The 72,089-nt window shown below is 41.5% G+C and overlaps 2 protein-coding genes across 2 annotated transcripts; one reads left to right on the top strand and one right to left on the bottom strand.

Annotated features, from left to right (window-relative positions):
* The first annotated feature begins 15,941 nt into the window (after positions 1 to 15,941).
* LOC111231526 (5,6-dihydroxyindole-2-carboxylic acid oxidase-like) lies at positions 15,942 to 21,625 on the top strand. Its single transcript, XM_022758654.1, has 9 exons — positions 15,942 to 15,987; positions 16,837 to 17,195; positions 17,486 to 17,594; positions 18,302 to 18,515; positions 18,921 to 19,125; positions 20,430 to 20,597; positions 20,871 to 21,050; positions 21,142 to 21,288; positions 21,381 to 21,625. Exons 1-9 carry the CDS (start codon positions 15,974 to 15,976, stop codon positions 21,584 to 21,586), a joined length of 1,602 nt encoding a protein of 533 aa, XP_022614375.1. The 5' UTR covers positions 15,942 to 15,973; the 3' UTR covers positions 21,587 to 21,625.
* Positions 21,626 to 28,400: 6,775 nt separating this feature from the next.
* LOC111231519 (multiple PDZ domain protein-like) lies at positions 28,401 to 66,896 on the bottom strand. The gene is given in 40 exon segments (XM_022758637.1): positions 28,401 to 28,547; positions 29,383 to 29,506; positions 30,191 to 30,291; positions 30,895 to 30,995; positions 31,698 to 31,824; positions 32,901 to 33,048; positions 34,557 to 34,750; positions 35,301 to 35,384; positions 35,652 to 35,996; positions 36,101 to 36,175; positions 36,809 to 36,901; positions 37,088 to 37,217; positions 37,331 to 37,422; positions 37,800 to 38,008; positions 39,745 to 39,820; positions 40,310 to 40,375; positions 40,808 to 40,918; positions 41,967 to 42,144; positions 42,757 to 42,957; positions 44,634 to 44,957; positions 48,750 to 48,948; positions 51,198 to 51,321; positions 53,261 to 53,428; positions 54,241 to 54,465; positions 54,913 to 55,040; positions 55,226 to 55,460; positions 56,534 to 56,680; positions 56,904 to 56,983; positions 57,584 to 57,658; positions 57,950 to 58,163; positions 58,611 to 58,702; positions 58,907 to 59,009; positions 59,260 to 59,367; positions 59,939 to 60,022; positions 60,865 to 60,986; positions 61,175 to 61,250; positions 61,560 to 61,787; positions 63,435 to 63,601; positions 65,471 to 65,564; positions 66,780 to 66,896. Coding segments are annotated over 40 exon segments (5,712 nt in total).
* Between the last annotated feature and the right edge of the window lie 5,193 nt (positions 66,897 to 72,089).

Here is a 72,089-nt window from a genome sequence, read left to right as displayed (position 1 = left end):
TGTGATTGGAGTCTTTCCCACTGACGTAAGCCCAGGAGGAGTATTCTCATAGAGAACAGTGATGTAATGGACTGTGAAGGTACTAGTCAGGCTCCTTCTTTTAGCTCCCTCCTCCTCTCTGTCTCACTGTTCCACCCTCCCTCCTCTCTCTGTGTTCCCATCTCCATGCTTTTTTTTCTCCCTCTTTCTTTTATGTCTTGGCAGGCTACTCCTTCTACTCCTTTGGGATCACTGAATTAAAACCCAACAGCTCCCTCGCTCGGTCACAAAAGGGAACTACAGTATATCCAGAAAATGTCAGCTGCTGCTTGTGTACTCCCCACTGTATCTCCATGGATGTACTCGTTCCATCTATCCATAAGTATGTTGTACACTCCTCCTCCCTTTCTCCTCCGTTTGCCTCAGTGCTAATCCACTCAGTCGCCTATCGCCACGCTGCGATACCCAGGTCGGTCCTTGAATGGTTTGTCAGATACTTTCTAGACACAGACAGTTCTTTTGTCACATTAACTGTCAGAAACGTGAAACATTTATTAGACTCAAGTTCCCACTAAGGAGTCCCATACTAGTGCTCCTCCTCCTCTTCTTCCCTTCTCAACTTGTTCGCTGTCTTCTTCAAAGAAGAACCACCAGCTCTGTGTGCCCCTGGGAAACGCCACAATGAGACAAACCTCCCAGCTCTCTCCTCTACTTGACCATCCCAGTGTGAGGAGAAGAAAAACAAATCCATATGCTCACATAAATGCAATAATAGCAGCACTGTTCCATCTACACTTCACTCTAGCAGTCTTGACTTTCTCCTGTGGGGGGCCCTACTTGACTTTCCATGTCCATCATTACAAAGGGTTCAAACTACCACACAAATAGACACACACACACAGAGACTATTTCTCTTTCTGAATGAATCCACTATTAAGACAACTGTTTTTTTTCTTTCCAAGAAAACTGCAAAAGCAAAAGAGAAGATGGGAATTCACACACACAAACACACACACACACAAACAAAAGCCAATCCACACATGCAGGTGCAAGTGCGCAGGCATGCATGCATGCGTGCACACACACACACACACACACAACAGGACGCCTAAACGCATACATATACATACATGGCGCAACTATATATATATATATATACACACATACACACACTATACATACACACACATACACATACCAAAGTGCAATGGGGGTTTTTGAGAGGAAGCCCACAACATAAATATCCAATTACCAAACACATCAAACGCACAGAGGATGAAATATTGATAACTTTGAGACATTTATGTAATCCACAATGGTGCCTTATATAAGTGTTCCATTTACAAGGAGACGCAGGAATGTGCAGAGAGGTATTGTTTTCTTTTTTTAACATCACAGAAAAAGAAAGAAACTCTGTTGTATGTTGGCAGACAATAGTATGCGCATATGAGAGTAATGATTAAAAGCACTTGGACAAACCTGCTCCCTCTTTAGCTATTTCCATCTCTTTCACCATAAGCAATCACATTAGAGAATACATGAGTGCAAAAAAAATAAAAATAAATACATAAATCTTTGAGAAACTGTACATGTCGTTATCATGCTATCTAAACAACTACACAACCCAACAACTGGAAATGAAAGCAAAACTGAGTGATGACTTAAGCACTAGTGGAGCTCTATTCTGGTGCTGGGTGTACATTTATGAGGGGGAGTGACTGGGATGTTTTATTTGGCAGTTCATATGCGGCTGTCAGTCGTTCAGTGATAAAGGCTGTTCCTAGCATATGGAGCTGATGGGGGAGGTTTTGGGCTTCTGTCTTCACTGCTCTGCTTTGAGCTGCAGATCATAGAGCCTTTGCAAAGGCATAAACAAGCAAAGAAATACGGATTCTCTCTAATTAATTGTAAATCGTCACTGCTTGAAGTGGGGATGCTGAGTGATGTGTGCATGTATAGTATGTGTTTGTGTTTTCATGTGTGAGAGAAAATGAGAGGGAAAAACAGAGGGGAAGACTGAATAATTCGACTTAACTTTCGTGCCTTATCAACAAGCCACTCTTCATGGTTTTTCCTTTGAAACTGCTGTTCCTCACTAAGGCCGAATAAATTAGAACTCTAAATAGGAATAATAATGAGAGCATACATTATTTCTCTTGTTGGTACTGGTTGATGTTGTTGTTGTTTGTGTCGGCAGGAAGGCTCAGATCTCCATATATGCAAAAAAAGGTAACTTCTCTGCATGTTTTATAAGTTTGGAGGATCATTTTAATGGTGACCCAAAAAGATGTCCTAGATATTTGGGGAACATCCTTTTGAAAAATTCCTGAAACTACAGAGAGAGAGAGAGAGAGACAGAGAGTGCAGAAGAAGAGAGAGAGAGAGAACGAGACAAGAGAGGCAGAGTAGAGAGAGAGATGAGATGAAATGGAACTTCTTATATTGTGAATGACTTATAATTTCAAACAGTTCTGTTATAGCAATCAAACACACAGTTGTCCTTTGACTACAAACCCTGTTTTGTTCTCAAATGTTTGAGAACTCAGTATGTTTACTACATTCTGGAGACACAGCATGGTTGTACATTACATAATTATTAGCAATGATGACCTCAGACCCTGACACAGCCACTGCTGAGTGTGAGTGAGTGGTGAATCATATTGAGGATTATGGGCATGCCACCATTATTAATGCCCTTTTAAAGCTGATAGCCCCCCCTGCTGGCCTCTGGTGACCTCAACCTCCAGGGTTTCCTAACCTCAGTGGGTTTTACTACTGTAGCGCTTTAACTTTAACAATCCCTTGCTGATTTCCCATCTGCACTCCTCCTCGGGGGAATCCCTGCTGCCATCATAAATACGGTTCCATTACTCTGAAAACTCAAGTGGCCATTTGTGTGGTTGACCCTTGAATGTCTAATATACACTCAAAAGGCAAATTTTATGGGGCACCCCAGTGGTTCAACTGGTAGAGGGCGTACCACTTAGACTGAGTCCTTCATGCAGCGGCTATGGGTTCGAGTCCGACGTATGTCTCTTTCCTGCCTGTCATCCCTTCTCTCTCCAACTTTCCTGTCACTGTCCCTATCCAAATAAAGTTAAAAACTGCCCAAAAAAAGCCATATTTTATCCAGAATCCTCTGTGAATCTTTGCAATGAAATATGTTTTTCTTTACCATCTGACATCTGTATATTTAGTTTCTTTTTTATCTTTTGCCAAAGCCCTACACCCTCTTTTTGTCTTTGGACAATCTGTTTAAGAACAACTCCTTCCACCTCCAAAGTAACCGGGACAGACAACACAGTTTTATTTAAAGCAATGTGAAATTATATGTTCCAGGTTTAAAATGTAAAATGTATAACTTCAAACACATATACCCACAGCACATACATATAAAAACCTGTAACACTCACTGATTGCCTGCAGGTGGTTATGTCAAAACTGCCAAAATGATTATTTTCCTTTCCTGTAGATGGTGCACATTGGCATGTCTATAGCTGCACCTTATTACTGATGATGCTGTTAGTTTTCTTTAAGACTGGAAATCCAAAAACTGGAGGCTTCTAAATGTGGCCACTGCAGCTCTGCTTCTGAATGGGACTGGCTCAGCCTGGTTTGAGGTCACTATAAAACAACTATTTCTAACATAAACAGCCAAGACTTTTCCAGAAATGTTGCCACAAACAAAAATATAAATTCCTCTGTAAATTACCAACTCAGTGGTTATAACAACATGACATTTGTAACATGACAAAAGACATGCAGCATACATTTTGAAGGCAATATTGTCAAACTCCTATATTTAATATCTCACCCTCATCATACTCATCATATTAAGTTTTATGTAGATAGAAGAAAATAAACTTTTTTCACCAATGAAGAGTAACCTTAAACTCTGTGTTTAGTATGTTAACACAAGCGTGCAAAGCAACGACATGTGTCACATAGAGTATTTCTGGTGCTGATGAGTAGGTAGTGTTGGTGAGTCCAGCCACCGGGCCAGGGTAGAGGTTAGTGTGGATTACTCACCTCCACCACCCTCTTTTCATGGAGAGCACATCTGAAATTCCAACATTGACGTGTGAAATACAGACAGCAACTCTCATGGCCTCATAGCAGTGCACAGGATGCTGCTCCTCCCAACCCTAAACATAGACCATGCACCAGTTTCACTTTCACGAGGATCATTTTGGTTGATTAAATAACATGTGATAAGGGTGATCTAACTGCTGGGGTACTTTGGGAAATCCATAATATAGAGAGAGAGTGACGTTTATGGGTCACTGGTTTCTATACAGGAATGTATGATTTTGCTTTCAAGTTTGTTCTTAATCATCTTAATAAAATACAGATTTTGCCATTTTTTTTATTATCTGACTGATTTTGTGTGTGATTGTATATGTATATATGCGTATATGAGTGTGAGGTAAAGAGGGCAAAGTGGCTGTGCATACCCATGTGTAGGTAGAAAATATACAGTGTGTCTTATAATAATCCCCCTCTCCAGCCCAGTCACAAGCCAAGTATGAAGTGCTACTGCCTGGTAGCACAAAGCACAACGTGAAGCTCATGTGACTGTATTAACCTTTCAGACCTAATCTCCCGCAGTCACGAATAACAGAAAGAGAGAGATCAGTAAATTCAAAGTTAGAGAAAAATTCAAAAGAATGCAAGAAAGTAAGTAAGGAAAAAAAAAAATCAAGATATGTTTTGTTTCCTCTCTGAAGCCCCCAAGTCTCAGTTTCTATCTATGGTTTGTTTTGAGACAGATAACAGAGACACTTGATATGCAGAAGTGCAGATTTGGCACCGAATTGTCAAGTACATCGAACAAAAGCAGAGATCACTGTGCAGCACCCCCCGTGGCTTCAAAAGCAACACAAAGACCGCAGAGGATAACACTGACATGTTCTATAGCAACATGACAGCAAAAAAGTCTCTATTATTTCCGTAGTTAGTTTCATAGTTTGGAGCAGGCTGTCAGTGTTCCTGCTGAGGAGCCAGCATGATAATAAGCTGGTAGGTCAAGGAGTCTCATTGGTTCCATGACACAGGTTTATAGTTTTGTCACGCTGGTCTTTTGGCATGAGACTCAATGGAGCCTTTGGTCAGGATCAGCTGATTTCATTGAAAGGAGAGATACAGTAAAGCTTCCCAGAAGGGCTACTATTATTGTGCAGATCACAGGGCAACAATGTATGATTTATCAAAGGCATATTATTTTTCTCAGCGGAGAGGAGGGCAGTGATCGGCAGACATATCAGACAGATGTCTGGGCAGAACTGATGTCTTTATCTGGAGGGAAAAGATGCAAATTGCAGATTTCAAGTTAGCATTTCTGCAACATTAAATTCCTTGGGCACGTTCATTCACTTTAAACTCAACCACTTAAACCTCATTATTTTCCACTGACCCAGCCTTTAATGAATAAAGCTATTAATGTATAATAAATTATAAATGGCTCAATTGAAGTTTCCACGGTTGATGTTAACACGTATGTTAACATGAGTATTTAGCATGGCAATAAATTATCATACTTGATTAAGCAGCTGAATTTAAGGTGTAAGGATGGATGCTGCAAGATTTATCATATCATGACTTTAGAGTATTACCAACAACATTTTAGAACATCTCACAAGTGTTATTTCAGCCACACAAATTTATCTTTAAGCAAGAATTTTTAAAATAACTTGACTGACACAATGTTGTCTCATAATGTAACACTTTTGTCAAATGACACTGAACACAACTGAACATCCATGTTAGCAGATATATAAGGCACAGTAGTGTTTTGAGCCAAATGCTAACATCAGCATGCTAACAACGACAAGCAGATGCAGATGTTTGGCAGGTATAATTTTAACATGTTCACCATCTTGCTTTAGTGTGTTTGTGTGATAACAATTTCCAATTACGACAAGTGAATACAGTTTACTATGCGAATATCATTAGTTTTGCAGGTCTTCGGTCATGAAGTATTTGCCAACCATTTTGCCAACAATTCATCCTGAGAGGGACATGAATCTTTGTACCAAGTTTCATGGTAATCCATGCAATATACTTGTTCAGACATTTCACTAAAAGCCACAAATGTCAATCTCATGACGGTGGTAAAGGAAAAGTCACCAAAATCATGGCAATCCATCAAACAGTTCTTGAGATATCTTAGTGTGGATCAACGTGGTGGACTAACATACTGATGTTGCCATCCAACAGCTAATAAGCTAGCATGACAAAAACTAGGCCTGCCCAGCAACACTCGGCACAATTACCTCCACTGTATGTACAGTATACAGATCTGTTTGGTCACTTCTGTCCTGCAATCGTGAACTGCCCACTTACTGCATGAACATAAGAGTAAATGTCATCACCTTTCCCAATGTATAAAGACAGATTAGTGAGCAGAAAACACATGCTCAATCTCATACCTGGCTTTATTCACAGAGGAAATTTAAACACTTCAGTCCAAGTGCTTGTTGTGTACGCTTGGGATGTCTCAGAGATGTTAACCTGGATATGAATATAAATAAACTGCTGCACAAAAACTCAAGTGGGGATTTTTCATTGCCTCTAGCAATACACTGTGGCTGGCACTGTACCTTTACAGATCGAGCCCAATTAATGTAACACCTACTTCCAATTTCCGTGTATTCCTACACTAACCATGCCATTGTGAGACTGAACAGGAACACGTTAAACATGTAACCTAAACATTCTTTGTGTTGCATAACATGATAGACATGGATGTCTTTGTTAGGTAACCTAACAGTTGGCAACCATGAGGCATCACTGTGCTGTTCTTATCCTAGCTATGCAAGACTGGTGAGATAGATGTATAGTGTATAGTGTAGTAAAAAGGCCATATAAAGAGATTGATAAAAAAAAAAAAACTGTAACACACACACATATAAGCCATTTCACAAATTCTGCCTGAAACTCTACCTCAAGAGAATATCAATATTCAGGTATGCGTGTCAGGTGCTTTACAATATTATTATGAACTTTTGCCTACAGTACTTCTGTGCCGCACTCAGATCTACTTTCACTAGCTCTATGTCAAGACCTAATGGCAGCATCACTCACATCCCAAACTCACAGCCCACCTATAATTGCTCCTCCAGAGTTCACTGTGTGTGTGACATGCCGCCCAAGCTTCACCACAGCCCTTGTAAGGATCTCAAAAGCATGTCACATTGAAGTGCTACTTTACCCCACACCCCCCCACACCCCCTACTCCCACAGAGACACCTGGTGGTACGAAGACAACTCGGGGTGGCAATATTTAACATGGCGATGTTCGTTTTTTCACCCTCCCTCATTTCAGCGTCACCTGCTAACATCGCCCTCCCTGCCCAGGCCCAATTTACTGTCCAGCCATCAAGAGTCTACACACTCAGTGTAGGTCCTGTGGTGTTATACACACACACACATTTGACATTTGAGCGATACTGAAGGATCAAAAGGAGGTAACAAGTGTTTTCCTGCAAGAAACTGGGATTGTTTTGGAGTATATATTTTTTTTGTTTTCTCTGACAACATGGAGTACTGCCTTTTGAAAGGATTCCTGCTGGTTTTGTCGATACAACACTGCACATCTGAAGGTACGGTGGCGTTATGGAAATAGGTTTGATTATCTATGTGATGATATTTTTGTATGACACCATACGTGATATGATGTAATGTGTGTATAACTATGCTACACCTATCTTTGTATTTTGAATCAGTGAATAAATGACTGAAGGAGCGAAGGAACAAATAGAATTAATTAATGCATCAATGGTATAATCAATCAACCAATGTTAAGGACCCTGAATGTCACCAGATTTTTCATGTAGTGGCATATATAGCATCATAATCAAACAAGCCGTGACAACAATCCTTGGTCCTGCTCCTTGAATGGTTAACATTCCTCCATCATCGGTATCTATATAACACATAGCAGCACCAACTGTACATGTTTGTCGGGTGTTTACAGCTGCTACAACCCACCAAAAATGTTTAATACTTCCACCCTAGATCTATCAACCTCCATCCAATCCTCCACGGTGGTCACCCTCCAAGATGGCCAGACCTTACCCCAGGAACCAGAGCTGCCCCATGCAGAGGTGGTGCCAGTAGTGGCCCCTCCAAGCCTGAAGGAGGTGCAGCAGGCTGTACAGGAGGCCTCAGAGCAGGTAGAAGGTCGTGGGGCAGAGGAAGTGTTGAAGGAGCTGCTGGAGAGGGTGGTAGGGGCAGCTCTGGGGCAGGTGGAAGGAAGGAGTGAAGTGAAAGCAGATGAGGGAGCAGTGCAGGAAACAGTTGAGGAGGATGCACCGGGGACAGAAGAAGGGGAGGATGAAGCTGACACAGAGGCAGAGGTGTCGGAGCAGGCAGTGGAGAAAGAGGTGGTGGAGGGTGAAGATATGGGCATTAAGGGAGGAGACACTGGTGGTGGAGAGGAGCAGGAGGTAGCAGAGGTGGATACACTTGATGATGGAGCTGAAGAGGGGAAAGAAGTTGCCGAGAGGGAGGGGGAAACAGCAGCTGGATCTGTGGAGGAGACCACAGCAGGTGTAGAAACTGTAGGCAGAGAAGCAGATGGAGTCGAGGTTATCGATGAGTCTCTAGACGCTGAAGTCAGTCAGGAGGTTGCAGGGGAAACAGTAGCTGCCTTAGAAGAGACAGGAGGGGATTCGGGAGTAGAAAAGGTAGGGATGGGGGACAACAATGAGCAGGTTGTGTTGTCAGAAGAAAAAAGAACAGCTGAAACAGAAGCACAGGAGGCAGAGGAAACTCCAGCTGTTGTGGAGGTGGCAGTGGGCGGAGAGCCAGAGATGGAGAAAGTGGAAGAGTCAGACCGTAGTCTGGCTGTGGCTGATGTAGAGCAGATAGCAGATGTATGGGGAAAGGAAGATACAAGGGAGGAAGAAACTCAGGTAGATAAATTAGAAGGTGAGGCGACAGTACTGCCTTCTAATCATTATGAGACAGAAACCACACAAACTGTAGCAGGAGAGCCGGTAGAGGAGGAGGAGGAAGAGGTAAACATAGTGAAGGACACAGAAGGACCAGAAGTAGAGGACGAACAAGGCCGTTTAGTGGTGGAGGGAGGAGTTGCTGAGGAGGTAGAAGCAGAAGGTGCAGATGTGGGGGAGGCAGCAGGAGGTGAAAGAGATGGAGAGAGTGAAATAATGGAGGAATCAGTGGCATTGGTGAATGAGGGGGGTGACCAACAAGCAGGCGAAGAGGAGCAGGTTGCTCTGGAGACCTCACATGGCAATGAAACAGAGCATCAAGGTGAGATATTCCAATAGGTAGAGTTGCAAACCTGCAGTAAATGTACTGTACTGGACACTGAAAGCAGGCACAAAGAAATTAGGCCTCGGTGCAGTGGCCTGAAACCTCAAAATTCCGAACAAATCCAAATCTTTTAGTCAACTTGTTTATCCTTTCGTTAATGAGCTCCAAATTTTAGCTGCACCATTCACTTTACCATCAGTACACCCTTATGTATTAGCTGTTTGAAATGTTGAATATGTAAAAGCTGTTCATAATTTGGGTCACAAAAACTCCAAACTGCAATGGTATATGTCTTTAAACATTCAGTTGCATTAGACTCAGCAGCTTTGGTTAAGCTTGCATTGTTTGCATCTTAACCTACTTTAGGAGGGAAAAGCTCTTAAATGCAGATTAGAAGCTCCTTTAATACATTTTACAATAATACTGGTTGCCAGCCCATGTCCTGAAGAACTAAGGTGAAAACATTCAACGTTAGCTGCTCCTGTAGTTCCAGGTTTGCAATTTGGTTGGAAAATGAGCAAGGTTTTAAAATGTTTTCAGTGTCAGAAACAAGCGTTAAGAGAAAACACTTGAGAAAATGTTTACTCAGAATATCTTGACATGAACATTAATGATTTATGAGGGAAAACTTCTAAAATTGTCTTAAAGCCCCAAGATTATTGTGACACATGCAAAGACTGATACACATTCTGCACTGAAAATTATACTATGAGTTAGCTCAGAAATGCTTACAAATCATGACCCACCTACTACTCTCAGCCACAGCACATCTACGCATTATTCTACATTCCATAGATACACTCGACAAACCCTAAACCTTGGCCTCTTGGCTTCATTTTCATGTGTGTGTGACATACCAAACCCCTCTTCTAGAAGTGCTGGTGATCTCTGTCCCAGAGCCTGACGATGGTGCTGAAGCCTTGATAGAGCAGAGCTCTGAGAACCTGACTCCCACCCCAAGCCCATCCTTTGGTGGGTTGGAGACAGGAGAAAATGCCCTCAGTGATGAGATATCCAACCGTGGCAATGAGATCATCACCCCAACCAATGACCTTTTGCCAAAGAACCCTGTTGTGGCCCAACCTACACTGGATAATTTTGTGAAGGATGCTCTAGCCAAGCCATCTCAGGGAGAGGGAGAGGAACCAGGGGAAGTCAATGGGCTGGTGGAAGATACAGCTGGAACCAAAGGTAAAAATGGAATGAAAACATTTTGTAAATGTAGAAAAAATGTGGGGGAAATTCAACTCTTTTTCAAAACAAACTTAATATCTACTCTAATTCTCAAGTGCAGTTTCAGAACTGCATCTTAGACTACAAATGGGTCTGGTTATATATTATAGCAGACTTTCTGCAGCTTAACACTTGGGTAGAGGAAAGAATAAGAAAACAGATCATGATGATGACTCTGCCAACTAAACATGCAGATGGCCAAGTTGATGCTGTTCAATTTGAATAAACAGTGGAGCGAACCAACTACTACACACTCTGGTGGGTGAAGACCAGAAAGTTGGGACCATCCTGTCGCTATAAAGTGCACTAACAGCAACTTCACTAAAATATTGACTTTATACTCTTTCTGTGCCTCTATGCATCACACACTCCTTTGAGCTGGTGTAATTGAAAACTGTTGGAGGGTAGACTGTAAAATGACAGTACAAAAGAAGAAAAATAAAAAAGGTGTTTTTTTTTTTTTTTTTATGGAAAACTGTAACGTGATATAGGAAAGCAGATGGGATGTTGGAGTCCAGCTTCCTTTTTGTGCAGTTAAGGGACAGTTGATTTATTTGTAGCAAAGATTCCATGTTTTTCATGGCTAACTTAGTGTATATTGACCCAATCCAATGCCTCCCTCTTCCTCTGCTCTCTGCCTTGATGTATCTGTTTAGAAACAAGTGAGCTGGGTCTGGAGGCATGGAAGATCGGGGCCATTTCTGCTGCAGTCTTCCTGGTTTTGGAGACGGCTGTCATCATTATCTATATCCTCAAATGTCGTAACAAAAACAGGTAGGTAGCAGCGACTTCTGTGTGCTTAATCTCCAGGAAAACTCACTCCAAAAAAAAAAAAAAAAAAAGATGTCTTGTAGCCAAAAATTTCCTGGTGAACCGAAAGTACACTCCAAATGTGCTTTACTTAACACTGCTCATCTTTCAGCTAATATTACTTCCTGTAGCCTGCCATCCATTGTCATAATTTGGGAAGGCTGAGCCTCATATAAAAATAGATTTCCATTATAACCCTAATCTTACTGTGCTGTTGCATGAATTTGTGTTCTAGCTCTGTCTTTGTAAAGCAGACTCTTTTCCTGTCTTTATTTTTTATGAATAGGAATCAAAATAATACGTAGAGAAGAAGCACCAGGATGTGGCTGGTACTAGTGTGATTTCAGACTAATAGCTGCTGAAATAAGCCATCTGATTGCTAGCTATAGTATCAACAGTGCTACAATCACAGATGGGACTGTGCATGATTGCTTCTGATGTTGCCCAAGCTGCAGCTAACATTTCTGCACTGATAGATGATGAAATGAAGAGACTGTGCCCAGTATTGTTCTCTCTGTTCATAAAAAAGTGAACGGTCTTTCATCAGTTATGTACTGTACTAGTTTTATTATTTTTCCACATGGCCCAGTGCAACAAGCAGTTCATTTCTAGAGAGGCAGTGATAAGCAACAACAGTAATATCTGAGATTCTGTGTGTCCTGTTTGTGTATGTGTGTATGCAGTACCCCGGCTCTTCAGCGAACATGTGAGGAAGGGTGTGTTGAACCAGAGGCAACTACAGGAGGGGACTGCAGTGACGACACACTGCCTGCAGGCAATGGGGACACTCAACAGTATGTTCACATTTTAAAATATTTATAGTGGTGGCATACATAAGTGCAGACGCTACATATACATACAGATGGGTTACAAATGAAAGGAAAAAAACAACATAAAGTGGAAATCTATCACACTGATCTAAACTCTTCCACGGATGTTCAGTTGAGTAGAGTGCAGAGACCATAGACACACATATGACTCACTTTCATTCATTTTCATACTCCTGAAACCATTCAATTATCCAGACAAAACATCCGCATAGTGTCCTGATAGCTCCTGATAAATTCAATAAAGCAAAGTTGAAGATTTCATTGTCAGCCTTCATATGACTTCATAACAGATCAAACCTGATAAGGAAAAAGATTTCTAAATATTTCTATTAAATTTATTTGGAGCTAGAAATAATGTGCAGGTCTTTTGTCTGATTTAAACCATGTCAACATGATCCCCCTGAACTCAGAGAGTACCTCTCTGCTAGGCTCTTATCTTCTCTCTCCCAGATTTCTACACTCTATTTTCTACTACCACCAAACTGACTTCTACAACATCAGTCTCCTTGTCATTAACACTAGCCAGATGTCAGCCCAATGTTAGCTGACTAAATGTGGTGCACTGACCTGGAAACTTGTGGTTCATAGGAACTACCAGTTGTGTGCTTCTCAGCTGATTCCCTCCTGGCTATTTTGTAAGTTATGCACTCAGGAGGCTGCTCACTGCGTCACATGAGTGTTTGAGTCCCGTGAACCCAGAGCATTAATGGGTAATGCTGCTATTTTTCTTAATCAGACTACCAGGCTTGGATCAATAACAAGCCAAAGGTGCATGTGTGAGTGAATGCATGTGTGTGTGGGGGGCATGTGAAAGTATGGGGTGAGGGTGTGTGTAAAAAATGCAAAATAAAAGAAAAGACAGAAGTCAAGACAGAGATTGAAAGAGTCTGTGTATAGAAACAAAATGTGCACACACAAAGTTGCACGTATGTGATCCTATGAGTGCGCGTCTGTTACTTGTGCAAGTGTGCAAGACACAAAGAACTCTGATGTGTGCCGAGCACAGACGATAACAAAGCAACGCTGAATTATTAAACAGTAGACAGAGTCATCTTGAAATGTGTCCTTGTTAAGAGACTTTATAGAAGCAGTGACAATCCCGTTGTCATTGGAAGAGGGAATCACTAAAACCACTGCCAACAAACAACAAAAGTCACTTTTAGAATACTATCTGAAAGTCACTTCTTCAGCAGCAGTATCATCTGAACAATAAAGGCACAAAGTGCTGCTCCTTGTGCATATGAGGACGCCAGAAGCCATGGTGCACAGCGAGCAAATTCAATGAGTGCATATAAACTGGAGGCTAAAACAAAAGCGATACAGAGCGCATGCACATTTGGAACCTAAAACTTCAACCTTTCCTGATACATGATACATTTCAACAATCAAGGTGAACAGCAGGTTCTAATGGAACCAACAATATCAGTATTTTAATATCAGCTACTCAGAAATATATTGAACTTGGTGAGCAGTATTTACATGGCTAAATCACAAGGAAGGTCTGCTACACAGTCCTGAGGCAGGCCAGCTGAACTTCCATTTCATTGGCCATTTAATCTATTTATTTCTTAATTATACAAAATGTGATTGCAGTTTCTTTTAGACAGGACCTCTATGAAAACAACCGGTAGTATGAAATCTGATGCCGAAAATCAACCCAGGAACTGAAGCTGCTGTATATTTTTGCTTTGTTTCCTGTATTAATGACCGCTAGCTCGCCAGCCTTAACTGGCTACACTGGTGTCTGTCACTCTACCCTCTCTACAACACGTTGGGTGCACATGCATGGGTGCATGTGCATGGATCAACTGTCTGCGCCCATGCATGTGCAAACAGCAAGAAAGTGAAATGACACGAAGATGGCACTTTGGATACCCTTCAGGGTAAATCAACTAGGGCATGTGAAAATGTATTCAGCACTTTTAGCAATTCTTTCAGCCAGGACAGCGTCACCTGCAATTAGTCAATAATGTCAAGTGATCTATTTATATCTGGGTGTGTCATTACCTCCCAGCGCATCTCCCCTCACCACAGTTTGTAAGCTTCTCCATCTGGTGTGGAAGTCATTAAATAAACAGACCTTGCAGTGAGAATATTAGCATTTACTCGCAGCAGCATTATCAACAGCAGTTCGACAGCCATTATGAACACACCTAATTAAGTTTTGCTTGAATTTCACTGGTACCTCACGTGTCCCATCAGAATGACCCTGTCTTTGTGTTCATGTAAAACAAAAGATTAGGATCAAATAGCTTCTATTGAATGCACTCTCAGTGACAGTTACTCTTGCTATTAAAAAAAACCCTGTCTTTTCCCTTCCTGCAATTTAGCCACTACAGCTTTTAAATCTCTGCCAACTGACCTACTGTCCTCTCTACCAGGATAGCAGCACTTGACCCATCTGATGTGGCTTCAACTCTGGCCCAAAACAAAGAGAAGCATGAAGAGGAACATGCAAAAGCCATGTCAGACCTCCCGCCCAGCTCCACAGAGGAATTGGCCAACACTGGACCAGGACCAGACTCCTCACAAGACCTCAGGACTTCCATTCTCTAGGGGGTCCAACTGTTTGTGTATTCCTACTGTATCAAATAACACCCAAAAAGCCACTCTTCACCCCTGCACCCAATCCTAATTTACCCTGACATCCAGTGAATCATCCTGTCTCAAACCCTAATCCAACACAGACTGCCTTGGAGTCCGACTGTAATAACTACTGTATATGTAACACATTTGTATTTGATGTTTATGACTGTATGTCTGTGCGAGTATATGTGGAAATTGAAAGAAAGAGATACTGTAACACATTTGGCATCTGTGAATGTGTGGAAGCAAAAATTCTCTGTGCATGTATGTGAGTGTAAATGTGATAAAAAAGTGTTATGAATCTAGTTTGATGTCTGTACACTCTTTAGACTAGAATGAGCTTGTTAAGAAATGTTTTTCATACTGACCACATCAGTGAAGCTGAACAAAGCTGTTAAAAACCATGTAAAAAAGGGGCAGCGGGCATGAACAATTTTCCCATTTTATCAGCAGTTCGGTACGATTTATTCACTGTGCTCTGACAGAACCATAGAGTGCCACATCTGCACAGTCTCATTAAAATGTACAACATTAGCCTACAAGAAAAAAAATAGATTTTTAATTACTGAGATGACGTTTAAAACTTGATTTGATTTTTATTCCACATAACTCCTGACCTTTGTATCATCATTTGTGATTTGAAAGTACCAAATTAAAATGATAATATTGAATGTGTGCTTTCCTTTTGCCTCCCAGTATGGATTTTCCTCTAGTTGCTCTGCAGGGTACGGTGTAAATGTTTGCTAATTTAAGCACCCAAATTAAGTAATTATAGGGAACAAATGACTAATTTGTGTGTACAAATTATCAAGAATTTTCCCCCAGACACCTGTCTGCCTCCACAGATAAACTATTACCATGTTTTTACTTGGCTGACAGTGAGTAAATTCACTCAAGTATGACTTCAGCATGAATGCTATCTCACAGTCAAGTCTTTTATTGTGTGAGTGACCACACAGACTGGCGTCATTTGGGTTATGATCACAAGGCATGTGAATGAGTGTTTGAGAAAGCGCTTGAACCCTCAAGTGTATCCATGTGTACTGTGTACTGTGCACTGTGCATGTGCACGCACGTGTGTGTGTGTGTGTGTGTGTGTGTGTGTGTGTGCGTGTGTGTGTGTGTATGCATGTGTGTGTGGGTGCTTACACAAGCTCCAGAGAGGTCTGGTCATGCGCTCGATAGCTATTTAAGCCAGGAGAGGGGAATGGGCCGACTCTTGGGGGGATACAGTTCTGCAGACAGAGAGGAGCAGCATGCACAGTCAGAGGTAGGGGCAACACATTACACTGATGCTTTTTCACAGAATGCACTGCAGAATACAATGAGTCTTGCAACTCACAGTGTGAGTAGCTGCTTCAGTACCATTTACAATCTCAAAGTGAGCATCGGGCTATTGTACAGTTCAGCTATTGGCAAAATTAGTTTTATTTGAGATGATATAAAACAGATTCCCACAAAACAACCAATGTTGCACTGGCTGAGTATTATTATATTCCTAACAAAGGCACTGCATTCAATCATTTATAATACGCTGCATCTCTGCAGAAGTGCAACATGCAAAATTCAGTTTTTTGTTTTTTTTTAATTGGTAACTTTACTTGGGTGGTTGTTATCACCATTCTGCTGTAAAATAACAGCTCCTGACAAATTATTAGTCTCCTCTCATTCGTCCCTAATCAACAGGCTTCAAAAGACAAGCAAATCTAACTACAAAAATGGTTGAAGCAAACCATTTCTTGCCATCTATTGTTGAAAGCTTTTCTGAACTTGTAAGAGTTGAAAGCTAATGGCTTTGTGAATTATGAATAATGACTCGTACTGCCTGCAGGGGCGTGTAAGAAGTTTCAGAATAATGTTAAGAAAACTGGCTGTATTCAAATTTTTTTTTTGTCTTGATCTTACCAAATGTGTGCTGGGATAGGCTCCAGCCCCTACAACCCTGAACATGATAAGTGGTTTAGAAAAAGATGGGTGGATGGATGGATGGATGTAAAACAATAATTCTCAACATGTAAAATGTGTCTACTTTCTCTATGTGTTTCTAAAATTCCTAACCTATTCATCTCCCTAAAATTAACTCCCTTCTTTCACCTTCCTTATTTCTGGATTTTGATAGCATGTGGAGAGCGGGTCTCCTGGTGGTGACCCTAGGTGTCACCCTAACGCTGGCCCAGTTCCCCCGGGAGTGCATTACCCCAGAGGGGCTGCGGAGCGGCCAGTGCTGCCCGTCCATTCCAGGGGCGGCAGGGGACGAATGTGGTTCCAGCACAGGAAGGGGTCAGTGTGTGTCCATCGCAGCAGACAACCGCCGCCACGGACCCCAGTACCCTTATGCTGGCCGAGATGACAGAGAGAGGTGGCCGCTGAGATTTTTCAACCGCACGTGCCAGTGTAATGGGAATTTCAGTGGCTATAACTGTGGGCAATGCCGACATGGGTTAACTGGACCAAACTGTGATCAGAGGATCTCTGTGGGTAAGAGAATGAATGCTGTCTAAACTCAGCACTGGCGACCTAAAAATTCAGTCCTAAAAAGTATATCTCCGACTGCACCCTTAAAGATCTCAGTGGGTTTCAAAAACGTAGGAAAATACATCAGCCAAAGGAATGAAGGCTACATTTATTGTACGCCAAAAGAAATGTCTGTTAATTTTTAATAACATTTTCCTCTCTTCCCTGTTCCTTCGTTCCCCACACCTCAACAACCCCATATTCTCACTCTCCCTGCCTTCCTGTCTTCATCTACTCCATTAACCTCACTCCAGTGAGGAGGAATATCATGCAGATGAGCACATCTGAGAAGCAGGCATTTGTGAACGCTCTAGACCGAGCTAAGAGGACTGTCCACCCTGACCTGGTCATCTGTACAAGACGGTATCTAAGCATTTTTAACAGTTACATAATTCCAACTATTCTGTATAGTGTTAATTGTAATTTTAAAAAATGCTAAAGAATACTTAAAAATTGATTTAACGACCTAATTTCAAAGGGGGATTGATCTTCACTCAGCCAGTCTTTGCTCTTGAATCACGACTGAGGAACAAACAGCCGAGCTTTGCCCGAGGACCCGCAGGCTCAGTCTAGCTGAATCTGGCAGTTGAAAGCTCAGTAATATAGCTATGGGTGAACCCATGCTGTGTTTTGAAAATTATCAGTTAAAATCATGAAAATTTCTCATGGCAGCTTTCTTTTTAAGCTGCAGGTAGAAGAGCAAATTATCAGTTTAGCCGGGAGTAAGGGGATTTATAGTCTTCTGAGTAACAGCACATAAATCTGTGAATAACCTCCTTCCAAATCAGCTGAGGGTTGTAGTAGATTAATTTTTGAAGTAGTTCTCAGAAGCCCTTTTAACCTCCTAGTCAAAAAATTACATTTTTCCTGTATTAATAGCCACGCCCAGGTTTTTAGCTACAGTCCCCCCAGGCAACTTCATGCAGAAATAAAATGTACATAGTGTCTACCAATTTGTAATTCACCTAAAAGCATATATCCTCTCAAATCAATGGATGTTATTACAAGGACATCTAAGAGCAGTGTGGAGGCAAAATAAACAAGGTGACATGTCTTCCATTCCTCTTTAGGTACCAGGAGGTGTTTGGGCCTGATGGCAACACGCCCCAGTTTGAGAACATCACCATTTACAACTACTTTGTTTGGAGCCACTACTTCTCTGTCAGTAAAACCTACCTGGGGCCAGGCCAGACCAGTTTTGGAGGCGTAGACTTCTCCCACGAGGGCCCGGGTTTTGTCACCTGGCACCGTTTTCATCTGCTGCAACTGGAGAGAGACATGCAGGTGAGTACAGAGAAGGGAAAGGAGGGGGACGGTGGAAAGAAAAAGAGGGAAGGAGAGGAGGCTTTTGGGCTGATGAAGGAAGTGAAGAGGAAAGGAAAGAGTTTGGGGATCTGAAGAGATGGAGCGGAAAGCTATCCTAGAGGAGAATGGGGAGCAGGGAGGGAGGAGAACAGACAGAGAGGTAAGAGAGAAATATACTGAGGTGGAAAGTGGGAGAAAAATGGTATGAAAAAGTGACAAGTGGTGAAAAAAAATATGGGATTTAAAGCGCAAAGAAAGTGAGAAGGAGCTAGAAATGTCTCTTTACACACACACAAACACAAACACACACACACACACACACACGTATCAGTCAATCCAGCCACTAACACCTGCCTTCTTCCATCTATTATTCCATCTGTGCAGGACATGCTGGGTGACCCCACCTTCGCCCTGCCCTACTGGAACTTTGCCATCGGAGGCAGCGAGTGCGACATCTGCACTGACGACCTGCTGGGAGCCAGGAGCACCTTTGATATGAACTCGATCAGCTCTAACTCCGTGTTCTCCCAGTGGAGGGTCATCTGTGAGAGTGTGGATGACTACGACTCTTTGGGCACCATCTGCAACAGTGAGCACAGTCGCAGAAACACACACACTATATCTCAACTCTGCAAGAGAGCGGTGCTGATATACAACATAGTCTCGGCTGCATCAGAAAAGAGGGCAAAGAGCTCATAAAGAGAGCATGTAGAACATAAGCTGCTATAAATAATACCACACAGCTGTTGTGCTGCATTAGATATTGCTCGATATTAGTTTGGTTGAAACTACTCTACTTGTTAAACACTGCCTTCTGAGTTACTGCGTGCTTCTTAAAACCCTGGATTTTGAAACATTTTCTGATTTAGTGACCCTAATTTCTCTACAGCAGAAATCAGTACATACTGTAGTTTTTCAAGTGTTAATTCCCAATGGGTCAGGAGGTTTAGAGTGGAATAAGAGAACTCTGTGTAACACTGTGGTAAGATAGACTTTAGGTGATCAGATTTGCAGGGATTGGCTCTTATTCCACAGTGGCACCAGATTACTACCCTAAATCACTACATTTCCTTCTGTTTTCAAATAAAACACATTCATACAGTATTTTCTTTTCATGTGGAATTGTGGAATAATTAAGAATGTCAATCCGCTCTACTACAAAAACATGAAAGGTCCTCCGTTTGGAATAACTTGCATATGCATAAGGAAAACGGCTGAGGAAATTCAGTAACAGGTAGAACATGTGAGTGGCCAACGTGCGAGTGATCTGTCTCATTAATCCCCTTGGAGAGTCACGACAGGCCTGGTATTTCCTGCGTCAACAAGCAACATCACCTTAAATGGGTTGGGGGGGGGGGGGGTGCGCTCATGTGCATGTGCTTGTTGAAGACAGGAATCTAGCAGTCTTCTGGTTCCTTTGATCTAAGGGAATAGTCTTCAAACAGACAGACAACTCAGTTATGTAGCCTTCTGTTTATGTGCCCATGCGTGTGTGTGTAGGAGAGAAAGCACAAAAAAAAAGAGATCACGCATGCAGGAGAGAAAAAAAACCCAAAAAACTTCTGTTCAGTCACAAAGCTCCCACTCACTACTGTTGACTTTTAGTGAATAATTAAAATAGAAAACTGCCATCCTGTCATGTTTAAGGCTGATTAAACTAGTCTAGTCTCCCACATAGAATTAGAAAGTGGTTAAATAATACAACATTTCTAATCATGTTTCTTTCCATTTCTGTGGGGACCACTGGCCTAAATCTGAAACACAATCTCAATGCCCCACTAACCAAAAAAAAAAAAAAGTCACTGTTGAAGTTATCCTCTGTCTGGGTGCAGAGGTAATTATATTTGTCGTCAGTTAGATAATACCAGCTCTGGTTCTGTCTTTATCACCCAGACACGGAAACCAGTCCCATCAGGAGGAACCCAGCCGGCAACGTGGCACGGCCCATGGTGCAGAGGCTGCCGCAGCCCCAGGATGTGTTGGACTGTCTGGAGCTCAACACGTTCGACACTCCTCCTTACTACTCAACCTCCTCTGAGAGCTTCAGGAACACCATTGAAGGTGCGCAGTCATGCTTCAAGGGGTCAGAATCAAAGCAACACTTAACATCCTCCCATCAACCAAAGGGGGCTATTCAAGTCTCAGCTCACAAGTACAGAGCTGCTGAAGTGCTGCGTGACTGCACAGATACAAAACACAATGCCTGAAACATACACACAAACTAGATCCTCCACCCACACGCACATATGGTTAGCTCCAATACAGCATTTGTTGCTCCTAATTTTGGTAAATCAGTGCTTTCATTTAATGGCTTTGTTGTTCTGTTTTTTCTAGGCTACAGCGCCCCACAGGGGATGTACGACCCGGTGATCCGCAGCCTCCACAACCTCGCCCACCTCTTCCTCAACGGGACAGGTGGACAGACTCACCTGTCACCCAATGATCCCATCTTTGTCCTGCTGCACACCTTCACCGATGCAGTCTTTGACGAGTGGCTCCGCAGGCACCAACCAGGTATTCACAGACTGAACTAGGTGCAGATACAGAAACGTGACTCACTCTGAAGGATAAATAGATGGGTAAACCTATTTGTCTCATCTTGCAGGTGAAATAGTGTACCCTGAGGAGAACGCACCGATTGGACATAACCGCAGGTTCAACATGGTTCCTTTTTGGCCCCCTGTCACCAATGCCGAGATGTTTGTCTCTGCCCCAGAAAATCTAGGATACTCCTATGAGGTCCAGTGGCCATGTGAGTTGCAGCACACACTGACACACGCACATACACTCACCAAAATAGTCACACCCAAATACCTCAATTGACATCCCCTTCTTTTTCCATAGCTCGTGCCTACACCCTGTCTGAGATCATCACAATAGCTATTGTTGCGGCAGTGCTGGTGCTGGCAGTGGTGGGCGGTGTCATCGCCTGTGCTGTACGCGCCCGTTCCTACCGCTCAGCTGAGGCCTTGGAGCCACTGCTCGGAGAAACTTTCCGACGCTACTCAGAAGACGACCGGAGGTTGGACAAATCACAGTCTGTTGTCTAAATCTATGCCTTTCTAGAGAGGCCTTAACATTTGCGTTTGTTTAACTTTTTTTTTTTTTTTTTTTTTTTTAAATACTCCCACTTCTTTTAATAAAGGTGAACTGGTTTCAAACCCAGACCCTGTGTCAGTGTGATCATATTTACTATAAACTGCGGGGCTGCCTGAGTTTTTGTTTGACACATATAGAGGAACAGATCAAGATGTCTGACAGCCTAGAGCAGCTCAGTTTATAGTGAATCGGCAAGAAGATACAAGTATTCATTTACTGGCCTTTTTAACTGTACTGGATATTTAAATTCAGTGATGACTCTTGACATGATCTTATACTCTAAAAGATAATTTCTCCCTTTCACTTTCATTTCCTCAGCTCCCAGCTACATGAATCATGATGCTTCTATATTCATGCAGATAAGAGTGAATTATATGCTGTAACTGTATGAACAGACCACAGACAGATCTTAATACTAGAGGCCTTTTGCTGCAGGAGCAAATTTGCTTGTCTGAAGCCTCAGGCTAACAAGCAAAACACACCACTTGTATGTTACCTCTAACCGATGAGTCAGATCAAGTCCATGCAAATTTCCATATGTTCATAACAGCACACACACTGCCCTCATGTGGATACAAAATGTTACTGCAACATGATTCAATTAATAAGTTATTTGTTTTTTCCACAATAATCTTACATGATGATCTTGATGAAATAACAACACGATAGGATACACCATTAACTATGACAGTTACCATAAAGCTGCTGCATACACTGTCCACACTCAGAAGCAGGCCCAGGTTAAGAATGGAGAGGCCCCTAGGCACAAAATCTTGGGGGCCCCTCGCCCCCAATCCGCTCTCCTCACGTTTGCAATCCCAGGTTTTCAATTACAGATTCTCAGCAGAAGCTACTATCTGTTGAAAATACCTGTAGTTTATACAGGATTAACACTGACAGGCTACAGCCTATGATCACAACCTGAATGACTATGTCAAAACCTGTAGACATATTCTACCAAACAGGATTTACACCACATGATTGCAACAATACTTTCCTGAGCCAGAAGCAACAATATCACCGTATTGGCCTACAATGTCTGCATGGCATACACAAGCACATACTGCCCCACTTCCAACCGGTACAGTTGTATAATTCAGATTCTTCCATAACACACACACACACACACACACACACACACACACACACACACACACAGACAGCTTAGGTAAACCTAGAACAAATAATATATGTAACCTGTATCATACGGGCTTTCCACCATATCAACCATCCTGGTTTAGAGACGCAATGACACAACAGTCAAATGTGTCCAAAACCAACCAATGTCAACTACTTCTCATTGTATAAACACAAGAAGAATGTATACAAATAGGATATAGGCCAGTAAAGAATAATAATGTGAGAGAAAACCTACCTTATATGACGTTTTTCCTCGAAAACTCCTCCACTCCACCATTTAAGTCCAGCTCTCTGACGAGCTCCGTCAGAGCCAGTGTTATATTAAGGCGGAGATCAGGATGGGGAAGTTGGACAGGTGTATGTCGCAGGGCTGTGGCTCTCCGGTGTTCAGCTGAGCTAACATTAACTGCTGCCGCGTTACTGTAGTCCTCTGCAGAGTTAGCATCGTCCTACCCAGGCGCGTTGCTAATGCTAGCAAGCCGAGTAGCCGACTTCTCGAAAAAAAAAAGCCGAGATAGATACTATCTTTGACCGAACTTCCTTTTCTCTGAGTACTTTTCTTTTTTCCGTTTCTATTTGCTGCCCCACTGCTCTAACGTTTGTTTTCTATTTTGTTTTAAGAAACATTTTTGCGGCGACCAGCCGGATCTACCGCTAAATTCCCACGGTCACCACCTGACCTCTGACCTCCTTCGTCATCGTCATAATAACGCATGATACAGACACTTCCAGCAAACCGATCATATATATTTTTTTGCAACCAAAGTAACTCTGCATTCATTGGTTCGTATTTCAACATACACACGCACACACAAAATTATTTTTTATGATTTCATTAAAAGAAAATTGAGGCCACAGTTGGTGGGAGTTTGGACGCCCCCTAGAGGTCGGAGGCCAACGAGATAATCCCTACTTGTTTAGCACCATTTCTACAAGGGCTCTAGGTCTGAGTAGGCCTGATTTCACTGAACTGTTAGTGAGGACTTCAGTTCATGGTCAGTGACATTTTGTTCTGCACGTGTTTCTGACTAAACTGGCCACTTTCGTTTTACATTATTAATATGAAAACTTGCCATGGCTTCACCAAAACCGATGTTAGTCATTTCCTAATGCAGGTACTGAACTGCAAAATGCATCACAGATAAGTGCTTCCTATGTCTTGTTATGACCTTTTCATCTGCAAGGAAAAAACCATAGACTATATATGGAAACAACACGCTCGTTTCCTCCTCTTAGAAATTTTGACCTACACACATAACCAAAGCGCTGCTTGCACTGCCCATTTATGATCCATTTGTGGAAAGTTAAAGGAAGGGTTTTAGCAAGCCTACCACTGATGTCACTGAGGCTGTGTTCTCCTACGTTTATCTCTTTCTGGGGATTTTGGGGGTTGAGGAGCAGTTTAACTTTTCTTCAATTCAGTTCATTTTTATTTCATTGCCAAACATTATCTCAAGGCAAGGCACTTTACAGAGTAAGGTCAAGACCTTACAATATTATAGAGTGAAACCCAACAGTTCTCACCATGAGCAAGCACCTGGAGACAGTGCAGAGGAAAAACTCCCTTTTAAGAGGAAGGGACCTCAGACAGAACTGGACTCAGGGTAGGCGCCCGTCTGGGGGGGAAACACAAGTATATACTGGTAATAATGATAATAAAATTGGTGGTACTTATGGGTGTAATAATTTGTGTGATAATAACAGCAGAGATAATAGCAGCACCAACTAATCATTTAAAGATACACAAAGTGGATTTTCAGTATTTTTTAGATTTAGTGTCTTAAATTTGCAGCTATGAAAATTAACAAATAGAACCATTTAACAGCATCAAGTAAAGAACAATAAGAAAGTGGCTTTTAGACCAACATGTGAAGAAATCATGAGACATTCAAGTGGTTTTTTTTTCTTAATGAATTAAGAATTCATTGCGCAAGAAATGAATGAATCAAACAAGGAAAAAAATACAAATGAATAGAAACAAATTCACTTATCTTCAAAATGATTTTTTTTAATGTGTGGCTACAGCTATGCCTAAAGCATAGTTGGATAAAGGAGAGAAAAGTCCTAGAAATCTGAATTTGAAAAGACTGAAATTACTTGACTGTCAAATTCTTGTTTTAATAAGACAGAGTGATTTTAAAACTCATAACCAGATTATACAGCGTGCGATGCTGTGCTTCTCTGCCATAACTGCATGACGGTACCTAATTATTTCTTGCTTCAGGCGATGCTACTGAATAAAATGGCGTGACATAGGCATGCATGCCTCTGTATGAAATATTTCCCATCAGTCCAGCTCATTTGCTTGTGACAACCTAGACTCAGTATTGGGGCATGGTATGGAAATGGTGACACCTAAAGTGGCAGCTGCAATTTACTATAAAGTATATTCAGTAGTTACAGTGAATCTCCTGGTTGGGATATTTTTATCGTGCTTTAAAGAGAGCAAAATTTTAAGACTCAGCACTGGATTGAATTACTTAGGATTGGCATTTTCGCAGTGCAGGCTAGTATCCTGAAAAAGACTCAGAGGGAAATGGATGGCGAAGAAGAAGAGATTTTTTTGGACCCACCATCAGTTGGCTGTTCTCTCTGTACCAGCAGGTTACACTGACTGCTAAAGACACAATCCTGTGGATTTATTAATATGGATAGATGTGACAGTCACACATAGAACAATCATTTGGCCACTGCTACCCTCCGGAGGGAGAGGATCATTAGTGCTTTTCTTTTCAAGTGTGCTCTCATGAAAGTCATGTTTATTTTCAACTGCATGAAAATGCATCGCAGTTTTGCAGCCACAGTATCTAGGCCCTGCTGTAGTTTTTTTTACATGATGGAAAAGAGGGTAAGAAGGGCCATGGGGTGGAAAAGGTACCGTTGCATGTGGCCTGCTGGCACATTCCTCATAAATGTTTGAGGAAAAGGGAATTTGAGCCTGGCTGTGAAAACCAGCAGATCAGTTTTCTTGCTTAATGAAAGAGAAGAAAGGGAGATGTTACCGCATCTGCCCCCTGCTACCCCCACAAGAGCTGTATGGAAATCCACAATCCAAGCTCAAATGATAAAAATATAATATTAATAAATATGTAAATTTGCTTTAAGATGCCAAATGAGTAGCAGATATGATAGTTTTATTTTTCACAAAGGAAGAATCATTATATTGTCAGAAACATCCGCGTTAAATGCACAAAAAGCACTGTGCAATTTCTCCATCTTAAAACCCTCTTCACGCCAGCCTTTAGGCAGGCAATTGTTCATCTGGAGAAGGATAAACCAGACTGTGATGGCTGGGTTTCAATAAAGCTTGCAATGTGAACAGATGGCTTTGATTAATGCGGAGGCTCCAGACAGGATCTCCCTAGATGCCTCCTATTTCCTAAATGAGACATTTGTGTGCAAATGTATTGTTTGTCAAGTTGTCACCAGTAACTCCAGTAATTAAAGGGAAAGTTCTGTGAATTTAAGAAAAATAAGATAAAATGAAATAAAAATAAAATAAAAAAGGCACAATTTCAGTCTCTCTTGGTTTGTCCCTCACTCAGGTTGTAAACCAATTAAGACTGATTTCTTTTGCTTTCTCCGAGATGTTGTACTAACTAATCCTCCTCTCCTCTCGTCTCCTATCCTATCCTCTCCTCTCCTGTCGTCACTCTAATCCCTACTCTGTGATTTAGTGGTGCCCTGTCATTCCATGATATACTGTATGACACACACTTCTTCCTAGCACCTTGACTAAACCTGAGTGATCCTCATTACGTATTCATGTTTGACAAAGACGGAGAGAAAGAACGAGAACTAAAGACAAAAAGCGTAACCACGACAATAAAACATCTCCAAGGAAAAATGCAGTCCACTGGTTTGGAAAAAAATGATGAAAAATGAACAAAATGATGAAAAATATGCAAAAAAAGTTTATATATATATATAAGGACATATATATATACATATATATATGTCCTTAAAAACGTGACTTAAGGCCCAGATGTTCTTGTTTAACAGTTCACGAATCTCAGATTTTCTCAAATTCTTCTTCCTGATCTGCATCTGAGGGCTTTGGAAGTCAAACAATGTGATATCCATGGGCTTATCCTACTCAGTATTAATTCACAGAGACGGCACAGAGTATCAGAAAACAGGAAAGATTCCTAGGTTGTTGTCATTCATCATTAAAATATAACCATCTTTAAGGTGAACGCTTGTCTCACTATGACATTTCATGCAGATGTACATCTGGCAAGTCAGTAAACAGAATCATGGAATTCCAATTTCGGATACAACAACTCTAACAAATGACCATTTAATAGGATCACTCACAGTACATTCAATTATACAATGCTACACAATGCAAACACTCAGGTGTGCTTGTGTGTGTGTGTGTGTGTGTGTGTGTGTGTGTGTGTGTGTGTGTGTGTGTGTGTGTGTGTGTGTGTGTGTGTGTGTGTGTGTGTGGTGGCTCTGAGGACTACTCACATAAATGAAATAAAATAAATGACAGTGAAGAAAATGTAAATATCACAGTATATATAAAATCATATAAAACAGTTATGAGAAGGTTTCTAAATAAAGATTGCACTTTATGCTCTAACAATACTCCATTAAAGTCCAAAAAAACAACTGATAAAATTTAAGATTATGAAAACAGTAATAAATAAATAATAAATAAATAATAACAAATCAGTTACTCCTGGAGCTGACATTTAAAGTAACTGGAATTAGCAGCTGCTTTTAACAGATGTAGCAAAATGAGTTTCTTTTCTGTTCTAACTCCTTCACACAAGGTGGTTCTAATCGCTAATCATACACGTCATTTAATACACTGATAAGTCAAGGAATTAGGACACATTTTTAATTATTAGAATATGAGAATGAGGAATAAAAGTAAAACAGTCTTACACAAAGCAATTATCCTAAAACCTTATTGCCATATAAAAGATTGGCAGAAGCACTTGGCATGTAGTGGGCCTTAGGAGTTTATCACAGTAATTAGCTCTGAGCGAACACAAGTCAGGAGACAGCAGTAAAACATGTCACATGTCAGATGTTTCTATTGCATTCATTTGTCGGCTGATTCAGTGGTTTGTGGATGGTGATTTATTCATGAGTGTGTTTACATGTGAAATGATGCATATCAATGCATAAGTGTATTACAAATACCTTGAACAGGGTAATTAAGACACAATATATCATCATTAGTTGGGACACTGTGATGTTGGCTTCTTTATGATCTGCTTTTGGTGCTTTGATTTCTATGAACGTCGCTTCCATGGTAATATAAAAAATGCGGAAATATTCATCATTGCTGTATGAAGATTCATAACATTAACACATTATTTCAAATAACACCTTCACAGGAATATGAGTTTATATCAGGAATATTGTGTGCATTTAAACACAACCGCGCTGCAGTTAGAGGTAGCTTCCCTAAACTAAATGCAGATAAATTGACACTCACAGTATCTACTCTGCTTATGATTCTAAACAAAACTACATCACTTTAACTATCCTTATTTGCCCTCTCAGGTGTTTGTGAAGCAGTTTCTACAGGAAGTAGCTGACATCACCTGAGGGCTACTTTGCCATAATAATCAAACATAAACTAAATGGGACAAAATGAACCATGTCTCAGGAGAGAACGGTGAGGACTACGCTCCCCTTGGTCTTCTTGAGGATGTCCACAGCTTCTGCGTGGGTCACACCCTCCAGGCAGTGTCCATTCACTGCAATGATCTGATCTCCACGTTTCAGCCTGCCGTCTTCTATGGCCGCCCCCTGCAGAGCACAAAGACACGCGTATCACCACGATCACCAGATCAAAAACTGTTCACACCGACTCAACGACACATATGAGAGGTGTAGATAGAAGATAACAACAGTATACTGCAATATGTGACAAATAATGTCAGTGCCAACAGCTGTCAGATTAAAATAAAATGCTTGACTATATAAGTTTAATATGTAACTCAGACGATCCTTCCTAGATATTTAATAAGATAATCATATAGCCTTATTGCAGTTGTATTAGAGGTGAAATAACTCATCTTACAACATTCTTTTTGCAGGTTAAAAGAGACTAAGGAGACTAAGTTCTACTATTATTATTTGTAGGAGCCAAAATATGTTTTTGCTTATGTTTATATTTGCTTGGGCTGCACATATTGCGTCACTTCCGTTGATTGACACATGGGTGTGGTTTCCCCTTATTTTACCTGCTCACTTGGGTGGCGGTGGGAGATTTGGACAAAGGGATTTGGTAGAGCTCCAATATATTTTCTGTTGACCGTCACCATCGTCATCATTATCACCATCGTCTTTTCATCACTTTATTCTCACAGTCGGATCACGTCAGGTTTTATATTTTTGAGGAACAGCTGCTTGTCAGTCCTTTTTGATTTTTTCATTCAATAAACTTCAGTAAAAAGCAGTAGTAATAGCCACAATTGCTATATTGCTATATTGTCATAGTATATCCGTTGTTTCAAACCTTAAGCCCTTGGCAGTTTATGACTTGAAAGTGTCAGTGTAACTGAACACAAAGCTGTGCTGAGATTAGATTTCTGAACCAGGATCCCCATGAAAGATTTCTCCCTGGAGGACGTTCTCTCACCTTGTTGAAGACAGTTTTGATGTAGATCGGCAGGTCTCCGTGAGGGCTGCCGAACCCTCCTACGATGCTGAAACCCAGGCCTGAGGAGCCTCTCTCCAGAGTGATGGTCTTATACATGCGAGCACTGTGGGAATAGAATGCAAAACAATGGAGGTGTGTTGCTCTGCGTGTTGCACCAGCTCCACACTGCAAATTTGCTGTGTGTTTGTGTGAATGTATGTGAAGTATCTCATCTCACTAGGGCAGACAACATGTGAGGAAAGACAGGTGAATTTCTAATGTGCTGTGTGGTTAAATGTGACGAATCCCAGAATTATTTTTGACACCTTTTCAGAGCGAGACTGCAATACTCGAGAGCACAGTTTCACAACCTCAGGGTTGAGACCTCTATTGGGTTGCCTGTTTTGCACAAAGGGTTGCAGCAGACTTAAGACTGATATAATGATGCCTCCTGAATGACATTAAAATGCCAGTTACCAGATCAGATTCTAGAGTTTTATAGTATTTTCAAATGTATTATTCAGTTCAATAAGCTGCCAAAAACCCTTAAGTGAAACAGAAATGTGAAATTACCTGAAAACAATCAATTGAAAACAAACCAAATCACAGAACATAAAAACACTTAAGCTCATTCTGGCCAAAAGTACATTCATCCCAATGCTTGTCACGCAGTGGCTGCACTTCCTCACTATTGTCAAGGGAACCGAGGGGTTTGCCTTTGTCCTTATTCAGTGAATAAACCAGGAGGGAGCCAAACTAAGATCATAAAGCACAACAGCAGGAGACTTGACAGCAAACTGATTATTACCAGAGGTTGTTGTGAAAGCAGGGCAGGCTGCTGGGTTGGCCTGATGACCGGGCATGGACACTGTGGTCCTGTGTGCTGCACCCACCAGAACCTGCTGCGACCTAAATACACGAGAGATAGACATGACAAAAGAATGTGTAAATATGGAGATAAACATATATTTTTTTAGAACCTTAAATGAACTCAATTAGCAATGAAATAGTTGGACGATAGTATGATATCCTATTGCTGCAATAACCTGGTCATGCCTGTCCTAATGTTAATACAGTGGGAGTAATTATAAAACATAAAAACTTTAGATTTTTTTTTAACACACAATGCACTTGTCAAGAACAACCGACACCCGGTTCCTCACAATCTTCCCAGAAGCTTATTAACATGAAAACAAACAGTTTAAAATCAGTGTCAGACATGCAATTGTCTTGAAATTACAGTGTAGTGCTCACAAACAAAATACTGATAATGAGGCGACGGCTGAAACTATACACTATCTCATTTCAGCTCCTTGTTAAAAACTTGATGTTTGAGTTGTATGCCTATAAAATGATGTCTCTGTGACTTTGACAAAAGTGGAAATGACCGAGAGGAAGCAGGTTATGGTCACATGGCAACACTGAAATAAAACTTGCTGATGTTATCGCACAGTAACGTAGCGCCGCACGGGCTTTATAGATGAGCAGCTGCATTTCTCACTGCGACATTACCTGCAGACTGATGGTTCCGGTGGCGTTCTTCAGGAGGGCTCCGGCGTGGACATGAGTCATTCCCTCCGTGGACACATCATTGATACTGAGAATCTTGTCTCCTGTCTAATGGACACACAAAAACACAAACTTCTACTTCTATACTTATGAGGAAACTGTATTGAGTTAAAGTAACTCCAAGGAAGTTTATTCTAACCATAAACTATAACCACTATATGCCTACCTCAAGATTTACCCTAAGCTTAATCTAGCATTTTTTACTTTTAGGATGTTTTTCATGAAGTGTCCTGTTTTCTTTTCTGTTTTTCCTTTGTTGTTTGGGTCTTTTAATAGGCAATTTGTCCGAATCTGCTGTTGGCATGTTTCAATATATACCATATTTATTCATGATTTTTGAATCCATGTAGCTACTATATACTGTATGGTTTGTATGTCTATAATTTAATTATACAGTACGGTATTGCTTGGTATTTCCAAATAGATTATGTGGGCTCAGTTTAATATTGCAACCCCTATACATGGCATATAAAATGCATTTTTAAACCATGACAAAGACAGGTTTGCCTAAATGTTGGTATTTATCCCAATAAATATACATCACACCTGAGAGGGTGTGAGGCTTTACCTCATTTTTGTCAAACCAAACCTAACCTAAGCTAACCTTACCTAACTTAAGCTAACCTAACCTCGTCATAATTTTACATTTAACCCTAAAGCCAAGTCTTAACCCTAAAATAATTAGTCAAACTGTGATGAATACATAATACACACTGTATACACAGACACATATAGATGGGCACTACCCACCTGTAATTGCTGTGTTTTGGCAGCCAGTCCATTGGTATCCATGGTAGCAATAAAAAGAGGTACGTTGCCATGGGGACTGCCCACTCCTCCTGCCACACAGATGCCCAGGGAGTCACATGGACCCTGTCGTGATAACACACACATTATAGATTCTGTTAGACAATAACAGTGAATCACATGGGACACACATACACACACACGCACTCGCACGCGCGCACACACACACACACACACACACACACACACACACACACACACACACACACACACACACACACACACACACACATATATGAGAACAAAAGCTCTAAGGGGTCACAACCAAATTCTAATTAACTGAGAATACACATCTACATATGCAATTTCTCCAAGACACTATGGGGCACTAAAGTGACACATTGCATGTTAAAATTGTTAATAAACACAATTACAAGATTTTATGCACTACCTTTTGCATTATGACTTTTCTGATGTTAGGGAAGTCTTGAATTGCTGTGGGAGGAGAAAGACATACATGTTTGCATAATCAACTCACATCATCATCATCATTTTTTCCACTCAGTAAATTGTTGACCATTTGAAAGATAAGACTTTATGATTTTAATCTTAATAACAAGCAGGATGTATTTCTTTTGCTTTGAAACAATACTCTTGAACATGAATTGCCACTCACTACAGCTCCCTGTTTTGTTATCTGTCTCCCTCTGGTGGCCGAGGGCAGCGTCACATCCACTTGATGGGGTCAGGGTGGAACAGTCAGAGTCTTCGCTCTGGATAAAACACAACTTAAAGTACTCCTAGGTTCACAAAGCACTATTGTTAAAATTGTGCATTAAAGTAATAGTTGAACTGCAGAGTACGTTAAAGTGAGTGAGTTAATTTAACGGAGTTTGGACTCTATGAATACATTGCAAATCATACCTAAATCACATCAGGTTAATTCAACATCTGATTTTTTTTTGTTTTCTTTCCTGTCACTGGTTTGACAAAGACAACCAAGAGAAACAGTTTACCTGGCTCCCGTGTGAGTACTGCACCCCAGCTTTGAAACGAGCCACCTCCAGGTGCACCACTCCACTGCAACTCTGAGAGCAAGGCGACATATGGCACGTATGATGATGAATCCATAAAGACATTTATAACCCACTTCTAATTCGTTTATAGCCTTTTTTGTATGTGTAAGTGAGAATGTGTGAGACCTGTAGGAGCTTCTGTGCATGTTCCTGTGACGCTGCACGGACATCCTCTCCATTGATTGACAGAATCTGGTCACCTAGCAACAATCTGCCATCTGAATCTGCTACGCCTCCTCTGATGATATCTGACACAAAGATGCCCGTGTCATTGCTGTTGGAAGAAAACAGAGGTCAAAAACTGCGTCGGTTCCACGCTCATAAAATAAATTATATGAGCCGTAAGCCTGCTGCTTTGCATAACGTCACACTTGTTTGTGCAGATACATGAACCTGCATGAAAATCTGCATCTTAACTCTTTAGAAATAATGTGTCCTCTGTGCAGTGTGACAGTGATAGCCTGGCTGTATAACCTTTATGCTGATTATTGGATGCTGTAATGGTGTGTGATTTCATTACAGTATGTGTCTGTCACCTCGTTTTAACAATAATGATCCCTGTTGCTGCACAGCCCCTGATCTCTAACTTGGTAAAGGCCTCGCAGCTCGAGAGCAGTCGAGTTTAACTTTACAGTATTGACATTACCAAAGAGTTGAGTGCTCAACAAAAGACTTGAACTGACTTCAAGTATGGTTCAAATTTGTTTTTCTCTCTTAAACTGTCAATTAATGAAAGAGCGGTACTATATTTATGAAAGTAAATGATACCAAGTGATGCTACATCAACAAGACAAACAACGTAGAATAGAGACACAGAGGCTCATAGTTATTTTTGATCATAGATAGATAGATAAATAATAATAAATAAACAATAATAATTTAATTAGTCCACATAAGATGGCCTCCATCTTACATTGCATGCATCTGTCCACAACAGCGAGTCCAGACTCTTTTTACATTAGTGGGAAGACTGTGGTTAAGTTCAACTCACACATTCAGCCTACAAATATGTGTTAGGTCTGGAAAGGCCATAGTGAACCAGACTTGCTTCAAGAAGTTTTATTAATAGGTGTATATAAAAATTACATCGATTAGCCTTTAACCAACCAATTGACAGAAGATGGGCGCGTTCTTTTTCACTCCAACATTATCATGAACCATTCCTGCTCAAGTCAACTTGATATTGGGTTGGCTGAAAAAAATTCCACCTATAAAGACATTGCCTCCTTCTGGAAACTGCAGAGTTCAACTAATTCACCAACTAATGTCAACTTACTGACAAAAAGCAGATTCTGAGTGAATCTGAGGTCAGAAATAGACCACGCATTTGCTGAATCATTTCCTTGAATAGTGGAATGATTAAATAAATGCATGGCCCACTTTATTTCTCACCTATTTCTCATCTTCACAAGGTGCAAGAGCTGACAGGTGTTGTGTTTCCAGTATAATTCAAAATACAGTGCTGCTTGTTGATGTCATCATCAACCTCCTCCACTGGTTTGACTTACAGTTGCCAGGCATATCCTCATTGCTGTTAAGCTCCTAAAGCTGACCTAGATGCTGTTTTTTCTCATCATCAGGGCTCTGAAACTGAAACCTCTGACTATTATTTATTCATTCACACGTATGTAAAGTTATAGTTTGGCTTTGCGACACCTAGGTTTTGAACTACAATGTCCCATGTCTAATGAAACCTTTAGTTACAGTACATTTGGCCAGGCATGTATTCCTGCTGTGAATAAAACAAGGTTTCTCATTTGTCAAAGAGCACCACGATCGTACCTCTTCCCCACGGTGGTGAGCCCCAGCCCCTCTCCAGGACGAGGTCTGAGCTCCACAGTGAAGACGTCCCACAGGTCCTCCTCCCTGTAGGTCTCCTGGTGCCTGAAGACACACAGGCGAACACGCCGGGTGGTGAGCCGCAGCACGCCAATAGCCTCATCGTGAGTGGCCTGCCGCAGGTCTATTCCATTGACCTGGGAGGAGGTGAGAAATCACACACAGCAGAAAGCAATGACAAGGAGTTCTTTGGCGTGGTTAACAGCTGCACTGAGGGCGATAGCATCAGCCTACAAGCATGCTATTGCTTTGAGTCATTGATTTTTTTTTTCTTCTTCCTGATGATGTGCATGATTTGTCTTGAGCATGCAGATTTTGTTGCTTTTGTCATCATTTCAGCATTTCATTGTCTTAAGCTTGTATTTCTGAAACTGCCACTTGATTGGTTTCAGAAAATCTTGACAGTTTAAAATTGGTTGACACATTGGTTGTCAATATAAATAAAGAAATGAGATTTCCAAAGTTTTATATAAATATTTGATATGCCAAAATTAAATAACAAATTGTTAAATATGATGCGACAAAATAAGCAGACAAATAAAATGTTTTCTTTTAGTCATGTGCCCACAAAAATAGTTCTGTGTTGCTGGGTTGAAAAAAACAGAAAACAAGATAGAGAAATACTATTAGAGTTACATTATTTTTTTATGACATAACAATAAAAGGTTAGTGTTTTCCTCTTAATACCTCTAATATCTGGTCTCCAGCCTGCAATCTTCCGTCTCTCTGTGCTGCTCCTCCATCATTTACTTCATGGATTACTACTGCCCCCTGGTGGAAAAATCAGAAAACTCTCATTATTACAGGGACCTACAGTACAATCAAGCTAAGCCCAATCAGCCTTGACATACTTAATATTTCAAAACACTACACACTTCAATGCTTTATACTACCAGATAAAAGGCTGGAAGAAATACTGAAAATATGATAAAATAGCAAATAAATAAATGAGTGATTGATAAAATTATGAGTTTGATCTTTGGCTAGGCTTTCCATTAACAAAAACAGCAAATGTCCCTTTTAGTGTTAGTGTCATACCAGCAGAGTGTCACATCCTCCTACAATGCTGAGGCCCAGGCCTACATTTCCTTTACAGATCTCCATCATGGTTTCCCTGCCAGCTACAACTGGGCAGCTCAGGGGGTCAGAAGTTGTGGGCGCAGATCCTAGCCAATCAGACCGACCTGCGGGAGAGGTCTGAATGGTATTGAGGGATGAAGAGTAGCAGGAGGAAACAGGGAGGGTTAGGGAGGATGCAGGAGCAACAGAGCAGGGATAGGAATGAGACGTAGGGAGAGGTAGAGTGGAAGAGGAGGAGAGCTGCTTGGAACGGCTGATGGAGAGCTTGACAGTGACCCGGTGTTTGAGGATCAAACAGGACACCTGAATACGGAGACAAGAGGCGAGTCATAAATCATTAAATCAGGAAGACCTTGAAGTGCATATTGTGTGTGTGTGTGTATGTGTGTGTGTGTGTGTGTTTGTACCTTGTCCACTTGCAGACCGGCCACATGCTCATCACCCACTGCTATGATTCTGTCTCCAGGCTTTATTCTGCCATCCTGCACACAGACAGAAACATCAAGAAAAAGTGGAAATGAAGCAAAATTTATGAAAGTGTAGTTAGATTAAAAATCAAACACACAAACACACACTAAGTACATTGAGGTAGTTTACTTGAGAATGTCTATTTTATGCTACTTTATACTTCTACTCAGAGTCAAATACTGTACTTTTTACTTACTAGATTTTACACATATAGTTACTGATTACTTTCAAGATCAAGATCTTTCATATAAAACATATGACCAACTTTTAAAATACGATGCATTGTTGTAGATTAAACTACCTAACAACAGATAAAATAGCTCATATTAGCTTCACCTTAACTGGCTAAAACAGTAAAAGCTGCTTACACCGTAAGTAATAATAATACAATAACATTATGTAATACTCTGACAGTGACTATGCTGTTGCCTATAGAATACTTCTGTCACCACCACTGATAAAAAGTATGTAGTTGACAAAGTAAAGTTAATTACACGCACATTTAAGTAAGAGACGAACAAATGATACTGAAATGGTTGTGTTATCATATACAGGCTATGTCATGAAATTGAATCCTTATAAAAGCCAACATATTCATGGTGAAGAAGACATAGCTAACTGTGGTAATGCTACTGATGATGCCACACCTTACTAGCAGTGCCGTGCTGGATCAGTGACCTGACGACCACTCCATCCTTAGAGTCATCCTCTACCAGGCAGAGGCCGAGACCTACATGATCCTATAGGGAGACGTGACAAAGAAAGCAGACAACAAGCTATAACTATCAAGTCTTACCAAAAATTACTGAAGCTAACAGCAGCCTTGTATAAAAGACTACAATACAATAAGATTCTGTTACAACTCAGTCGGTTGCTTGAACTGTGCCGCTGGAGGTTAATGCCAAGATGTGCTGAAGGTATTGTACCTGCGGTAGGATGATTTGGTGGATGTCTGTGGATAATCCTCCATGCTCTGCTGAGTCTCTCCTGGAGTCGACTGTGTCCTCACGCTCTGTTCTGGATCCCTGAGCCTTTTGACTCAGAGCTGCCTTATTCCTAGTAAAACAACACGGGAACCTGTCATTATCCTCAAGCTGGTCAACACCTACATCCAGTTTAGTAAAAAAATGTGGGAAAAAATGGCCACAAGGAAAATCACTGCATATTACCTGATGAGAATGATCTTGACTTTAGACGGAGCGTTATTAATGATGGTGGAGGCATTTTGGTGACTGCGACCGTACAAGATCTGGCCGTTGATCTAGAGGAAAAATAACAATCTTTTCTCGGTCCCACTCATATCCACATTAATCTGCTTTTCTGACATCTTCATCTCTCTCCCCCTCCTCCTCTCACCTTGTCCTCTCCCTCGATTTTCCTCCTCATCTCTATCTCATCTCTATCTATTCTTGCTCATTGCAAGAATCCAGCTCAAGACCAACCATTCTTCAAATGGTAATTTGTCTGATAAATCTACTGTGCAGGTACTCAGTGCTCTCTACTCATCCATGCCTTCTACCCACCACCCAGTGCTCTCCTTTTGCTGCTCTCAATTTTGACTCTGGTATTTTGTCTCTCTCCAGGACTCCAACCTTTCCTGGCCCTTCTTTTACTTCTCCCATTCACTCTCCTCCTTACCTCCAATAGCTCGTCTCCAACCTGTATCCTCCCATCTAAACCAGCAGGACCTTCAGGGTCTATATCCGCCACATAGACACTCATGCGGGCCCTAGAGCCATCCTTGTCCCCCGAGAGACTGATTCCCAGGCCGTGAGCCGCAGGATCCTTCTCCAGTTCAATCATATGAAGCTTCCCAGACAGGCTGCCATAGCGCTGAAGCATCTTTTCTAGGAGTTAACAAACAAGAGGCTGTTAGGAAGAGGATATGATGGGTACCCTAGAGGAGCTTGTGTGTGTGTGTGTGTGCGCGTGTGTGTTGCAGCAAACTGTCTGGAAGGGATGATGTCCGTCATGTTGATGGAAAGGTGAAGGATGACTGTGTTTCTCTATAATGCACATATATAGTACGACTATATGGTTTGTGTGTGCATGCTTGTGCCACAAATAATGTGTGTGTTTGTGGGAGTAGTTGTGCATAAGTGCATGTCTATATTTGTGTGTTATACTGTTGCATATGCACCCAAACATTTGAATGACTCACACAGACTCCATTAGAGGTACCTTGTGGAGTTTTTGGCCACTAGTGGTGCTAGGGATCATTGTTTTTATACATTGGGTCCCTATTTTGTTTGTTCTCATGCGTCCGCATGATACGTTATACATTCCTGCCAATGGCGTCTCTCCTCCACTGCTCCACAGGAGGTCGTAACATGTACGTCGACAAAAGCAGTGAATGATGATGAACAATGCAGTTTTCAAAGTCTGAAGAGAAATTGGTTTTGCAAATGTTTTATGAAGACGGAAACAAAGTGTGTTCAACACATTTGTTAGACCTCAAGGATACACCCAATGCCTTTTGATGAGTAACACTGAATACAAACAAAACTTTGTTTACAAGAGAACTCCTCAACGCACCTTTCATTAGTGCAGTGAGCAAGAATGTTTTTCTTTTTTTGTTTTGTGCCAAAGAAGAAGCTAAAAGTCTCAGTTATCGTCTGAAAACATTCATACAAATGAAAGTTACTCTCCCAGAACATACTTTATAGGAAAAAAGTTTTATCAGCTTTTGTGTTCTTGGCCAAAAATGCATGCACATTGAAGTCTGGGCCTAGGCAACTAGCTTCACATGTGAATAGCATGGAAATAATTTGCTCATATGGCTCTTGGTGACTTTCAAATAAGGACCCTTTAAATAGTGATAATAAAATGTGTGACTCATGACATTTTATCATTGAATTACTGTTTTTTTTCTTGCTCTGCATAGCACTAAGTCATTCTGGGCCAGAGGGCATCACGTGACCTGCACTGTGTGACTGTGACCACTATGTTAAAATCACCACACAGTTCCTATTCCTGAGGGTGTTGGTGGATCCCTGTGTGACGTCTTTATGATGCAGACTTACTCCTGCCATTGTCGCCCTCATCCTCAGCTGCTGCTGTGATTGGTGTTGTTACAATTATGGGGCTTCTCCGATCCTTTCTATCTGATGCTGGCGAAGGTACCTTGGGAGAAGTTTTGCATTATTGAACAGGCAGAGTTGGAGACGCCTCAGGGGTCCTTCAGGCATGAGTTGGACTACCCCTGAGGCTTGTTCAGTGTGCTTGATGTAGTAGTGAGAAAAACTGACGAACAGAATGAATTAATGAACACAGTTTTAATGTCAGCTAAAAATAACATGAAAGATGACCAGAATCATGCATTATTTTGCAACCAACTTACAAGTGCATGGAAAAATAACTTCAAAAGAATGCACTGTCTATTTAGAGAGTTACGCATCTCCATCAAAGAGAAAAACAAAGGGCTTAAACAAACAAGGTAGCTGCAAGGGACTTTGAACTACAAGGGTTCTATCTACAAATATGCACGTTAATTAAGTTTTTGGAAGTTGGCTTAGTGCAAATGCTAATGCAAGGCTGCTTTTTAAGACCCATGATAACACACATACATGCACAAACAATGTACCAACCTTAAAGGGGGTGGGAGTGAAGGGGTTTGTAGGGGAGAGACTAAGGAATAGACCACTGAGAGACTCTGCTTCCTACGATCACGAGGGGAAACACAGATATAGTCCTCCATGCATCATCACCAAAATACAAATCTAGCTCTCAAAAAACCCTTTAAAGCTCCTTCATTCTTTGTGGAATACCATGTAGGCGTTAATGACTCAACACTATATATATGTATATATGTATATGTTTTTGTATATTATATATATATATATATGTGTGTGTGTGTGTGTATATATATACATACATATATATATATATAGTGTATATATAATGTTCTCTATACACTAGAGCCACACACAGTAAAACATGAGTAACAGAAACAGGGAAAATGACTTCTCAGCTTGTCATGTGTTCCAATGAGGTCTAAAGTACAGGTCATGAACTTTAAAACAGAAAAGAAGTAGCTACTTCTTTTTGACTCTGTAGGCCAGTTTACAGTTTATATTTAAGTGTATATCAATATCTATACAAGAAAAGTAGTGAAAAACTATCAATAGATCAAGGCTGGTGAGTGTTACCTTGCTGCTGTGTGAGTTGGACTGTGGTGTTGGAGTCAGTCTTTCATGGTTGGTGAGCATAGGAGACTGTGGGCGAAACACAAAATGCAGAGTAGGCAGATGAATATTATCTATATGACTGTGGAACACGGATGCTTCAAATGCGGCATCCCATATGATAAGTTATATGATACCAGATAAATTTTCAGACAAAGATAATTTTGTTCAGTATGCTCTGTGTCCAGAGGATATTATATTGTAATGCTACAAACTCCCACGCACAGCACTGCTGAAACTTCTGATGGAGTTGTCCAATAGAATATACACTGCACCCTCTCTTTGCAGATGCTGAGTATTGAGATTCACTGTGCAAGAATCTCGGGGGCCCCAAGAGACTCAAATGCTACACAATGTAATGTATGCATAACGTACCTGCATATACACTGCAGAATGCAATCCAAGCCAGTAGAAATGTGTCTTTTTTTTTTTTTTTTTTGGCTATTTTCCAAAATGCAATACCTGAGGTCTGTGTTGTCCGGATTGGACCAGGAAGTCCACAGTATCTCCAGCCCTGCGAATGGCCTCCACTGCCTGCTCATGGCTGGCATCTCTTAAGTCCACACCACACACCTTGGCCAAGTCAACACACACAGCAGTTATTGGACATGACATTATTGGATATGTGTCTAATAGGCTTTTGCAATAAGGGTAAAATCTTCCACATTTATGTGAATGAAATTAAGAACCTGTTAATAGAAATAAAATGAGATAAAAATGTTGTTTTAGGCTAATCACTGAAACCTGTAAAATCAAGGAATTGCAATATTTCAAACATGTAAATCCCAGATTGCTTTAAAGCAGTCCAGTTCATTCCTTTGCAACATAGTCTGCAATAATTCAACCAAATATACCAAAAAAAAAAGGCTACTTTTGTACACGCAATACGGCAAAACCTCAGAGGGTTGGCAATTATTGTATGATTAAAGATAATTGTCTAGTGGTCTAATAAAATAAGTGGGAATATGTGTCAGTATATACTGTAGATAATTATTTATTTTATAAGTTTTTTTCTCATTCTACTATTTTCCCATTTTTATTTTCACTTAGTATGCTTGCCTTCAGCAGTGCACACTCACACCTTGTAGTGTTTATTCTGTTTCTTTGTTAGACTTACAAAATGTTCTGTGTGTAGCATGTAGGAGGCTACAACTGCATTTCATTCTGGAATCCTGTATTGTATAATGACAAACTGAACCTTGAACCTTAGACTTAGAGTAGATAATGGATTGGAGTGAATAACATTTTCTTGTTATTTAGAAAACAGAGTTGTTCATTATCATTATCATATTATCATCAAATCATCATCTTTCAATACAAGAGACCACGGACAATACCAGATTACAGCACAGGCGTACAGTGTGTGTGCGCATGCTCATGCAGCAAACACACACAATCCCCTCTCTGCCTCAAGACACTCGTATACACACACACACACACACACACACACACACACACACACACACACACTTGTTTCCTGTAATTTCCAATAAGAGTGTCTCTTTCTCTTGTCTCTGCAACACACACACACACACACACACACACACAGTCCGACCCAAACACACGCACACACACACACACACACACACACACACACACACACACACACACACACACACACCTCCAGTATCCTGTCTCCAGTCCGGAGGGTGCCATTATGTGCTGCCGGGCTGTCGGGGCTGATGTGCTTGATGAAGACTCCCCTCATCATCTCTCCACTGCTCAGTCTCCGTCCCATGCCTCTGCCTCCCATTATGCTGATACCCAGGGACTGGCCTGGTGCTCGAGTCAGCTGCACACTGAAACACAAAGCAGGATACAAGGAACATCCACGCATATTGTGGAGCTGAAAATCCTTCTTTCAGTGCGGGTACAGTGACGATGAATTCAAGCCTTCTGTATGCCTGATGAGGACCTACTTGGTCTGAAACATTACTGCAAAAATGCACAAGAAGCAGAATTAATCCAATAGGTTTGCTATTTTTTTTCATTCTCAGTCTTCCTCTATCCGCTGCTTAGGACTGCGGATAGAGTTTCAGAGATTAAGTCGAAACAATAGAATATTATACCTGCCAGGGAGAGACGCACAAAAGCTGGTCTTTGCATGCAGCGCAGCTTAAGTGATTTATCCAAGCAGGATGCAGTCATAAATGCGTTAAATACAGGTTGGGAAAGTTGTCACTTTTTCTGGGCTTAAGAAATAGGAGCTGGTTGCATGGGCGCTGCGCCGCTCTAGTCCTGCTGTGAACATAACCCGAACACACTAGGATTTTGTTAAGCCTTCTCTGGCACAGAGAGGATAAAGGGCATCATGGGCAGAGTTTTGAAAAGAGGCTGAAAATGCAGAATCTGAATAAAATCTAACGACAAGAAAAGACATTGTTACTGGCTACTACCACTGATTCACAAACCTTCTAGGTTGATCCCAAGACACGGTGGTGTGAGGATAGAGCTCGCCATCGCCCTCCTCTTTACCATCCACCTTTATCTCCACCTCCAGCTTTGGTACTTTCCCATCTGCACTAATCGTGTCCTTTTTCTCTTCCACAGTGATTCCATCTTCTTTTCCTGCTCTTTTATTCATGTGAGGTAGAGATTTTGGAATCTGCCAACTGATGGTGAATAAACATGCAAGCAGAAATAAAATGGCATTAATATGTGACGCTGAATGGAAACCTGATACTCCATTGTCTATCCTCTAAATTAGATTTTTTTATATTTTAGTTTTACTAAAAAAAACATGCATAAAGGTTATCTTTACTGCTCAAATAATAATCTGTAACTGATAAAAAAGTCTCTGACAGATGGAGAATTTACTGTTTAAATCAACTACCACACATTTATACCACTCATTCTCTTGTTCCAGCTGCTAATGTGTGGATTTGCTGCTTATCTCTGTTTTGTGTCATTGTACAACGAGTGTTGGTTGGTCAAAACAAAACATCCGCAGCAGCAGCTTCAGCTCTGGAAAATTGTGACAAGAATTTAAGTAAAAATAATCATTATTCATCACAGCCCTCAATCTGAGAGTTAAATAGCATTGGACTAGATCACACCAGCAGAAGTGCTGTAGATAACAAGGTATCTTGGCATTCTTTGTTATTTTTTCAAGTCCTGACACACTATGACACATTGCCAATAGTGAGTTACATTGGTGGGCCTTGAGAAGATACACTGCTTTTGGTGCAAATTGCCCTGAAAATACACATTTTCTGCCAGGGAGGTCACAGTAAAGGAGTGTTAACACACACACAAAGACACACACACACACACACACACACATATATATATATATATATATATATACAGTATCTCTGTATATATATGCTGTATGTGTGTGTGTAGGTGTGCAAGAAAGAGGCAGAGAAGAGGAGAATTTTTCATGAATATGTTTAACGGTAGAGGGCTGTAATAAGCCCATGGAGGTGAGTGATAGTGGTGCTATCTACGCAGCAGGAGCCTATAGCCAGTTAAGTTACAGAAGAGGGCAGAACAAATGGTTCCACCAGGGCTGAAAGAGAGCGGCCAGGAGAGAGGGATAGGACCCAGGCAGGGAGGAGAGGGAAAATGAGGTAAAGAGAAAACGACCAGAGCAAGATGACTGAGGGAGAGAGAGATGAGAGACAGATGTAGACACAAAGAGTCAAGAGAGGAGTCTCGCAGAGAAAGCGACAAAGACAATGTATTGAAAGATAAGAGTGAAGAAAAGGCTGCAGAGAGAAATGGGAGTGAGGGAGGGAGGAGAAAGGCAGAGATACGAAGATGGAGCGAAGGCAGGGACAGACAGAAGCGAAACAATTCATTTTCGCTGACAGTCAGCACTGAGATCCATAAGTGAACAGCTAAATATAACTCAGAGATTCAACATTCACAGAAGCTTTTGCCTTTTACCACAGAGAAGAATGGAGAGGAGAAAATACGGACTGGAAGAGACGCACACTGAGCTGGTTGCAAACTGAAACACATTGTTTCCCTGTGGATACGGTTAATTAAAGTATCAGATAAAAACTCAGATCATTAGTGTGACTTAATCTGCTGAAATGTGTGATGTGTTACAGTAATAATATCCTGGCTGCTATAAAAATCAAAAGCCTAGCTTAACACATTAAAGAACTCAGAATGTAAAGCTTCATACTCTGAATTCTTTGCCGCAAACATATCAACATGTAATAAAGCCGGAGCCTTGAAGTCTAATAAACCCTGAGACGGCTTTATCTTGCACTCTGGGGCCTGAGTAAGGATTAGGTGACCATAAATAATGGGCTGATAACTCTGGATCTTACGTTACCTTGGGTCTGGGGTGATGGTGGGAACTATGGCTGGGCCTTTGAATGGAGCTTTGAACGAAGCAGAGGCTCTAACTGTGACTGCTGGATCTGGAGCTGCAGCTTTAAATTTGACTGAGGCAGAGGGTTTGAGGGCGGTTGGAGCTGGAGTCAGAGCCGGAGCTCTGACTGGACCGGGGGATCTGGCTGGGGCCGATGCAGGTTCTGGAGAAGGTGTTGTTGGGGTGGGTGAGGAGGAAGCGCTGTCTGCTGAGATGGATGCCAGAGGGGGCAAACACAGACGTGTACGGTGCTCATCCACCTGATGGGCTGGGACGTAGCTTATACTGAGGGTAGGGGAATGTGGGAAAAGAAATGCGGAGGGTGGGGTGAAAAGATGTGAAATATTAATAAGACTTAAGTTTTCTCATTAGTGCGTTTTCACAGCTCCACATTCATTTTCACTTTCAGCACTAAACAAAGACTAATAGGATGACAAGGAACGAGACAAATGACATGGCACTTAGTAAATGGTTTCTATATATGACAGATGGATGATAGAGAATAATGGAATATTATGATTTAAAGGAATAGTTTGACATTTTGGAAAACACTTATATTCATGTCCCTTATCAAGAGTTAGATAAAAACCATTGAGGCCATGTACTATATGTACAGTGAATATGAAGCTAAAGCCAGCATTTCTGGTGGATTATAACAGACAGTTTCTTGACCGGGCACAGTGACTTCTTGTTGTCACCATGAGGTTGAGTGAGAGTGGTAGGCTATACTCTAACTCTTGATAAGAAAGCAGGTGAGCAGATTTCCCATAATGCTGAAATGTTGCTTTAAGCTCTATCTGTTCATCTGTTTGTTAGTTAGGTGTAACCTAACTTCACCTGTAAGTCGCTTTGGATAAAAGCATCTGCAAAATGAGTAAATGTAAATTAAACATTAAACAGTCCTTCACCATAATAACCATGCACCACTGAATAAGAGAGGGGAAAGCTGGATCCCTGAAGTGATGTAATTATGTTAACAAGTCGAAAAATCATTAGTAATTGCTTTGCGACTAACAATCAATTTGTTTATTAGTTTACTAGCGTTTACCGAGGCTGCTGTTGTCTTACATATCACACCTTTTTTTTTAAGTGCTCTAAAATTATAGATGTGCCCCATTCCATCAAGCATTGCTTGTAACTTCCATTGGCACATAATGAAAAGTAGAAAGAAAATGGGTGACAGAATGTGTATTTTAATGTCATTACAATAGATGCATTCCTGATTCAAGACATTTCTATTCTCTGAAGCATCTCCGAAACATTTAAAACGAAAAAATGTGTTTGGAATAGGCCCCTCATCTAAGTTATGGATGTCATTTAACTTAAGTGTCAAGGACATCATTAAAGCCCGCCCCCTCCCACTTCCATTCTTGTGTGAAGCTACCAGTAGACATGCTGTTTGAATCCGCTGAAAGAGCCAATTTCTCTGTACCCATGGTGGCAGATTGAATATGGAGGTCTTCCACGCTAAGCTGTTGTGACTGAGCCATGTGGACAGCCTGTCTTGTCTCAACAGAGGCAGTTTGATAGTGACAAGCCCTCACCCCACTATGTCTGTCTTATTCTGAGGCTGCCAAAGCAACTCATCTGCCTCCACTCTCTGTTAGTTTGTCTGCAGTGCTGTCAGGAGGACGCAGTGTGAGCGGGTGAGCGTTTCGTGTGTGCGTGCGAGTGCGCATGTGATAGAGGGTGTGCGTGAGTGTTCATCCGTGTGTGTATTGTGTGTACATCTATGAGAGGCTCTTTAAAACTCTCTTTTATTCAGAAGCGCACTGTTCAAGGTGAGATGAGTGATGAATTATTCAGAGATATTTCCCATAGCAGGAAAAAGGTGTTTTTGGAGGTTAGACCATTGAAAGACTGTGTGTGTGTGTGTGTGTGTGTGTGTGTGTGTGTGTGTGTGTGTGTGTGTGTGTGTGTGTGTGTGTCTGTAAAAGCAGGAAGAGAGAGGAGGGATGCTGGGGGCGGCGGCAGCGTTGGGGGGCGGCGAACAGAGGCTGCGAAAAAAAGAGTGAGTGGTGTTTTGCAAGGCAGCAGGGTGGTGGAGGTGGGGCACAGCTCCAGTCAGCCAAACAAGCATTGTCAATGTGGAGCCATAACTGCTGATGTTAGAACAAGTAATAATTTACCCAATTTCCCCTCAGGCAATCTTTAAAATTTCATCATCTAATCTAATTTAACATGACTGCAGCGCCTCAGTCAACTACGACTGAAGCGTCAAAAACAAGGTGGTAATGGAGATCCAAAGTGAGACAAGATCATTTATAGGTGGTGATGCAGTGAAAAGTCATGTTTGTGACTGCGGACGGCACATGCTTATATTCATGACGGACATATACTCACTCATTCGAGTCACACAGACTGTCAAGATCTGCATGGGTAGATCTAGAAAATGTGAGCAGTATTCAATTACTTTTTTTTCCTCTTGTGGTTGATTGTTCTCTGCATTCCCAGAGGAGCTTTCTACATTCTCTCTCAACTACTAACTCTGAATTTTTCCTTTCTCAAGGAAAGACGTGTTTGAACTATGACATGAGGGAAAGTGTATATGAATGTAATATAAATAACTGTGCTAAAGAACTCAGTGGAATCTTGTTTTTTCAATCTTCTCCGGCCACTAAACCAATTTCCAGGTGCAGAAGTTTTATGCAACCCCAGAATTTACAAGTCAGGATACTAATTGCATGTTATATTTTAGCGTCACAATATCAGCTACATTATAATTTATACAATTCATGTTTGCGGGACCTAGTGACAGCAGGTAAATGGTACAGCCATGTGTAGCCACAGGTTGTGTTCGAGTATTATGCAGTTCTGGGTTTTATATGCAGCTTACATACATAAAAGAGAATAATTTCAAAAGTATGTTATTTTATATTAAAAATGTATCAATAAAATTCAATATATCTACCTCCAGGGATGCAGCACATCTGTGACACAGTTGGAAATGAGTTGTAAAACCCTATTGGTATTATTAGTGAGTATATAACCAGTTGGTATAAGGAAGCTTCATGGCCAATCAAATCTGTTCTTCTAATTGCTTTTGAAAGTAGTTCACTTCCTGTGATGGCTTATTGATACTTTTTTTTAATATTGCATCAAGACTGGCTTCTCCAAAGAGGAAATTTTAACAGGCACAAATAAATATGGGGAACTAAATATGAAATATAGGGAAATATTTAAAATAGGGCCGATTATGAATGAATGAATTTGAATTCATTATTTAGACACTGCTTTGTTTGTAAAGATGTAGAGTTTTATATTGGAAGCCAATTTTTTGTTTGCTTTGCTTAAGCAAATTAAAGAGACATTCAATTGAACAAGTCATGCCTGATTAGACTCCTTCTAAGGACTGTGCGGATGTGTACAGAGTGTGCTTGATTTGATCTCCCTGATCCTCCCGTGAGTTCTGTGACACCTGTATTATTCTTATCAGTTAGAGCAGTTTGGTCACCTTATGTAAATCCAACTTCAACCTGTGCAGAGGTCTAATGAGGAAGAATAAGTGAAAACACCCGTGGGGATGTGCAGGGTCCTTTCCTTTTTCACAGATATTCTGATAGTAACATCACATCTAGTAGCATCACTGCATACAATAAAAACTACGTAGAATAATTCTGTTAACATTTTTTTTTTTTTTGGTCGCTAAAAAACAAAACAAAAAAGCATAAAACAAAACCAAAAAAACAAACCATCTTCTGTCCTGCCACTGTCATAATTACATGTACTGCTGTAACTGTACTAGATGATGATGACATGTTGTGCATCGGAGCCAAAGGTCTACAACAATTAAAAATGTGAAGTTTCAAGCAGCACTTGAGCAACAGTCAAGAGGATGACGCACACAGTGCTGCACATCCAGCCACCCAGTGCTTTTAGATTCAGATTGAGGATCACTGAGAACAGGTGATCCAGAGGGATTTCAATGATGTGGAGTGAGAAAACTTTAAAATACCCTTAAGAGCTATCGTGAGCAACCTACACCATGATGTAACAGTAAGGAGCACGTTCCTTTTTCAGTGCAGAACAAGACTCTCTACATTTTGTAATGCTGTTGGACAGTGACTGGCTCCTCACCTCATTTCTGGCCCTATGACAGAGTGTCTGCGAAGCAAGGCCCTGGCCTTGGCGTTGGTCAGGTTGGAGGTAGGTTCTCCGTTGATGGCCAAGATGGCGTCCCCCACCCCTAGCCTGCCATCCTGGCTAACAGAGCCCCCCTGGACCACACTGCGCACCAGCATGCCTGAGCCGTCCTTGATTGCACTCACCGACATCCCTGCCAACACGCACACGTGTACACACACACACACACACACACACACAAACACACACACACACACACACAAGCACAGGTGAGTGGAGGGTTGGCTAAGGCTGCTTTGAATCCATGCCAGACAGACACACAGTCGCCCAAACAAACACCTGACAGTGGCATAATCAGCATAATCAAGACAGACACTAGGCAGATTAGCACACAAACATGGCTACACATGCTTGACATTTACACAGCATCATCCCTCACAGTCACACTCACATAAGGTGCGCACACACACACACACATACACAGAATCACACACACTCACACCCACAGAGGGCACAGGGCACAGGTGACTAGAAGGGTAACACATGCCAGTCGTACAAACACCTGACTTTGGCTTTATCAAATTGGATGTTAGGCGGATTACACAAACACTTCATTAACGCAAACAGGCAGAAGCAGGTAAATCAAGCATCACACGCACACCTCATGCACACACATACACACACTGCAGAGAGGGAAGGCTAATGTGTGTAGTCTGGCCTATGGTGCCTGCGTACTACGCTGCTGTCTAACAACTACGCACATCCACAACACTATGGTCGTACATAATTTGAAGTTGGTCAAAGAAATGACTTTGTGCTTATTTTTTGATCAAATAAATAGTTTATTGTTTTTTGGTATTACATTCAAATTACAATACAATCATAGTGCCTGGAATACAATCAACTGGAGACACAGCTACTGACAGGACAAACAGAAGACACACATTTCAAAGACAAGAGAGGATTATGTTGAATGTCTCATTCAAATCAATCCAAATGTGTTGAAATACTATGACACACCATTACATCTGTTGCAAAAACGTTTAAATAATTTATGGTCAATTCCCAACATGGAAATTTCTATATGAAAATCTATTTGTTTTGACCTCAACAAAACATCTTTAGTATACTATAAACTTAAGTGCAACAGGTTCACACCATTCAAGAACAAGCAAAGACTTCTAATTAGGCTGTTTATATATTCGTGGTATTGACGAGCAAGGCAAGAGAAAAAGACCTCATTTGAGTCTATCAAACCTTTTCCTTTGACAACCTGCTCTAAAAGCCATACAGTCATTGTAATACAAACCAACCATTCACTGCACATACAGTACATGTCTCATCTCCAAAAATGGGCATAAAGTCATAGTTATGTAATAGATAGAATTGTACATGGCACCTAATCATTGGAAGAAGGTAAAGTAGTACAAATAAATATTGTACTACAATACTATTGCTCATTAAAAAATCCCCCATATTTAAGCCTTACAGATACAGATGGTAACTCTGCCCATTTTGAAACTTTTGCTTCAAGTATATTTAAATTTACAAAACCAAAATCACATAAAATCTGTAAACCCTCCACATTTGGATTTCCAGAAAACTATGCTACATTAATATCTCAGCAATACAAGCTACAATATTTAAAACAAATGAAAACCAAAGAATGCAGTGACACACAGACTGTTGGTTATGACCTTGAATTTCCTCTATCTATAAAAATGTACATCATTTCAAACTTTCACACACACACTCACACGCGCACACACACAAGCAGTGTGATGCCTTATTAGAGCATGTTTCCGGAATGTAAATGAGTTTGTTTCATTATGTTTTGCATAGTGCCCTTAGATGAAAGTGCAGGAGTGCCCTCCGCTACACCTTGTTATTTGCTCCCTGTCATGTCTGAGTAGCCAAACACTGGACTTAATATCGGAGCAGTTAAGACAAAGTACTGTCAAGTACATTGGAGTATTAGATTGATCAACATTCAAATTTAATACTCATGGGTTTCAATATTGCTTATTTATATTATTTTCACATTTGATCATTGATGCACTCCCTTACTAGTCCCTCCTTTACCAGCACACACATTCACACATGCACGCACACACACACACACACACACACACACACACACACACACACACACACACACACACACACACACACACACACACACACACACACACGCACACACACACACACACACACACACACACACACACACACACACACACACACACATTCACACACGCACACACACACACGCACACAGACACACACAGTGATCATCTCCTCTCTCAAGTATGAGGAGCACACCCCTTCACCACTCTTCTTCAGGGCAGTCGTCATCACCACCGCCTATTAGCGTGATTATTGCCATGCCAGCGACGTACACACACCAAGACATCATCACCATGAGAAAGACGGAGAACATACCAAGGCTACGGTTACCCCGGACAACAGTGATTGTCCTCTCAAAGCTGGTGCGTGGAGGTGGAGGCGGGACTTGCTGCCTATCGTCGTCTTCCATGATGCTGAAGCGATTACGCAGCTGGCTTTCCTAAGAGAGAGACAATAGAGGGCATGGGTGAGTATGAGCATGGAGGTGGAGTAACAAATACATCAAACAAGAGTATATCTATGTGAGGCCATACTTAGGCACAGTGGTGTTGATGTTTAGCAGATATTACACTTAGCATGTTCACCATCTTAGTTTAGCATGCTAACATGTGAACGTGCTAATCAGCAGTAAAGACAAAAGTGAGGATGAGGCCAATAGGTCAGAAACCAAAGCACTGGACAAACGTCAAGTTTGACCTGACAATGGCGCTAACAGCAAGGCCAGGAGATTAATTATTACAATTCATCCCCTGGGGACCACAAATGCCTATGCTCGATTTAGTGCCAATCTATTGAGTAGATATTATTAATATATTATATTTGACTGATTAAGTGAAAACTTTGACTTTGAAAAGATATGAGAATTTATTCTCTAGACCTTAAAAATCTGCAGAATTTTTCATGATAAGATATTTCACTCTGAACCACAAATGTTAACCTCATGGTGGCACTAGAGGAAAAGTCAGAGGATCAACCGAAGTCAGTAGGAGTCATTCTTTGTTGACCGTGAATGTTTGCACAAGAACTGATGGCAGTTCATCCAGTGTTTGTTGAGATATTTCAGTCTGGACCAAAGTGCTGGACCAACCAACCCACTGACTGACATTGCCATCCCTATAGATGCTAGCATTGTTAAAAAGTCAAGGGTGGTGTCTTGTAAACAAAATAAATAGGGCTATGTAGGAGCAGCAATAATGATGGACAACTGCAGATTTCACACCTCATAGGCTTTGGTACACATGACATAGAAGTCATAAAGTTTTAAAAAACTATCTGGTATGACAAAAAAAAAAGAAGAAGAAAATCAAACAACGATTAACTCCCAGGATGGAGACCTTTTGGAATAATTCTGAGATGTAAAACATGCAGAAGGGTAGACTTCCTTGGTCCCCCGGGCACTTCACAAAGAAGAAGGGCAACAAGGAAATCTTCTTTGAACCTTCACAGAAAGTACAAGCAGCACTGAATTTCTGAAGCTACCTTTGCAACAAGCCTGTCTTTGATGAGAACACTCTGACACTTGCTGCTCTGAGTCTCTTTGTGTGTGTGTGTGTGTGTGTGTGTGTACGTGTGAGAGACAGTGTGGCAAAATTGCGTGTCCTTGTGTTAGACCAGGTGCCAGTGCTGTGCCGTGCAAGCAGTAAGCACTTTTCATTGAGAGGCAATTGTTGGTAATTAAGCAAAAGCGAGTACAAAAGGCTGCCTCAATAGGATTGAGTTGAGGCCACAATGGAGGAACACGTCTCTGACACTGAGCACTTTCTCTATACCTGACCCAGTGATACTGATACAGCCGACTCTAAGCTCCCCATTATAGAACGTGAACAGAGAGAACACACACCATCATGGTAATCTCCTTTGGAGCAGTTAAAATGGCTACCCACAGAATCTCGGGTTTGCATGGTAATGAGCAATGGACTACGAGATTCAAAGTGTTGCAGTGTTATTGTAACTGTCCCTGCAAAAATTTTTTCCAGCTGAGCCTAAAGCATCACAAAACACTCAACAACAAAAATCCTGTTATATGGTTGCGCATGATTATCCAACATACTGTTACACATTTTGGACATTTTGACAATTATGACAATTCTATTTATCTATAAATCTATATTCCCAGTAAGCACATAAAACTGCTGCTGTAAAAAAATACAATAAACTGACTTTTATGCATGGTTTTACAATGCGACAGTATAGCACAAATTCTGCTGTTGATGTGTTTGTCAGGCCAACTGTAAGAAACAAACGTTGCCCTTTAGTCCCCCTGTGCACCACAGGAGAGTAAAGGGCAAAGAAAGTGAGCAGAAAGTGTGTCCAAAGAACTGTCCAGTGATACAAATAGTTTTTTGTGACTGATGCTAATGTTGTGTTGTCTGACATACCGTTGTTGTGTAATACGGCTGGATGACGCTGTTGTCCTCAGAGTTGAAAGTGTTGCTAGCCTCGGCTGCCTCAGCTAGCAGGCTGACCTGAGTGTGGCTGTCGGTGTCATCGCAGGAAGCCCGCGTGCTCCTCTCTGAGATGGGCGTTAAGCCGCCGCACAGTTCCAGCTGAGGGTATAAAAATGTCAAAGTTGAAATTACAGAGTTTGGAAAAAAAAAAAAAAAAAAACGCTGTGTGTTTCAAAGTTGAGCAAATTCACATGGGAGCAAACAGGCTAAAGAAGGTGACTGTAAATTAGACACCCTCTACTCCTCTCCCCTTCTCTCTCCATCTGTACTGTGGTCGAGCATTGTGTTCATCTCTCAGCTGCATTAAAAATTCAGACGGCCTGTAACTGGATTCTCTTTTCCTTGTTACTAAGCCACAGTCCAAAACAAAAGGGAGAAGAAATACAGTGAGTGCGCTAAAGAAAAAAACACATTTATGTAATTATCTTGTAGAACTGTGGATATAATATTAATCATGTTTTTAATTATAAAATGTTAGTTTGATGAGGATTTCATGAAGTCACAAAAAGCAACTTTTGGATTTGCAAAATGTATGAAACCTACAACCATTTACCATTTATTTCATTTTCTGGATTAGCGAAAAGTACACATTTGTCTGGTTATTTCATCATTAAAAAAATCAACGGATTATGCATATAGCATAAAAGTACATATACCACAATAGAAGATTGTCCCACTCCTAATTTACATTTAGTTTTATGTCTCAAATATTGAACTAAAATTTACTCACGTGTCTTAAACAAATATTGAAATAAACTTCTCATACAATTAAATCTTGGTTTGTGCTGGTAGTCTGTGAGCTGCAGTGTCCCCAGTTCAAGTCTAGCCAGGGACCTTTATTTTATGTCATTCCCCATCTCTCCCCTCATGTCCCTCTACTGACAGATATCAAATCAAATAGTAGTAATTTAATCATCTTCACATACCGGCAGGGGTTTGGCAACACCAATGCGGACAAGTCCATAGCCGGTGGATTTGAGGACGTGCACAGCATAATCCAGGCTGGAGCCTTCCAGCTCAGTTTCATTAACGAACATGAGTCGGTCACCAGGCAGCAGGCGACCATCTCGATCTGCTACACCTCCAGGCACCAAGGACCGGATTACCAGAACTGTTTTAGTGGCATCTTCTGGATCCTGTAGAGTTAAACATTAGAATGGAGAGGAGGGTTTAGTTGGAAAATTTGAGAGAAATGAGATACATGAATTCAAAGAAGAGATGAATGCAGGTAAACAACAGGATAAAAGAGACTTATTAATAAGAAAAGAAAATGGACTGCGTGATCTGAAAGAGGGAAAACCTGCTGTAATAAAACTATTATTTCTTAACATGGCTGGAAAACTTTAGCACAGATTTTTGCTAAACTCGGGCGTGTTTTTAATCTAAAATTTTAAACAGAAACTGTCAGCACACTTTTCAGTCAGTTTAGTTTATAAATACTGTATACAGAATACAAGAATTCTCCCTGTAGAATACAGAAGTCCACCTCTGTTCACTCTATCCAGCCCGACACTGATATTCTTAGACTGCAGCCTATTCCAGTCTGTTCTATTTGTAGAAGGGCTCAGGGGCATGTCTCTGACCTGGTAGTCCAGGATACTGAAGCCCAGTCCCGACTCGCCTTTCTCCAGCTCAACCACCTGAGCCTCTCTCTCCCACATGGCCAGAGGAGGTGACATGGGGGGCACGCCACGCTTGGTGATGTCCTCAGCTGTAGGACAGGGAATGACACAGCCCTGATCCAACTGGGACAAGCGCAATGAAGAGAGAAGGCGCAGACAAGGAGATTGATAAGAAAAGAACAGCATGTCAGGTGAATCTTAGAGTGTCATTTCAACCTGAAATGTATAAAACCTGTAGTGTTGTTTATATTGTCTTAAGCAAAAGGATTTAGACACTAATACTTAATCCCTCCATTCATCCTTTCTTCAGTGTGTGCTTGCACCTTGTCATTGAACTCAGCCAGCAGTTCTTTCAGGGTGAGATGGACATCATCATCATCTTCTTCATCACTGTCAGGAACTGAAGGGGGTACGATGCGAGAGCACACCAGGCACACATGCATCGGCAGCTCCTTAAGAATATTGACCACCTCCTTATGCGTCTCTCCAATGAGAGGGATGCCATTCACCTGCCAGGAAGATAAATTATACATATAGAAATATAGAAATACAGAAAGAGATTGGCTGAGTCATGCTTGTAGCCTTTGTAGAAATACAACCCCTTGGTGTTGTTTTGGTTATATTATTGTAGGTTTGTGTCTGTCTCAAACTGTCACTGTGTCTGTGTGTACAATTACAGAAATCTACAACACAGTCCTTAAATTTGACATTTTTAGTGATATTTCAGTTTCAGGAACTGAGGAGCAATTAGTGGCCACAGTACATCAAATCACAGCAAGAACAATTAAAGCAGAAAGCGGTAACTAAACCGAGTGTGGCTCGTTTAAAAACGTAGACGAACATGGGCTTTGCCACCCTGATGTCGTCTGAAGGAAATCAAAGGGCTGACCAGTCACAATCATATTGGCTCAAAAAGGCAGGGAAGACACGAGCCAGTGTGCAGCGTTTTCTACATGACATATATGTATATATATAATTTAAGCTACTGTAGATTGTCCAAGCTTTCATGAGACTGCTCATCATGATGAGTGATACGTGTGGGTGCGTGAACTTGCCCAGTGGAGGGGGAGGAGGGCAAGCTCTCCCCCTACAGTACAGGCACAAATGCACAGAGGCACACACATTCACACCCACCTTGTTATAACTGGCTTTTGCTGCCTTACGGGAAAAAGTTGCACAGTGCGCTTGACATTGTGTGTGTTGAAAAGAGCACAAAACTATGCTGCTATGGTATAAGTAAAAAAAAAGAAAAAAAAAAGAGGTTTGTTGTCTTATTATCATTAATCAGATATATGTGTAGGTATTCAAAAAACAATATCCCACCCACTCCAGGTGGCGGTTCTGAGAACGCTTAAAAGAACAGGCTATTACTGCTAACCGCTTGAATGAAAGCTGGAAACATGAGAGAAAATAAGGCACTGTGAACCAGAGATAAACCATGAGGGAACCTTCTCATTAGTCATCCATTTGTGTCCCACAGATGTGGCGAAATAATCAGCCCACCTCAGATCATATCTTCATCAAACAGCGAAAGGATGAGAGGCAGAGCAGTTGGCTGAAAGGATCAGCATCAGACGGTTACCTCCAATATCTGGTCTCCGGTGAGGATCTTGTCGCTTTGGCCGATGGGCCCCTCAGGTAAGATGGAGCATAGGTAATGATGTCCCGCCCGAGCCTCCAGACTGATGCCCAGACCGCTCGTCTCGCTGAAACGCTCCAGCTGACACACCTAAAAGAGCGATGTGGAAGTTGAGTGGTGGGAATCAGTGGAAGAGATGCAAAGGGTGTGGAGTGAACTTCATACTGTCAAATCTGGTTTTCTATCTTAAATGGGCAATAAAATGTAATGTTGCGCAGGGTGAAATAAGATGAGGTATATACATACATACAATGCTAATATATTTTGATTGTGTTTTATATTTAATGCTTATCTTCATTACAGAGAGACGTACAATGACTTCATATCTGGGTCCAACCGCATGCTGCCACCTCCTCCTCAGGTCCTCCTCCTCAGCTGGCGTCAGCGTCACACCTGTGAAATGTGCACACATACAAAGACAACCACCCTCATTTCCCACATTCAGATAATGCAACACACATCCTAATTCATATTGTACCGATGCCCTAAATGATCCAGTCAATAAAGAAGAGGATCCTGAGGTGATGAAAGCATCGCCTCGGCTGTTTTATAGAGAGAAGACAACATGTTTCTCCTTGTGCCAAAGCAGCATGTCAACACACAACCACTCAGACAGTCACACACACACACACTACAGGCGCACGGGCATGCATATTCACACCCACCATCTTATGAATTTTTGGCAAACTAATGTTTTCTCGTTCATCTATTAAAGCCTCACAGCAATCAGGGCTTATTTGACTGTCCTCGCCAATCAAGCCCAAAAATCCTTCTCTAAATAAAGCCATCTATGCAGGCGGGGTGAGAGACAAATCATCTGGAATGAGTTGAATGAGTTGGATAAACACATGACTGCACAACACTATAAATAGACTCCCATCAAAGAGCATGCTTCGCTGCCACATTGCTGCTCCCAGAGCCCAATTAGCATATCAGACTAAGTCCCATGATCCAGTTCCAGACTGCAGTGCAGTATGGGAAAAGGGTACTTACCGTTTCTGGAATCATGTCGGGGTCGTCTGCTGGCGTATGCTGCTCGCCGGGAGATTTCACGCAGAGAGCAGATTCCTGAGACAGGAAAAGACACTTTAGCATACATGCAGGGATTCAAACACACTTGAGTTGAAAAGAAGACGTGTACACTTCCACAGTGAGCATTCGAGAGCTAACGACATGGAAGAGGTCGCAAAAGTTCAGCAACAGCCCAAAGAAGCACCAAAATATGCTTAGTCCAGATATTGGAACTTGTCAGATTTTATTCGTGCAGACAAATCAACTCAGTTACTTTCAGTTACTTCAAAACCAATCCGCTCATGATACAACTGAGCCAATATGTTCCCCTCTCTCAACACAAAGCACCTGTCTCTTGGATCTTGTTGAGGCCCGCTCTGTAGGGATTGCCCTCGTGGAAGCTGTGGGAGTGTCGGAGGGGCTGCAGGGGAGGAACCGGGGGCAGGATGTGGCTCAGACGGACGGCCTTCCTCAGCAACCTCAGTCTGACCAGGGGACCTGTCCTACGCAGCACCTCCATTGCCCTCTGCTCACTGCAGCCCTGCAGGCTCACCCCATCCACCTGTGGGAGGGGGCGAGAGATGTTAAAGCTGGGAGTAGGGAAAATAGCCAGGATGAAGGCGAAGGTATGATGCAGACAGAGGCAAAGTGTTCCAGGATGGAGAGGATTGCATGGAGGCACGACATGTGAGGGTGAATTAAATGGGAAAACGCAAAAAGAAATCAATAGTAATCAAAAATAAAAACAGAGAGAGATGGAAAGAATAGGCAAAAACAAGAGATGATGAAGAGATGGATGGGAGTAAAAGTAAAACTAGAAGAATTCCCCTTCATCAGCTAAAAAAGACCCTAATTGGTGTGTATGGAACTACTGAAAGTTGCAAACTGTGCAGATTTCGAGATGCTGAAATCGTTAAGGTTCAGCAGAGAATACATTTCAGACAACAGGGTATTTGTCTTCAGAGAGCACAATAAAAAAGCTATCTGCTATGTTTTTAGTGGAACTCACAGATAGTATGATGTCTCCAATGTGGATGCGTCCATCTTGATCAACAGTGCTGCCTTTCACTATGCTCTTCACTATCACACCGGCACTGTAGACTGAGGAGGGCAAGATAAATTAAAGGAAAATTAGCATTGATTATGTAAATGTAGCTCTAAACTCACACATCATCAATAATGACTTCCATTAAGGAGGTATTCTTTATAATTGTATTATTTCCTCAATTTGCTTCCATCAACTTCGCTGGGAGTACTGATAATTGGCTAATTTTTCACAAGTTAAAACTTAGTAGATATTATTACCTGAGTTTAGGTCACCTATGTAGCTAGCAATGGTGAATCCCAGGCCCCGGCTGTTTTTAGTGAACTGCACACTGAACTCATAGTCATCATTCAAGTCATTGAGCTGGAAAGGAGCACAGACAGAAAAATCTTATGCTTATTTTTTGGGTTTAAAGACTACCGTATGACACATTCAATGTAACTGATTAGCCAATTATGTGATTCTGTACACATGCACACACTAACACAGACACACAGACACACACAGACACAGACACACACACACACACACACACACACACACACACACACACACACACACACACACACACACACACACACACACACACAAACACACACACACACACACACACCTTGCCATCCAAGCTGTCCTGGCTGAGCACAGGAGAGGAAAGGTGGTTGTCCTTGGTAATATCCCTGGCAATGAGCAGTTTCACCTTGCTACCAGCATTTCGCAGCACCTGGGCCAGGTGGTCATTTGTGAAAGGGTGAAAAGTGAGTGTGTGAAAAAAAAAAAAAAACATAAAATGAAAAATCTGACTCTGAATGAAAAAGAGACAGCTGCCCTGGAAAGGCAGCATGGCATACAGTGGATTAGACCTGTTCAGAGCTGCTCTCTCCATGGAAAAAGATGCTGCTCTGCGCTGCTCTTTAACAGAAGTGGGGGTGTGAAGGTGTTCTTAAACATTGTTTTTTTGTTTTGGTCTTACAAAAGTTTAAAAAAAATAAAAGACTTCAGAGAGAGAGCTTAACTGACTTGTGGCGACTATATGTCTGGTTAATTTTCCTACAGCAGCACACTCTCCTGAGCTTTTGTATGGACCCATCTAGAACTGTCTTCCATAAAGTGGATGGAAAAGTCCAAAATGGGGCTACCAATAGATACACACAGGGACTGGGCCACACTGCTAGGTCAGATTTATCTTATCATATATTAAATAAAGCTTTATCATTGCAGAAATAGATTTATAGTGAAAAAAGCAATTCAACTCATCCTCAGCTTTTCTAGAGTTTCTGGAAATGACGCCTCACCTGTGCCACCTGCTCGCTGTTCATGCCCGCCAGATCTGTATCTCCGATGCGCAGGATCTGGTCTCCACTACTCAGGCGCTTATCCTGGGGAGCCCCATTACAACAAAAACATTCAGAAGTTGATCGTAATGGAAATATTTAATACATTCTGCATATTCTACTCAACATGTTTCACTTCAATACAACATTTCAGTACAGTGTTTGTTCTGAGATTTCATTCATTAAAGATAGTAAAGATAGTAGTTTGACAATTTGGAAAACATATATAAGTCATAAAGTGTTAATTTGTGAGCTTTAAAGGAGCTATTTATTTTGCTATTGCTACATGGCCAACGTTAGTATTGACAGCTGTTTACCTCAGTAATTGATACATTTACAGGAGGTTATAATACGCCCTCTCAGCAGAGCTACTTCTTCAAGGCAGATGGGATGCTACAGTGACACAAAAGTAATGAGACAGTTCGACTGGACCAGGGCTAGCTGGTTAGCATGCTAACTTCAGTGGAAGAAAAGAAGTGATAGAAATAGCAACAAAACAAGAGGGTTGTTTTCCACTGCTGGAGACAGCTCTTGGAAAATTAATTTTGAAAAAAAAAAAAAAAAGTTTGATACTGAACTCACATTGTTTCTTCTAGACTGGTAAATAGACAGCTGCTGATGCCAACGTTGGCTATGTAGCCATAGCAACAGTTACAAATAGCTCCTTTAAAGGTGCTGGTTGGAGTTTTTTTTCTTACTGATGGACACAACCAGGCGAGGTGTTACCCCATTTCCAGTTTCTAAGCTAACAAATGCCTGGCTGTAGCTTCATAATTAACAGACAAACATGTCAGTGGTATTGATATTATAAGAGATTGAAAAACCATATTTCACAAAATGTCTAAAAAACAAAACTATTCCTTTGATAGATTGGCAGGCGGATTTACCCGGCCGGCAGCTCCTCCAGGAAGGATGGTCTTGACCATGACTCCTGTGTTCCGCCCTCCTATGATGCCAAAGCCAAGCCCCTTACCATCATTGGTCAGCTCAATCATCTCCACATGACGCCTCTAATGTGGCAGAGGTTAGAAGAAAAGGGAGAGAGAGAAGAGGGGGGAGGGAGGGAGGAAAAATCTATTCTAATTAGACTGGTAAAAATAAAGTGAAACAGCTGAAGCTGAATGTGCTTGATACCCTTGTTTATCTACATCCACAGAGACACACTTAGCTCTACAGTAACACCTCACTTGCAACATCAATGTACCTCATGAGCAATAGCAGACAGGTTTCTCCCCATCGACATGGTGCGGGAGATTCGAGGGGGAGTGCAGTACTAAAAAATAAATGTCATGCGTAAAATAAAAGCAACCCTTAAATGACATTGAGTTAGCTGAGCAGCCTCTTATGACCAGCTGAAACCCTCAGATGATGTGATATCCAGCTGTGCCTGAGATTTATAAAGTAATATAATATTCTCAAATATAAAATGTGACATTTCGAATGGTAATGTGTTATATTTTACAATTGAAAGAAAAAAAATTATTTGCTTAGCTCAAGAACTGAGTGCTTTAAAAATACATTGCCCTATAACTAACGTCTTCCCCTTAAATTATCTTTCTTTTATGATGGCTATTTTAAATACCTGTGATTCGGTGGGAATGCAGTTGCCTGGGTAAATGTCTGAGAAGGACAGATCCTGTGAGCCTAGAGAGGAGATGCTGCCTTCCCTGTGGAAGGATCTGGCAGTGCTGGGCCTTCGGTTCTCCACGGCCCATGTGTAGGAGTCACTGTGGCTCAGCGTCTTCAGCCCCACCGCCATGCCCTGGCACGGTCCACAGTTCATGGACACAGATTTGGAAATGGCCTTCCCCTGGTAGGGTAAAGGAGGAACAGATACAACACATGGAGAGATGAGAAGAAGAGGATAAAAAGTGTAAAAATGGAGGGGATGGAAGTGGGAGAGATGGATGGGGTTGGACAGAGAGCGAATAGATGAATTGGAGAAGGATTGAAGGATGCAAGGGAAGGGAGAAAGAAAGATTGTTAGGAAAATGGATGGCAGAGATAAAGAGATGGGGAAGGGGGTTGATACAGAGGTGGAGACATTAATTGAAGAGAGGAGATATGGAGACAGAGAGGAAAGGGATGAGGGTGAGGGAGTGATGGAGGGAAATGGAAAGGATAAAGGAGATGGGAAAGGAGAGCGTTGTGAGACAATGAAGAAAGATGTGGGATAGAGAGCAGGGAGGGAGGGTTAATGTGTGTTAGCCAAAAGAAAAAAAATATATATAGAAAAATAGGTTTAAAATGGAGCAGAGAGGGAAAAGATAAAAGAGCAGGAACACGAGGATCTCAGATAAAGGCTTCTGCTCAATACCACATAACCACAACACTGATCCCTTTTGTCTTTCAGGTTCTCTGTTTCAAATTTTGAAAAGGAGTTTGAGTAGATGCTTATTTCTGATCTGATTGCTATTCCACCTTAACGACTTTGACACCTGTCGAATCAGCAGTAGTAGAATAAAAGATGAAACACTATCAAAATACTAATGGGCAACTTCACATCATATGCACTTAGGTTACTAATACTGTAAGAGAACTTACAGAGGAACTTGAACTAATAAAAACCTGTGTCAGTGTCTGTCCTGATAAAAATCCAGAAACCTTTGACACAATCCAGTGCCACATTTCCTGTAGTGCAGAGATGCTAAACGGCTACAGGCTTACGCCACATTGCTAATGTAGTAACGCATGTGTGTGGAGACTGTGGGGCTTATGGGGTTAGCCTATTACAACAAACATCAGCAGGCAATTACCAAGCCATGATGCTTAACACTGACTCACTATATATATATATATATATATATATAGTGAGTCAGTGTTAAGCATCATGGCTTGGTAATTGCCTGCTGATGTTTGTTGTAATAGGCTAACCCCATAAGCCCCACAGTCTCCACACACATGCGTTACTACATTAGCAATGTGGCGTAAGCCTGTAGCCGTTTAGCATCTCTGCACTACAGGAAATGTGGCACTGGATTGTGTCAAAGGTTTCTGGATTTTTATCAGGACAGACACTGACACAGGTTTTTATTAGTTNTATATATATATATTTGGGCTATGGGTCAGAAGATGTGTGTGAATAAATATTGTTCCAAGATGCACTGGTATATCAGCTATCACCAGAACCACATCCCACACACACACACACACACACACACACACACACACACACACACCACACACACACACACACACACACACACCAGCTCAAGACTTATGACAATGTTACAGATGACTTCTGTAAACTCCTCAACATGATATATAGCCACTTCTTCCTTCCCCTCTCTCGCTCTCCCTTGCTCTCTCTCTTTTCTCAGGGCTTTAGTGGTAAGCTTAGGTAAGCTGATTACTCATCCAGTTTGGTTCTTGCATTCAGTATTTTAGGAATGATTCCGGCTCCTTCCCCACCATTCAATATACACCAAACACCTACACAGTCATGCTCGCGCTGTACCTTCGCCACGGGCTTCCGCTGAGCTTGCTGTAAGCTGAGTATATGATGGAACAGGGGGCTCTGCAGGACAGTCTTTAGCAGGGAGAGTTTCTCCTGTGTGGGGGCCTCCCCTCTCTCCTTCAGTTTGGCTTGCAGTCTCTCCACAGCCTCCAAGGCACACTGAGTATCTGCAGAGAAATTGTATATCATTCATGTCATACAGTAACAGGATTTCTCCCATTTGGCTTTGCGTTAAAGTTTTCCGCATGTTGCAGCAGCTCCTGGGCGACCATGACACAAACCAGAGGCTTTCATAATAAGCTAAGAAATGTCAACACTTAACAGGTACTGGTGCGAAAATAAATGAGTTTTCCCCAGATCTGCAAAATGACTTTGTTAAAATACAACATCTGTGTTCCAATCCAAAATCGCTGCTTCTGTCAGCGCTGATCCACAATGTGTCAGCTATTGAAAACAACTGTGTTTTGGAGGATTGAGTTGCCGTGAGCTGTGCTTGTCTGAAAAGATAACCCTGAACCCTGAGTGTGAGTTCTTTCAATTTCAGTTTAAAGAAAAAAAAAAAAATACTATCACATTCCTCTCTTCTCAATTTTCTGGCAAAGTTATTAAGTTTCCAAAATCAAAATTTTGATTCACCTGTGGCCAGCAAGTGAAAAATAATGTTCCTTTTACAAGACGGCTTTAAAGAATTTAATCACACTTTCACTAAAAAAAAAGCACTAAAAAGCAAAAGCAAAAGCAAAAAAAAAAAACAAAAAACAAAAAAAACCTGAAGCCTGGTGTCAGGTCATATTGCCCTTGTTTATTTAGAGGAGCAGCAGCTAATGAGCAGAAGCCACAATTGCAGTAATTGTATGTGGCAGAAGGTTAAGACCCTGTAAACTCTTCACCACAAAGTTTTGACTACCGACCAGACCGTGAGTCCTTTGCCACCTGCACATGTAAGTATTCCTTCCTCCCTGGCTGTTGCAGCCATGCCTGACACCTTAATTGTAAGCCTCTGATGATGGCTGTGGAGGGGAGTCTAACTGAGGTTATTGGAACATGGTTGGCTTTAAACAGCTCCTTACATTTGCAAGCCACTGAACGCACTTACCCATGATTTCCATCGCCGCCTGACAGGTTGCTCAGATGAATTGCTGCTTTGTGACTCTCTGCCTTAGTTAGATGTCATTCTTCTCTGTTTGGCACCTGCAACGCGAATAACAACAAAATACAAAAGGGTTTGTGCTTCAGCAAGACCTGATACAGACAGTCTGTTTACGTTCTGGTGACAGTGTATTTGTGAAGGATGACAGTGTGTTTGTAGACTACAAGTGTCAAGGTGAGGTTTCACCTTGAAGACATTTCCACTGTTCATACACTTTATTACAATTATGGCGGGAACCCCCCCCCCNNNNCCCCCCCCCCCCCCCAAACTAATCAGTCTTCCTCTCCTTATATTTATCTTACACCTGTTCAGCAGCATGTCTCATTGTACCTCGACATCCTCACTTCCAGGGCCTGTGCCATGCTTGTTTGCAAGCGCCTTAATGCTCTTTAGCAGGATTTAAATCTTCTCCAAAAGGCTTTATCAGCCAGTGATGGTAATTAACAGCGACACATGGCCTCCCGACCATTCTGACTTGAGGGGGAGCCTGTATTGCTTCAAAACACGATACCAATGACATGATTTGATTTGCAAAACGATGGGCTGGAAATGACAACGTCTCATCTGAAATCTAATTAGAGGCCATTGATAGGCACGATGGGTATCGCAGCACTTATATGCCCTTCACGGTAGCCTAATGAAATCTTTATCTTATACCTGTTGATAGTAACGCCATGCTTACTGCTTCGAAATAGAAAAAAAAAAATCAGATGACTGATTTACAGTAATTATGCAGGCTCCTTAGCATCTAATTTGATATGTAATCTATAAAACAATCAATTAATCTGTCTTTAAAAATGACCGGGGCACATTAGACCTATCGCTGTGACGAACAGACGGACACCATGCAGTCCAGAAACGCTTGTTGCAGAAAGCCTCATCTCACCTCCATTGCATCGCCGGTGGGCTATCAACAGGTCCCCACTGAGTTCCAAGCACAGCACGTCCTCCACCTCCACCAGTCCGCAGGGCAGATTTGCCTGAACCGAATACCAAGAATGACACTTTCCTGATGGGACAAGTCATAACAGCTTATTGAGAGACGGCACGATATCAAGAAGCAAGCTGAGCGCTTTATTTTCCAGCATTGTGTCCGCGGCTTTTGTGCGCTCCGTGCAGTGCGCATGTCACCCTCTGATCTTCAGGCACAGAGGGCTCATCCCTAATGAAAAAGAACTAGTCTACAGTAATCCTGTAATGTATTTCACTGGGGCACTCTGCAAACAATTCTTATGGATATTATTGTCAAGTAGGCTAAACTCCAAACTCGTTGTCCTCAATACTAACCTAATGAGAAAATTATTGTGTTAAAAATGAAAAAAAGAAAGAACGTGAGAATATCATAGAAATGTGTTATTAAATATTGGCCTAATAGTAGCCCAAGACTGAAATCAAAATACCTACTAGAGCTACAAAAGTTGGTAGAAAGATGGTACACATTTTTATTAAGTATTTCTTTATTTATTAATTACGCATCTGGTCTGGGTTCAAATACAATTTTTTTTTTAATTAAAAGGATAATTTTCCTGTTTAGACCTAATTCTGATTGGGCATTTCCTCGAATAACATTTTCAGCTCGTTGGTGCTATATATGTCATGTTCACGACCTTAAGGTTTGCCCAGTAGACCCCTACCGGGCAAAACGCTTTAGGCTGAATGGTCCACATTTAATATCCGGCTTTCCAAAGCCCAAACGTGGGTCCGGGGACCACAACAAGACATTTAATGGATTCCGGGAGGTCGCGGTGCAGCCTGAAGGAGGACTGTGTTTCACTTTTTCTGCTCTTTATTTAGCTGAGGATGTGATAGGCTAATGAATGGAACTGTACCAACTGTAGGCTGCTTATTGCAGTATTCACCCAGAGTCAGCCTACAATTATGCAATCATACATCAAATCATGTCTGAGAATAAAATAAATAAATAAAACACCGCTCAGTTTTGGGCTTCCTGTGTGACAATCACATAGAGTGGGTGTTTAATGTGGTCTATATACACCGTCAAAGTTTGGGAACCCCTGTGTGCCTTCACACGGCAGGTGGAGCCCTAGGTCCAGAGATTTAGGAGCTAAATCCAGTGCCATGTTTTCCACCAGACACCCCATTTCATCTCTCCCTCTTCCTCTCTCTGCATCCCCCAGGCAGGAATCATCACCCCTCTCCCTCTCCCTCTCTCTCTATCTCTCTCTCTCTCTCACCCTCCCCAGCCTTCCACCCACCCTCGGCTCCCCGCCCGCCTGCAACGCAACGCTCCTCTCGCCGGGCTGCGCTCTGATCCACCGAGCATCCACAGCGCCTCCAAATTGGTTTGTCATTGCTGACCCCTCTCTCTCTCTCTCTCTTTCTCTCTGTGTTGACCACGGTCCTCTGCTCCGCTGCGCCTGTGGACTTCAGCTGAAGTCAGTAAGAACATAAAGACAACCAAAAAGAGATAAAGAGAGAGAAAGGGAGGGAGGGAAGAAGGGATACAGACAGACGGATAGAGAGATACTCCTCTGTCCTCCTCCAGCACTCCACTGGTCTTAGTGCATTTGGACGGACGCGATACCTCCTGTGCGAGCGCTGATTCGGGATACTAAGCACACAAGCTTTAGCTTTATTTCCAGCAGGTTTGCCCACGTCGTTTTTTTTTTTCTTTTTGCTGCAGCGAGAATTAACTACGGAGCCGGAGTCGAGGCGCCAATCAGTGAAATTAAGCTATTTATCGACTGGGAAGATCTATTTCTATCCGAGATCTAGCGTTCTTGGGGACTGTATGAAAAGAGCACAGAAAAGGTTATTCCTGACTCCTCTCTGCGCCGGATGTGTATATATGCGCTTACATCGCTGCGACTGGTGATACGGTAAGGATCCGCTCTTTATTCCTTCTACAAATGATGTAGAATTTGTGCAGACGTCGCTGGTGAGCGTTGGTCAACCTCTTGACTACATGTCAACCTGTGTCTGTCACTGACCTGCTCTGAAAGCTATATGGCAGCGCTGACTTTGGTTCTCACGGATGCCCATGGGAATGTGGCCTGCGATTATTGTACTTAAAGGGCGCGGAAACTGGCCCTAATGGACGAGAGGGTAAAATGTAATATAGTTGGCGTATTTGTGTAGATGATGGTCCAGCAGCTTGCGGCTGGATGGGCGTCGCTCTCGGATGTGAGATGTCGCTAAGGCGAAGTGATAAGCAATCATACCTATTTACCTCTCCAGCAAATAATCAATGCAATCACATTATCCCATGACGGCATCTCGACCGTGGGGTTTACACATAATTATTATTCTGTAGCCGCATGTATCAGCCTGACTGCAGGGCGCAATGACAAATCACATGCTTTGGCATGATGGATGACAGATAGACTAAGTGTTCACCTCCTCAGGTTTTTCTCCCCCCACCCCCCCCCTCTATTTCACGCGGCTGTCATTTGAGTATATGGGAATGCAGTTATCCTGTTTGGGGGCTGTGCTGGTTTGTCAGCCGCAGTCTAAAATCCAGAGTAAATCCAGCCACTCTGTAAGAAAAGGAGTATCCAGCAGGCCAGTGCACCCCGGGATACGTCAATCATGCGGTTTCATGAGTGAAAGCTATGACTCTTATTTACAGAAGAGACGTGTGGGGTTGCAAATGACCTTGATGTGCCACTGAAAACTACTGAAGGTTGCACAGTTCTTTGATCTTGACCTAAACTGAGAGGAGCAGCCTGCTTCTGATTTGTGTGACCATGGATGTACAGTATATATACGCCTTGTGATCAGCAAGCTGTCCTTTGTTTTGCCTAAGAGTTTAGTGACTCCTTACTGATGGTGAACAAAGCTTTATGGGTAATCATAAGTCGTCTGAAACTACAAATGATTGCAAAAGATATCTGGCAAAACAAAGCACCCCCTCAATGATGATTTGCTGTGTGTGCCTGCTTGGCTGGCTGTGGATTGGCCCTTCAGCAACCGAATGACTCTCAGCAAAGATATTGTGTGCAAACTCTTTGTGTAGGTTTTAATATACAGTATGCTATAAAAAGGGTGGATATAGTCTCTTGGTTGGAGTAGTTGACAGTATGTGTTGACTCATCTGTCAGCGCTGCAGCTAAGAAACGTGTCTCCAAGGAATCCACTGAGCAGGTGGGAAAATGGTCAGTGTAGGCAGTTATCTGTAGCCTGTGTCTGTAGTGGAGAAAAAATGTTTTTTACGTAGATTTGCTTGGCTGCCATTTTGGTAGCATCTGTTAAAGCACAGGCCTGTCTCCAAGGAGATTATTATGTTTGTGGACGAGATGAATATCACTAAATCGTCTGTCATCACTGCATCTGTTTGTGCCCAAGTGATCCTACAGTCCCTCGGTTGCATTTTGTATGAATAGTTGATTATCTGTCCTAAATGTTGGAGAAAGATATAGACTCAAAAATTCTTGCGGTTTTCCCGTCCGGACCCGGCATTGTTGGTTGTGGGCGTCTTACAAGTTGTTTATCTGTTTTAAACTGTGTGTAGCCTCAATAGTATTTGTGTTTTCCTTTCCAAATTTACACAAGCTACTGTGGATGTTTACTTTTGTGACAGGCTGGAATAGTGATAGGATGTTTGTCAGACATCACACCGTGGTTGCACGCTGTTTCAAAGAGCGTCTTGTGTCACATTCAGTAATGACACCCACACAGCACTGACGATGTTGGAGCACCTGAAGCTGTATAATGTGCAACAGCAGCAATCAAGCAATCTGCTGACTGCAGGTCTATCTGTCCTCCTTTAATTAGGTCACTGATTCATTTCACTTGCTATGATGCACACGAAACACGAAGCTCCTTGTTGGGGAAAACATGGGGCAAATTGGGATGGTTGTGCTAATTTGAATTGTTCTGCTTGATTAACTGAGGACTGACTTTCTTTGTTTGGAGCTGTTAACGTAACACAATATTTGGTTTAGATTTGGGTGGCTCCAATAACATTATCTTGGCCTGTAATGGGAGCAGCCTGCGATTTAAATAAGGGATCATATATTAAACATCTCAAGCTCACATTGAAGCCTCGAGATAATGAAAACAAACCTTGGCAGACAACATGATCCACTGCAGACAGACAATAACATACACATATACACGCTTGAATATTAAGACAAGCAGGCAGAAAATCAGCTCTGTAACTCGTGAGGTCTCTATTTCCATTGTCAAGGGTTATTAGAGACTCTAACTTCAAACACTTGTGCCATTACTTCTGTTTAGTGGGCACATAGAAGCTAAGGGCTTATTTCCACAGAACCATTTTAACAAGCATTTTAACACCTTTCCCAAAGAATTTGCAGTTCCTGGACTCCAGTCCTCGATTTAGCTAATTTATGCGTGGCAAGGTAAAGGTTTGTGTCAGAAAGCCTTGTAAATAAACAGAAGGTGCTCACAGAGACAACCAACCTTCCTGCATAAATAAATTGTCACTCTCGTAGCTTAAGCTGTGAAAAAAAAAACTAATCTTAATGCTTCAGTAATAATATTAAGTTTCATTGAAAGCAAGCTGTTGAGTTTCACTGCACGATTTCCTAATGCGGTGATGATTCACATTCTGAGTCTCAACCCCACTTTGTGTGCCGAGTTTAACCTAATTCAAAAGCCTTTTCCTGCGCTAGACGACATCTCTCTCCCCGTATTGAAATAATGAGGCCAGATCCTTGCCCGTCTTCCTCATCCACCTAAAGCACTCGGTCATGTGTTAACACATCCTTCCTCCTACCCTTCCCTTCCCTCAAAGAATAACCCCGGCTCTCTGCATTTTCCACCGTCGACTGGAGCGATCAGCTCAGTTCACCTCTCTTAATGTGTGAAACTTGCCTCCCATATCATTCAACCCTATTAGAGGTTCAGTCCATGCGAGAGGACTGGGCAGTTACTTTGCTACCTGATTAGATATATATGCTTGGGGAAGGGGAAAACCAGTAGTAGACGACTGGCTGTCAGATCTCAGGGTATTCACTGTCTCATTGCTCCTATGGCCTCGACTAGAATAGCCCTCGAGAGATAGATGTCTTACTCTGCCTAAATATGGAGCTGTTGGAAGGCTTTCTGCTCAAACTACCACAGCCTATTATCTGTCTGTATTTTGGGGCCGATTGGAGAAAATGTACATTGTCGGCCTGACTGCTCATGCCGTGTGTTAACTGGGCTGTTAGTGTGTGTGTGTGTGAGTGTGTGTGTGTGTGTGTGTGTGGGGGGGGGGGGGGCTGAAAGTGATACATGCTGTAATCCTGCTCACTGGTTATTGCATTGTTTAGCAGTATGTTGTAATCATACCATTAAACAATACCAGCTGGGATGCTGTATCAGCTGGTGGTTCTGAATTGGAGGTCAAATCACAAAAATCACGCTGCTGTAGCCCGCTGGCAATAAATCTAATAATCACACTTGAAACGATAATTTGAAAAACTGAATAGCTGTACTGACATAAAATTATATTTTGATAATCAAATCATTGTTTAGGTAATTTTTGGGGAAAAATGTCTAGCTTCTAAAATCTGAGATTTTTCAGCTTTTCTTATGTGATAGTTAATTCAATATCTTTGGGTTTTGGAGTGTTGATTGGACCAAACAAGCCCTTTGAAGATGTCGCCTTGGGCTTTGGAAAGTGTTATGGAGATTTTTTTAAATCATTTTCTGATATTTTATAAACATAGAGATTATTCCATTAAAATAACAAGAAAATAGGCAGATTACTTGATAATGAAAATAACTATTAGTTGCTGCTCTACCACTACTACCACACTATTATTACTACTACTATTAAAAACAACAACAACAATAATAATAATAATAATAATAATACAATAATACACTTCTGAAAACACAGCTACAAGTAGCAAAAGCAAAGCTGTTGAACAAGGTGCAAAGTCCTCAAAGGTTTGATTGCATCTCGTTTTAATCAAAGTTTTGTAACAGCCAAATTAAACAAGCCTAATGACCTCAGGTTGTGATCTGTTTCTCATGGGATAAAAATTATTGAGAAATCAATCAGTGTAAATCAATGCTGAAATTGCCCCCACAGCCGTTTACTTGGATATTAAAATCATGGTGATGGGGTGATGTCTTTTGCCTCTCCCCTACTGTGTGTCTCTACCTCTCCTGTCATAAGAGTTCTAAAGAGAACAAATATTAAATAGTATGACCTGTCCGCTGGCTTTAAAATAACCTAAGCACTATCCACAAGCTGATGACTTGTTTTCTTCCTTCGAAACGATCAGTGTGAGGGTGTTAGCTGGGTAACACAGGTTAGCACAAGTTCTTCTTTTTTTTTTTAAAGGACAGGCTTTTATTCGTTTTTCTTTGACCGGTTGACCAGTCTCACTCTTTTATTTGTTTCTTAGGCAGCCTTGAATTTATTTCATGTCCAGCTTTTATGTTTGCCATCACTGACTTTTATTTATTGTGGATTTATTGGTTGCAAAACACCTTGTAATACTGTTTTGAAGAGGCCAGTATAAAATGAAGATGAAGGTTATTATTATGCCGTTCTGAGGTGGAGTGGGGAAGTTGTAAAAAGGTTA

Source organism: Seriola dumerili, unplaced genomic scaffold, assembly GCF_002260705.1.
Source record: "Seriola dumerili isolate Sdu_G_001 unplaced genomic scaffold, Sdu_1.0 BDQW01000302.1, whole genome shotgun sequence".
NCBI lineage: Eukaryota > Metazoa > Chordata > Actinopteri > Carangiformes > Carangidae > Seriola > Seriola dumerili.
Note: the sequence above shows the minus strand (reverse complement) of the source record. Positions and strands in the feature narration are given on the sequence as shown.

Coding starts and splice junctions, on each gene's coding strand:
- LOC111231526 (XM_022758654.1), top strand. Junction 18,516..18,920: donor AACTGGAGAGAGACATGCAG/GTGAGTACAGAG, acceptor CCATCTGTGCAG/GACATGCTGGGTGACCCCAC. Junction 20,598..20,870: donor CTTCAGGAACACCATTGAAG/GTGCGCAGTCAT, acceptor TGTTTTTTCTAG/GCTACAGCGCCCCACAGGGG.